Source organism: Mustelus asterias, chromosome 21, assembly GCF_964213995.1.
Source record: "Mustelus asterias chromosome 21, sMusAst1.hap1.1, whole genome shotgun sequence".
Classification (NCBI taxonomy): Eukaryota; Metazoa; Chordata; class Chondrichthyes; order Carcharhiniformes; family Triakidae; genus Mustelus; species Mustelus asterias.
In genome coordinates, this window is record NC_135821.1 from 68,289,521 (window position 1) to 68,361,609 (window position 72,089).

Genomic DNA, 72,089 nt, shown 5'->3' on the forward strand with positions numbered 1-72,089 from the left:
TAATGATCACGACAGACATTCCACACAAGCATGAAAACTGCTGCACTTACTGTTACTAGTTAAAGATATAGAATCCCTACAGCACAAAAGGAGGCCATTCGGCCCATCGAATCTGCACCCACCACAATCCCACCCAGGCTCTATTCCTGTAACCCCACATATTTACCCTGCTAATCCCCCTGAAACTAGGGTCAATTTAGCGTGGCCAATCAAACTAACCCACACATCTTTGGACTGTGGGAGGAAACCGGAGCACCCGAAGGAAACCCACGCAGACACGGGGAGAATGTGCAAACTCCACACAGACAGTCACCCGAGGCCGGAATTGAACCCAGGTCCCTGGTGCTGTGAGGCACAGTGCTAACCACTGTGCCACCGTGCTTGTACCATCATTCCTTGGCCACTGAGACTCTTTCACTGATCAATGCAAACAGAAATAAAATCGAGCAATCAAAAGGATGAAACATGTACAATAATTCAAAGTTTGATGCATTGCATTCATTTTTGCGTAGTTGAGCTCTTGTGTGGCTTCTCTCGTGCAGTTAGCCTTTATCTGGAGTACAATGGTGTGGAAGTTGTATAAAGTGATGGTCAGTCCAAATCTGGAGTACTACATTCAACTCTGTATACCACAGCACAGGAAGGGGTGCAGCGTAGGTACGCCAGAATGTAAAGTCGCCATAGTCCCAGATGACCATAGGCTGCTCTCCCCTTTGTCTGGTGATGATTTAACCTGAGGATCACCACCCCTCAGGCGAGGGACAAGGTTGAGATGGGGGGCCTTCATGAATAACCTCAGCCGGGACAGGAATTGAACCCAACTGTTGATTTCACCTGCATCACGCCCCAACCATCCAGCTAACTGAGCTAACCTACTCCCAGCACAGAATGATACTGGGACTAAAGGATTTTGTGATATATGCAAATATATTGCATGTTGGAATTTGAGGTGTGGACTGCCCCTTTAAGTGTATGGGTCAGGTGACCCCTGGGCAATTAACTCCTCCCAATGTGGGACCTTGTTGGGCAGTTGATTGTTGGAAAAACACATCTGGTTCACTCATGCCCTTTAGGGAAGGAAATCTGCCATCCTTACCTGGTCTGGCCGACATGTGACTCCAGAGCCACAGCAATGTGGTTGACTCTCAACTACCCTCAGAAATGGCTAAGGATGAATGAATGAATAAAAGTCTTAGACCTGTCTATGGATCATTGCATGCTTAATTAAACAGCTCCCGGTGTTCAAATTATCAAGTCTACCCCATGAATCTTTGTGCACCCTTAGTCCACAGGGGCATACATAATAGATTTAAATAATGAGGACAGGGGAATGGACTAGAATTGTATCCCTGAGTACAGCAGGCTAATGGTTGATTCTATTGAGGTATTCAAGATAATTAAAGGATCTGGTAGGGTAAATAGAGAGAAATTCTTTCCATTGGTTGGTGAGTCTGAAACAAGGAGGCATAACTTTTGAATTATATAGGGCATCCAGGTATGAGGTCCAAAAAGACTTCTTCAGTTAGGAGAAATCTGGAAAACTCTTCCACAAAAGTAGTTGTGGCTGTGGGAGGAGGGAGTCAAGTGAAATTTTCAGAACTGAGATTGCTAGATTTTGATTATGCAGAAGTATGGCCATAAATTAGCAGAGGGGAATGTGTAACGAGACCTGGGTGTCCTCGTACACCAGTCATTGAAGGTAAGCCTGCAGATGCAGCAGGCAGTAAAAAAGGCAAATGATATGTTGGCCTTCATAGTGAGAAGATTCGAGTGCAGGAGCAGGAATGTCTTGCTGCAATTATGCAGGGCCTTGGTGAGGCCGCATCTGAAATATTGTGTGCAGTTTTGGTCTCCTTATCTGAGGAAGGATATTCTTGTTCTAGAGGGAGTGCAGAGAAGGTTTACCAGACAGATTCCTGGGATGGCGGGATTGACGTACGAGGAAAGATTGAGTCAGTTAGGATTGTATTTGCAGGAGTTCAGAAGAATGAGGGGGGGGGATCTCACAGACACCTATAAAATTCTAACAGGACTAGACAGGGCAGATGCAAGAAGGATGTTCCTGATGTTGGGGGTGTCCAGAATCAGAGGTCACAGGCTGAGGATACAGGGTTGACTGTTTAGAACAAAGATTAGGAAGAATTTCTTCACCACGAGTGTGGTCAGCCTGTGGAATTCGGTACCACAGAAAGTAGTTGAGGCCAGAATACTGAATGTTTTCAAGAAGCAATTAGATATAGCACTTGAAAGGGGATCAAAGAATATGGAGGAAGGCCGGATCAGGCTATTAAGTTGAATGATCTGCCATAATCAAAATGAATGGTGGAGCAGGCTCGAAGGGCCAAACAGCCTCCTCCCACTCCTATTTTCTATGTTTCTATGTTCCTACGAACAAAGGCATCCAATGAGTAACTGAGCGAAGCAGAGCAGAAAGGTGTTGACCAAAACTCGCTCCCATAGCCACACCTCTTTCCTCAGCGACTGTCGCTCCAACTCACCCCAATTGAAGTTCCAAGCCAAGGACTCTGATTGCGACATAATTGTCCCCTGCTGGACACATGCACAGATGGGCAGTGGTTGCAATGGGCTCTGTGCTTAAGTGGCCTGCTGATACTCATTATCATGTATGAAAAATAGCTTTTCCAGCAAGGTAGCAAGTTGAGTGGCGTGGGGGCGGTGGGTGACAGTGCACACGCGGCTATATGCTTAGCAACCTCTTAACAACTTCCAGAGAAGAGAAGTCGAAAACTGGCAGAGAAACTAGCAGTACATTTGGAGAGAGAAAAAACAACAGCTGTTGCACTGCGTGTGAAATCTCACCTGGTTTGGTCTTCATCCACGGGGCAGAACGTATGGGTGTGACTGTAGGTCTGTCTCATTCATCAGTTTTCTGCAGGCTGTTGTGAAATAGGGTCAGCCAGCAAGTGGAATGGGAAAATGTAGCTCCCTACATTGGTGATCTCAAGTCAGAATACTTTGCCAGAAGTCCTTCAAAATAGTCAATAAAAAATAGTACTCCCATAAATAATTGTGAATTTATATTTAATTAACTCATTATTGATAGAATTGACATCAGTGACAATCAATCTTTGAAATTTAGCATCTCTACAGTGCAGAACCAGGCCATTCAGCCCATCAAGTCTGCAGCACTTGACACAGACCCTATACCCCCAAGCCCACATATTTACCTTGCTAATCCACCAAATCTTGGCTCACGAACAGGCAATTTAGCATGGCCAATCCACCTAACCTGCACATCTTTGGACTGTGGGAGGAAACCGGAGCACCCGGAGGAAACCCATGCAGACACAGGGAGAACATGCAAACTCCACACAGTCACCCAAGGCCGGGATTGAACCTGGGTACCCCACACTGTGAGGTAGCAGTGCTAACCATTGTACCACCGTGCTGTTTATTTAAGGATAAATTCGGTGATTCTACTCAAAAACCTCTCTCGGCCTGCCCGTTGTCTCTGTGTTGTCTAATATCCAGCCTGAGAGATAGAACATAGAACATAGAACAGTACAGCACAGAACAGGCCCTTCGGCCCACGATGTTGTGCCGAGCTTTATCTGAAACCAAGATCAAGCTATCCCACTCCCTATCATCCTGGTGTGCTCCATGTGCCTATCCAATAACCGCTTAAATGTTTCTAAAGCGTCTGAATCCACTATCACAGCAGGCAGTCCATTCCACACACCAACCACTCTCTGAGTAAAGAACCTACCTCGGACATCCTTCCTATATCTCCCACCATGAACCCTGTAGTTATGCCCCCTTGTAATAGCTCCATCCACCCGAGGAAATAGTCTTTGAACGTTCATTCTATCTATCCCCTTCATCATTTTATAAACCTCTATTAGGTCTCCCCTCAACCTCCTCCACTATGTATATCTAGCCCTGTTTGCTTCAGTCTATGCAAATACTTCATTTTAAGATATTTCTGCCTCTGCAATTACATTTACTCTGCTAACTTGGCTACATTTTAAAACTCAGAAGGCCTGCTGGGTTAGCTGGAAATTTACTGCATTCCTAAAGGGTACACAATGGAGGCAAAACAAGTTTTTGATAACTGCAGATGCAAGACTTGTTTTCCTAAATGGAGACAGCACGTGAAGGACACTTCCAATTATGAGATAAGGATTGAAATATATTTTCACTGCAGTACATATTTGGTTCAGTTCAGTTGTCAGATTTCGCTCATCTCAGTCCATGTTTTTGTCCAGGGCCTGGCTGTGAAGCCAGTCTCCAACTTTGCTCTCTTCACATTTCTCTCATGTTAATTGTGTTTTTAAAATTTTGTTCAATAAAGAAAACCATTTCAAAACTCGTAGCAAGTGCTGTCCTCTCATCTATTCGAACGAATGGGAACGAATACCCTTTGGAAATAGAGGGATATGGTCCCCAGAAGGGTAGGGGGTTTTCGTTCAGTCGGGCAGCATGGTCGGTGCAGGCTTGGAGGGCCAAAGGGCCTGTTCCTTTAACACAGCCCTTAACAAGTTGTAATATCTTCAAGGCTGAAGTCAAAGTCTTCAGTTCCAAGAATGAATCCAGCCACTGCTTGAACGAAGTGGTTGCAACTTTAGTATGTTATATAAGCCCTGAGTGAACTTTCCACCTCACATTATCTTCACCGAGATGTCTGCCTCACCACTATAACATTGCTTCTTCCCTCCCTCTGCCCATCCATCGAATTGAATCATTGCTGTTGGCTTCTATCGATTTCAGCGCTTCCGACTCCTGCTGCCTCTGTTCGGTCCCATACAAGTTCCCGATTACCAATCGCACTCATCTTCGCTCATCTAGGTTGGCTTCCAGCTGATTCCCCCGGCCTCAAATTACAAATTTGTATTTTTGTGATTGTTATGACGGCCATTCGGGATGGTCAGTAGACCTGCTCCCAGGTCTCGTAGAATACAAGTTCCCCTCTTGGGTGAGTGGAGGCTCAACCAATAGGGAATGAGCAGTTGGCTCCACTCAGACTGGCAGTTGACAGGGTCTGAATGGCACTCTGTAACAACTGAATGGTTTTTCAAACACATTGTAAATATTTGATTTGATTTGATTTGTTTTATTATTGTCACATAAGAACATAAGAAACATAAGAACATGAGAAATAGGAGCAGGAGTAGTCCATCTAGCCCCTTGAGCCTGCCCCGCCATTCAATAAGATCATGGCTAATCTGAAGTGGATCAGTTCCACTTACCCATCTGATCCCTATAACCCCTAATTCCCTTACTGATCAGGAATCCATCTATCCGTGATTTAAACATATTCAACGAGGTAGCCTCCACCACTTCAGTGGGGAGAGAATTCCAGAGATTCACCACCCTCTGAGAGAAGAAGTTCCTCCTCAACTCTGTCCTAAACTGACCCCCCTTTATTTTGAGGCTGTGCCCTCTAGTTCTAGTTTCCTTTCTAAGTGGAAAGAATCTCTCCACCTCTACCCTATCCAGCCCCTTCAGTATCTTATAGGTCTCTATAAGATCCCCCCTCAGCCTTCTAAATTCCAACAATACAAACCGGGGCGGCACGGTAGCACAGTGGGCGGCACGGTAGCACAGTGGTTAGCACTGCTGCTTCACAGCTCCAGGGTCCCGGGTTCGATTCCCGGCTCGGGTCACTGTCTGTATGGAGTTTGCACATTCTCCTCGTGTCTGCGTGGGTTTCCTCCGGGTGCTCCGGTTTCCTCCCACAGTCCAAAGATGTGCCGGTTAGATTGATTGGCCAGGTTTAAAATTGCCCCTTAGACTCCTGGGATTCGTAGGTTAGAGGGATTAGCGGGTAAATATGTGGGGGTAGGCCCTGGGTGGGATTGTGGTCGGTGCAGACTCGATGGGCCGAATGGCCTCCTTCTGCACTGTAGGATTTCTATGATTTCTATGAAACCCAATCTGCTCAGTCTCTCCTCATAATCAACACCCCTCATCTCTGGTATCAACCTGGTGAACCTTCTCTGCACTCCCTCCAAGGCCAATATATCCTTCCGCAAATAAGGGGACCAATACTGCACACAGTATTCCAGCTGCGGCCTCACCAATGCCCTTGGGATACAGTGAAAAGTATTGTTTCTTGCGCGCTATGCAGACAAAGCATACTGTTCATAGAGAAGAAAAGGAGAGAGTGCAGAATGTAGTGTTGCAGTCATAGCTAGGGTGTAGAGAAAGATCAACTTAATGAAAGGTAAGTCCATTCAAAACTCTGATGGCAGCAGGAAAGAAGCTTTTCTTGAATTGGTTGTTATGTGACCTCAGACTTTTGTATCTTTTTCCCGATGGAAGAAGGTGGAAGAGAGTATGTCCGGGGTGCGTGGGGTCCTTAATTATGCTGGCTGCTTTGCCAAGGCAGTTGGATAGGCAGAGTCAGTGGAGGGGAGGCCGGCTTGAGTGATGGATTGGGCTACGTCCACAACTTTTTGTAGTTTCTTGTGGTCATGGGCAGAGCAGGAGCCATACCAAGCTGTGATACAACCAGAAAGAATGCTCTCTATGGTGCATCTGTAGAGGTTGGTGAGAGTCGTAGCGGACATGCCAAATTTCCTCAATGGGTGACTGGTGGTGGAAGACTGGCCTCAGTAAAATTATTACATTGGCAACGAGGAGTAAAGCAAGTTTTTTTTCTTCCTTCTTTACTGTCAAGACAAGTAATCCTCATTTTGGTAAACTTGAAGCCTATAATGTAAGCATACAAGGCTGGGCCCAATACACAGAGCACATGCATTACTTTTATTGGGCCAGCGATATTGAGTGGGACGAGAAGCAGAAAGTGATACTATTGCTGGCATGCAGGGTCCCGACCTTCAGTGTAATCAAAGGCCTGACCTACCCAAATGCCCCTGAATCTAAAACTTTTAATGAATTGGTGGACTTGGTTGAAAGCTATTATGACCAAAAACTGTCCATAATACTCCAGCGATGCCACTTTAACACAGCAGCTGAATCCCTGGGGAATCTGTCACCGAATTCCTGACCAGCTTGCGAAAATTGGCAGAGCACTGTGAATTTGGGCCACCTCTGAATGACATGTTGTGAGATAGATTGGTCTGCGGAATTAACAATGTGACAGTCCAAAAAGGAATATTGGCAGAACCCAATTTAGATGTAAAGAAGGCCATTGAGATAGATCCATCATTGGAGAATGAAGAGTAAGGAGCTCAGGAGCTACAGGGGACGCCAGGTAGCAGTGTCCTCCGATTGGGGGTGGGGCCTCATGCAATGTTCATCCCTCAATTGAGAGCGATGGTATCAGTAAAATATCACAGAATCCCTTACAGCAGTGGAGCCCAGGCAGTAAGGGGAAGTCAGGGACAGCCTTCAGATTCCTAGGAGGCATATTCCAGAAGGTTACAAATGCCAGACGGTGGACTATTGCAAGTGCTGCAGAAGACCACAACCAAGGCTAAGATATTGGGACAGTCAAAACTCGTGCTATTTTGAGAAAAGGCCAAGGCCAGACTAGAACGTACCTTGCAGAAAGGTCCACAACCAGGAACAATGCAATAAAATCACACCTCCACGACAAAGGTCACCCCCATAATGGTGGAGTTGTTGGTAAATGGCCACCCATTAAAAATATGGTTTCCAATTATACCCTCCCACCACCACCACAAATGTACCTGTCATCCTGCCCCCCTTGAGATTGTAAAGTTCCAGCCACAGTACACAAGTTGATAATTTATTAAACCAGCCAGTTCGGGGAGATGGAAATTGCTTCACTTGTGCTTGCAATCTACAGATGAAAGGATTTTCATGCTTTTCATTGATGAGGGATTGGAAACATAGGGAGCTGGACTTTGTAGCTGTAACGACAGCAGAACGCCGCATTTGTTGCCATTACTGTGAACCTGATAGCAATGCCTGGAGTCTACACATGTGCAATTAAACCTGGAAACGCTGAAGTTGCAGTCGGTGGTTCTTTATTTTCCCAAAGGATGAGTGCTTGAAATCCCTGCAGATTGCACTAATCAGAAACCATTCAACCTGATGCACATTTCCACTTTCACATCATTCGTCTGACTGGGACAGGTTATGTCGGTTGAATGGGATTTTAATGGCATAGATAATTAACACTGAATTACCTCTCTGGCTTTGAGAACCAAATTTATATTTGAGAAAAGTCACATTTTTCTCAACGATAAGAGTTCATGATTTTTAATAAATATTTTTTCAGACTTCTTTTTCACCATACGTCACCTTCTACCTTAATCCCGTGCGTATGCCCAAATGTTTATTCCAGTCTCTGTAAAACAAAGGGTAATTGGAGCGTTTTGTCACTTCCTGGTTTTCTGTTGGTGAGAATCCTTCCATATGATTGGTTGCTTATTCTGTCTGATGACATCACTGGTTGCTGGATGCCTGGAGATCCCTTAACTAACCACCAGGTTAAGGTTAACATCGGGAAAGGGTTAGTCCGTGCAATAGGGATCCCAAATCTATGGGAACCTTGCTTCAAGGTCAGCGGTGAGTGCCGTCATTTTTCTGCGGATTGTGAAGTGCCTTTTTCCATGTTCACTGCATTGTTGCAATCTGTATTCTAAACATATACTGTACAGACCCTACCCATTATAAATTATAAACCCATTACAAACCCATTAACGTTTAAAGATATTAGATAATGTATTCACAGCAAATGAAAGATGCATTATAGTAATGATATTTCAGCACAAACCTTTCTGTGTTCAGCACTGGAGTTCCGCGCTTGATCTTGCACCTGACCCCGGATTACAATTAGGCGTGCATTCAATCCCTCCTGTTGTCAAGCAGTTTGTCTTTGGATGGATGTAGCCTTTTCTTTGCGCCTGGTTAACTTCTGCATTTCAGAGCAAATCAACTTATAAATGGCACATGACAGAAAGTATACATGCTTTGCAAACCAGTTTCTGTATTTCATAGAATCCCTACAGTGCCGAAGAGGCCATTCAGCCCCTCGAGTCTGCACCGACTCGCTGACAGAGCATCTGACCCAGGCCCACTCACCCGCCTGATCCCCACAACCCCACACGTTTACCCCGACTAATCCCCCTAACCTACACATCTCCTTGATTTGATTTGATTTGATTTATTATTGTCACATGTATTAACGTACAGTGAAAAGTATTGTTTCTTGCCCGCTATACAGACAAAGCATACTGTTCATAGAGAAGGAAACGAGAGAATGCAGAATGTAGTGTTACAGTCATAGCTAGGGTGTAGAGAAAGCTCAACTTGATGCGAGGTAGGTCCGTTCAAAAGTCTGATGGCAGCAGGGAAGAATCTTGGGTCACTGAGGGGGCAGTTTAGCATGGCCAATCCCACCCAGCCCGCGCACCTTTGGACTGTGGGAGGAAACCGGAGCATCCGGAGGAAACCCATGCAGAAATGGGGAGAACGTGCAAACTCCACAGTGACCCGAGGCCGGGAATCGAAATCGGGTCCCAGGCGCTGTGAGGCAGCAGTGCGCCACCCTGCCGGGTTAAATTTAATCGGGTTAAATCTATTTTTTTCATTAGGTGTAACAAAGCGGAGTTTGTGGTGTTAAACTAACGTTTTTTTGTGTGAACATTTTTAATGGACTGGGGAAAGATTATCTACAGTTTGCCTTGGAAATAAATTCATATTTTTTTTGTTAAATTCCCTGTAAACAGAAGTCTATTTCAACCTGGTTCCTTGGTTCTCATTTGAATGAAAGAAATGATGGATGAAAATTCTAAGAGACTATTTAAATCAAGCAGTTATTACTGGCGCGGTGATTCAGTGACTCATTTACAAATGAAAAGGGTTCTTGCTTTCCTTCAGGAAATTACTTCATTTCTCAAGCAAAAAAAAGAGAATGCTTTCTTAATTGGAATGTTTATAATGTATATGAATTGCTAAAGGTTACTCTTTGAAGTCAACACATAATTTCTGCAACTGATTTACACTTTGCATCAAGATATTTATTTTTGCAAATGCAGAGTACTTGGGGCAAAACTCCTATCTATCACCTGAGTGGATCTAGTAAAGAATGCAAGGTGATTATTCTCTGCACCCCTCCCCCCAGCATTGAATTAGACTGTGAGGAGAATTCAACCCAGCCTGTACTGAATTCATATTTTAGAGATTTGGGGGCATTTTTTCCGTTTTAAAACTATACCAGTCATTTACTGTGCCCACACAAGGCATTATAATTGCATACAAACTACTCACAACCTTCATTCCGAAAGGCACAATATCACTTGCAAAGAGGACAGATTCAAACACTGACAGTTGGTGCAAAAATTAATCATAGAGTCATAGAATCCCTACAGTGCAGAAGGAGGCCATTCAGCCCATTGAGCTTTACGTTGCTCTTTCTCTGCACCCTAGCTATGACTGTAACACTACATTCTGCACTCTCTCCTTTTCTTCTCTATGAACGGTATGCTTTGTCTGTATAACGTGCAAGAAACAATACTTTTCACTGTGCACCAATACTTGTGTACTAATAAATGAAATCAAAAACCCCATTCTCCCATCTTTTCCCTGTAACCTTTGATCAAGAACCTATCTATCTCTGTCTTAAAGACACTCAATGACCTGGCCTCCACAGCCTTCTGCGGCAATGAATTCCACAGATTCACCACCCTCTGGCTGAAGAAACCAAACAGCGGGTTTCTAAGGCTGAGTTAGACAGATTTGTGATAGACCAGGGGGTCAAAGGTTATTGGGGTAATCAGGAAAGTCGAGTTGAAGCCACGATCAGATCTGCCATGATCTTACCAAATGACAGGGCAGGCTCAAGGGGCTGATTGGTCTTTTGCTGCCCACAATTCATACGTACTTATGTGTGTAAGGGGTTCAATTGATTGAGAGGTGGAACGGCTGACCTCTATCTCCCTGTCCCAAACTTAATCGGGGTGACAGGGATGGGGTGGTAGGAAAAGCAACAGGCTCTTCATCCTGTCTTCCCGCATGGATAAGCAGCACCCACCACACACAGACAAACACACGCACGCACGCACGCATGCTCGCACGCACACACGCTTGCATGCACACGCACACACACACACGCTCACGCACACACACACACGCACACACACACGCACGCACACACACACACGCACGCACGCACGCACGCACACACACGCACACACACACACGCACATGCACGCACACACGCACACACACATGCACGCACACGCACACACACACGCACACACATGCTCACGCACACACACACACACACACGCACGCACGCACACATGCACGCACGCACGCACACACACACATGCACGCACACACACATGCACACACACACACATGCACGCACACACACATGCACACACACACACACACACATGCACACACACACACACATGCACACACACACATGCACACACACACACACATGCACACACACACATGCACACGCACACACACACACGCACGCATGCACACACATGCACACACGCACACACATACACACATGCACGCATGCACGCACACACACACCCATAGCCATCATTCCTCAATCCCAATTATTTTCCAAGGGCTTTGAGATCACCTTAATTTTCATACCAAATTATACCAGCTCACACTTGTCTACGCTGAAGTTCATTGGCCAATGGGACACCATGCTGCAGATTTATGAACGCCTCGCTGGTTTTTGATGGAGTTCTCCTCCTCATTGCCTCGCTCCACTCCACCGCCCCAGAAAAATCTTGGTGTCACCCACAAATCTTGGAAAACATTCTTTTGATTCCTGAGTTCAATTCTTTTCCTGCAAAAGGTGAGCAGCAGTAATCCCAGCACTGATCTGTGTGGAACATCACTTCTCACCATTTGCCAGGCTCCGTTAACTACCTTTACCCCCCTCACAGCTCCAGTTTGCAGCCAACCTGCTCTCCATTCTGCTATTTGTCCCCTGACTACACAGGTTCTCTTCCATCCTGAGTAAATAATGCGGCACTTTATTGTTAATGTCCTTCAGAAAATCAAAATATATTAAGTTTAAGGTTTATTTATTTGTGTCACAAGTAAGCTTACATTAACACTGCAATGAAGTTACTGTGAAAATCCCCTAGTCGCCACAGTCCGGCACCTGTTCGGGTCAATGCACCCTAACCGGCACGTCTTTCAGACTGTGGGAGGAAACCGGAGCACCCGGAGGAAACCCTCGCAGACACGGGGAGAACGTGCAGACTCCACACAGACAGTGACCCAAGGCCAGAATGGAACCTCGGTCCCTAATGCTATGAGACAGCAGTGCTGACCACTGTGCCACTGTGCCGTCCCAACTGCATTAAGTTTATCTGTCTTTACTTCTTCAATGTATTCGATAAGGTTGGTCAAACGTGACCTCACCTGTGGCTGAGATTCTCCAGTCCCACTGCAGTGAATGGAGTTTTGGCTGAGCGCCAAGTTCTCCATTCTCGCTGGCAGTGCGGCGGGGGGGGGGGAATGGACGTGATCAGAGAATCTTTCCCCTTCACCTTTGAAACACATGCTGACTTTATCAGTCTTTGTTACATTTTTAGTTTCTGATTTTAGATGGGAGTATTGCTATTCAGCCGCTCAACACTGCTACACCATTCAGTATGGGACATAAAGACTATCATGAGCTTGTTGGGCTTGATTGTCCTGATTCTGTTCCATACGTCCTGTGTAACTATGTAAATCCCATCCTATCTTCTGTATATTCTGACTTGGTTGTGCCTGTTTCACTGACTGGCATCCTGTACTCCCCCAACACCTCTGAATATGGTTAGCGCAAGCTGAGTCAGACATTCCCCACCGATATGAGTCACCAGAATGAAAAACTTTGGAAGAGCATAAAATCATAAGAATTAGGAGCAGGAGTGGGCCATTCAGCCCTTCGAGCCTGCTCCACTATTCAATGGGATCATGGTTGACTTTCCCACTTCAACACCATTTTCCTGCACTTTCCCCGTACCCCTTTGCTGTTTTTAACATGTAGAAATCCATCAATCCTGAACATACTCAATGACTGAGCCTCCACAGCACTCTGGAATAGAGAGTTTCAAAGATTCGCCACGTTCTGAGTGAAGATAGCGATGATCTGAAGATGGGTCTTGAAGGTGTCCACTGTTGGGGCTGTGACCATTTCCTTTGGCAGCTTGTTCCACTGTGCGATTGTCCTTGGGAAGAAAGAATATAGATACACTCTGTGTATCTTTGTGTGGACGGCCACCTCATAGCTGAAGGGCATCGCATGCTTCTTTCCATTAATTCCCACCAGTAAATTATAGAATGTTTTTCCAAATGAGATCGAATCAAGATGTGACACAAATTTTGTATTGCCTCCTTGCTTTTCAATTCTCCGTCCAGAAATAAAGCCTCCCAGGGTTTATTAATCCGGACTGTCACTTTCTACTGTGAGATCGCTTAGTTTCTGTATCCCATTTAGAATCATATTTTCCAAATGATACGTGACCTCATTTGTCATTCCAAGATATTGGGGTGACTTTTCCCGTTCTGCCCACCACGGGAATCGTAGCGGGCAAGGGTCGGACCATGGGAAGATCTGTTGACCTCGGGCAGGACATTCCAGTTTCAGGGTGAGCGCGGCTGGAAAATCCAACCCATAATATTCAAAACTCCACACATTGCAAACTGTTTCCATGCTGTAAACCTCTATGACTCCATACAGTCAACTCCCGCCGTTCTCGATAGTGAATTCGTTTACACGTGTGAATGGAGTTGTACACATAGGGCCCTATTTTACCATTGCGTCGCGCCCATTTTCGGGTGCGAAAACGTGGTAAAGTCGGGTGTGAGGCCATTAACGCGATCCGCGCCCGCATCCACGCAGATGGCCACTTTACCAAAACCCAGGAATGGCCATGATCCGATTCACGGCAAACGGGCGCAACGGCGATTTAAATGTATTTGCATGCATTTCGATTGAATTAATGAACTGCCCACCCAACTTTATCAGCATTTCGCCCTTTACCACCACGTTCACCGATCCAGAATCGTGCCGAAATGAACCCGCTGAATAAAAGTCTGAATCGGGCGCTCCTGCTGCTGAAGAGTGAGTTCAGAGCTTCCAACGGCTCTCTGACTCAGATCGGTGGTGGCGGGGGGGTGGGGGGGTGAGTCCGCTGCCACTCTGCGGGCGATCGGGGGAAAGGGGGCAGGGGGTCGTGATCGGTTTGGGTAGCGGGGGGGGTGGGTGGATGGATAAGGGGGACAGTGACGTGTGTGCGTGGTGGGGGGGGTGGATAAGGGGGACAGTGATGTCTGTGGGGGGGCCATCGCTCCCGCTTTTCGCTCCCAGGCCACTTTCTCCGCTTTCTGCGACCCCGGGAGCGATCTGACATGGGCGCGCTTTTTCAAATTTTTTTCCAACTGCGCATGCGCAGTTCAGAGCTCCGATCGTTTCGGCCGCGCTAAGCCCCGCCCACAGCGCGAATGGGACTCACGATTTTTTTTTCAGGCTGAGTGCGAATGGGGGCGCCTGAAAGCAGATTTCCAAGTCAGATCTGAATTACACCCAGATTCAGCACTTAGAATGAAAATGGTAAAATCAGGCCCGTAATCAAAGATCACGGCCACCGAAACTTCACTCCTCCGCGATTTAGAATGTTGAACTCCCACGTGGAAAGTGTGAGCTGTACCTGTGCTGACTCTGCCCGCGTGCAAGTTCGTGGTTTCACACTGGGCGCGAATTCACAGGACGGAACCCACATGATCATTGGGAGTTGAGTGGAATACCTCACAATTGTCTGTGGTGTTCACTTGGTCAATAAGTGCCCATCCTACAGATTCATTATTGTTTCAGTAATTCCTCAGTGCTCCTCAGTATTGACTTTCCCCGCCAAGTCCACCAAGACTTGATTCAATCAGCAGATTTAGAAATGCTTTGATTCCAAAGTTTTAAATTTCCAGAAACAGTAGACCCAGCACCGATCTTTCTGAGCCTCCACTTTATAGTATCTGGCACTCTGAATAGCATCCTTTACTGTAGCATCATAGAATCCCTCCAGTACAGAGGGAGGCGGTTCAGCGCATCAAGCCTGCACCGACTCTGTCTTATCCAGGTGCAATTTAGCATGGCTAATCCACCTAACCCGCACATATTTGGACTGTAGGAGGAAACCTGGACTTGCGGATAGCGAAGAGCATTGTCGGGCAATACAGCAGGATATAGATAGGCTGGAAAATTGGGCGGAGAGGTGGCAGATGGAGTTTAATCCGGATAAATGCGAAGTGATGCATTTTGGAAGAAATAATGTAGGGAGGAGTTATACAATAAATGGCAGAGTCATCAGGAGTATAGAAACACAGAGGGACCTAGGTGTGCAAGTCCACAAATCCTTGAAGGTGGCAACACAGGTGGAGAAGGTGGTGAAGAAGGCATATGGTATGCTTGCCTTTATAGGATGGGGTATAGAGTATAAAAGCTGGAGTCTGATGATGCAGCTGTATAGAACGCTGGTTAGGCCACATTTGGAGTACTGCGTCCAGTTCTGGTCGCCGCACTACCAGAAGGACGTGGAGGCGTTAGAGAGAGTGCAGAGAAGGTTTACCAGGATGTTGCCTGGTATGGAGGGTCTTAGCTATGAGGAGAGATTGGGTAGACTGGGGTTGTTCTCCTTGGAAAGACGGAGAATGAGGGGAGATCTAATAGAGGTGTACAAGATTATGAAGGGTATAGATGGGGTGAACAGTGGGAAGCTTTTTCCCAGGTCGGAGGTGACGATCACGAGAGGTCACGGGCTCAAGGTGAGAGGGGCGAAGTATAACTCAGATATCAGAGGGACGTTTTTTACACAGAGGGTGGTGGGGGCCTGGAATGCGCTGCCAAGTAGGGTGGTGGAGGCAGGCACGCTGACATCGTTTAAGACTTACCTGGATAGTCACATGAGCAGCCTGGGAATGGAGGGATACAAACGATTGGTCTAGTTGGACCAAGGAGCGGCACAGGCTTGGAGGGCCGAAGGGCCTGTTTCCTGTGCTGTACTGTTCTTTGTTCTTTGTTCTTTGTTCTTTGAAACCGGAGCACCCGGAGGAAACCCACACAAGCATGGGGAGACTTTCAAACTCCACACAGACAGTGATCCAAAGCCAGAATTGAACCCAGGTCCCTGGCATTATCCACACGAATCCGCTAAGTCCAGGCCTCCCCTTCTCTGCGCTAATCTGCACACTCCAGATTCCACACTCCTGTTCTTCCAAATCCCACTTCAGTGGGGGTGGCCGGTGATTTAAACGACCAGCTGCCTCCATGAATCATGGATGTGTGAACCCCAGCCCGACTCCAGTCCCACCCCCACAAATAGGCGGCACGGTGGCAGAGTGGTTAACACAGCTCTCCCACAGCGCCAGGGACCCCGGTTCAATTCCGGCCTTGGGTCACTGTCTGTGTGGAGTTTGCACATTCTCCCCGTGTCTGCGTGGGTTTCCTCCGGGTGCTCCGGTTTCCCCTCACACTCCAACGATGTGCAGGTTAGGTGGATTGGCCATGCTAAATTGCCCCTTAGTGTCCCAAGATGTGCAGGTTAGATGGATTGGCCATGGGAAATATGTGGGGTTACAGGGATAGGGTCTGGGTAGGATATTCTGTCAGAGAGTCGATGCAGATTTGATGGGCTGAATGGCCTCTTCTGCACTGTAGGGACTCAATGAAAGTGCCTGGTTCGGGCAGGCAGATTTTGGATTTTCAGCCATTCCCGGGATTTTCGCAATGATGGAGATGCTCTCCGTCATGGTGACAATCGGGGCTTAGATTTCTAAAAGAGCCTAAAATAATAAATGCAGGAGAAAGTCACCACGCAGATTCTCAACACTCGGAGTGAATTTCCTCAAAGTTTCTCAAGAGCCCCAAAGTAACCAATCGTTTGCTCCATTCAGCTTGCACTCATTTTGTATCCGTTACCCTTATGGGCTTTCCTGCCAACATCAATCAGTATTGCTGATAATTACCTCGCGGTTCAAGGTGAGGAAGGTTTGTTGCAGCAATCGCAGAGTGAGCTTTCCTTTTGTTGTGTTTTAATTGTGACCAAGACCTTGTGAGCAATTCTGCAAAATGAGGCATGTGCTGAGAAGCATCTACCTCGTCTGTCTTATCCCACACTAATTGCATTTTTAATTGCAGCTCATTTTCATTCCAAATTACTATGTGCAGAGTATTAGCTTTGTACGGATATGTTAATATCTGCGCTGTACTGTAGAATTATTCGTTCAATGGCTCTGCAACTAGAATGGGCTTTGTCTGAACTTGCACTGAAGGAATGCTGGTTTTCCTGTGATTGACGTGTTCATGTCTGTCTCCAGTAACAGCGGTTGTTGTTTACACCTGCAGGTCCAGTGAGATGCATATTGCCTTCGCAACATGTACAGTGCAGAAGGAGGCCATTCAGCCCATCATGTCTAAAAAGAATTGTCCAACTTAATCCCACGATCTAGCACTTGACGTGCTGTCCTGTGGGTTACAGCGCTTTGAGTGCACATCCGAGTATGTCCTTCTTAAATGCTCTGCCTCAGTGTAATAACTCCACAGAAGCGAAGGTCCCTTCACCAAAAGTTCCTTTACTTACAAGACTTATTATACAACAGAGTGCTCCCCGCTTCAGCAGGCAGAGAGACTGACACACCTGTTTTAAATAGGGAACATGAGGCTCCCTGATTGGGCCATCAATTTGGACTCAGTCAGGGAGTTCATACTCGAGCAGGCCAACCTCATTTACCTGACTGAGCAGTGGATGATAGATCTGGGTGAAAGAAGCTCTCCTCAGTTCCACTCTAATCCTTCAGGCAATGACTATAAATCTATGCCCTCTGGTTATTGGCCTCTTTGATTCTAGAAATGAGAATAATGCCAACGAACTAACATAGAGGAAGAACGCCAATAGATAATTTGGGGTGAGGGTTGTTTGAAAGGGACAGAAGACTTCCATTTATATCATCCCTTTTGTAATGACTTCAATCAGGCCATTGAGGTTGGCCTATTGGAATATGAGCTCTCTGATTAAGGATCCAATTGATGGGCCAATAAGGGAATCTTTGCCTTGTACTTAACCGAGAGTTCCTCTGACACCCCTAGAGGTAGACTGCTCTCACTCTGTGTATTGCTGTTAGAGTTTGTAAATAAAGGGGTTTTGGTGAATGGACTTCTGTCTCCGCAGACTTATTACACCTTTCATGACGGCCATCCATTCCAAAGCAACTTACAACCAATGAAGTACAGGCAATCCTCTACTTCACAATGTTCGAGTTACGATGAATGGCACTTACAATGTTTAGAAATTGGCACCCTGTTTTGAATTTACAATGTCGCTTCCGACTTTATGACACCAGGCCAGATTCAAGCCGTCATACACATGTGCACCAACATCCTGCACCAACCTGACTCAAAACACTCAGCTGTTGTTCCAATGTTTTTTTACTCAGTGAATCTTGATGTTTCCAAACGCTTTGTAAACACTTATAGTTTATAATATTAATTTATTGCTTTCTTACATTGTTTGAGTACAAAATTCTGGATTTATTTGTTAAAAATAGAGTATCAGGCCTTGGTTTAAGAACCAATCCTCAATTTGTAACATTGCACTTACGGGAAAATCAGTTTCAACCCATGACGCATTTTTCAGGAACCAATAGCGTCCTAGGTCCAAGGACTTTAGGGTGGCATGGTGGCACGGTGATTAGCACTGCTGCCTCACAGCGCCAGGGACCCGGGTTCGATTCCCGACTTGGGTCACTGTCTGCGTGGAGTTTGCACGTTCTCCCCGTGTCTGCGTGGGTTTCCTCGGGTGCTCCAGTTTCCTTCCACAGTCCAAAGATGTGCAGGTTAGGTGGATTAGGTGGATGCAAAATTTCCCCTTAGTGTCAGGGGGGCTAGCTAGGGTAAATACATGGGTTTATGGGTTAGGGCCTGGGTGGGATTGTGGTTGGTGCAGACTCGATGGGCCGAATGGCCTCCTTCTGCACTGCAGCATTCTATGACTGCCAGAAGTGCAGTTGAGTCCTGGAGTGGGACTTGAACCCACCATCTTTTTTACTTAGAGGTGAGAGTGCTAAGCCACAACTGACACAGGAACCAATGCTGAGGGGAACTGAGAGGGTGGACAGTGTACCTGATTGAACAAAGAGTGCGGGTGGCTGCCCTGAAATGGACATTTGTTTTAATTGGCATGAAGGAAAAGTGTAAAAGCTAATTGTAAAATCTTACATGATTCAACTGAGCTTGAGCAGACACCTGTGCTGGTTTGCATTGAGGAACAAAGAGTGTCAACTTGAATGGAGAATGGAAAAAAAGGTGTTGTGTATTGAAGGGAATAAATGAACTGGGAGATTTGGAGGATGATCGTTTCTCTATCGAGGGATGGGTTATAATGCCTCACTCTTACAGGCCCAGGGAAGGTGGAATGCTTTAATGGACAGGTACAGAATGCAAGATGCAAACCAGTTTTCATCTACGGATGATTTTCTGCACCTCAGTTCAGGTGAGATGTGTGGATGTCGGCGTTGAACTGGGATGGGTACAGTAAGAAGTCTCACAACACCAGGTTAAAGTCCAACAGGTTTATTTGGAATCACGAGCTTTTGGAGTGCTGCTCCTTCATCAGGTGAGTGATGAATGCTCATCCAGCACTCACCCTGATGAAGGAGCAGTGCTCCGAAAGCTCGTGACTCCAAATAAACCTGTTGGACTTTAACCTGGTGTTGTGAGACTTCTTTCTCAGTTCAGGTGAAGAAGTGTTGGGTATATCATTAGCTGAAGTTCATCAGGGTGTTGAGTTGTCAGCTTTTGGGGGCTTGCTTAGTTTTTTGGAAATTGCTGCCAACCTATCGATAATCAACTCTCTCGATTGGCAGGAATGGTGCTGATGCTTAAATCTGCAAAACAGCCAAAGGTGGAATATTTGGATTCCCAAAAGACATTTGATCAAAGGTTACTATACAAATGAATAGTATGTAACACATTAACACAGATAAAGGATTGGTTAGTTAACAGGGAGCAGAGAGTAGGGAGAAATGTTTCTTTTGGATTGGCAAATGGTAACTAGTGGAGCTTCGCAGAGATCAGCATCTCAACTGTTTACAATCTCTATCAATGACTTTAGAATCATAGAATCATAGAATCCCGACAGTACACAAGAGGCCATTCAGCCCATCAAGTCTGCGCCGACTCTCCGACAGAGTATCTTACCCAGGCCCTCTCCCCCGCCCTATGCCCGGGAACCACTCCGGTTTACCCACTGGCGTGGACACACTTAGGGGTGAAGTTTCCCGTTCCGCCCACCACGGGAATCGTAGCGGACGAAGGGGCGAACCACGGTAGCGGACGAGGGGGCGAACCATGGATCTCGGCGGGATTTTCCAGTTTCAGGGCGAGCGTGCCCGGAAAATCCCGCCCTTAGCGTTGATTTGGGTAAATTGCGCCCTTACTCTCTGTATCTCAGGAAATCAAAATTCCGGCTCGCGCCTAATTCAGTCCCCACACACGTCAGGTTTGCCGCCCTTGCGGGTTCCATAAACCGTGCCCCCTTCGCGCCCTCCACGCCCCGCCACAAGGGAGTCCGGACATGGGAGTTACCATCAATGATGCTAATAGCTGAACACATTCAGATGACATTCTTCCGCCCGATGTTTTATCAGAAGCATTAGCCCATTTAAAATAAATGAACACTCATTAAATTAATGGGCAGAGAAATGGCAAGCGAATGTACTAAACATCCATTGTGAATATCGCCAGTAGTACTTTGTAAGCTAATGACATTTATTGCTGTAGTTGCGTTGCAGGTATTAGTTTGACACCAATTATACTGTGAGCGCCCCCATTGCTTTTAAATGGAGTAAGTGGAGCAAAACCAGTGAAATATTGAACGTGTCAAGGAGTCAATGTTCCTGGTGGCTCTTCAACAATATTATGAAGTTGAAGCAACCCAACTGAAGACAAAGCATCAAGCTCTAAGATTTAAATCTAAAATGTTTCATTCGCGTCAGTTCGAGTTACACAAAAGTGCAAAGATGAAATGGGATCGGTCTACCTCGGGGAGCCAAAGGGCGGGGGTCTCATACCCAATGCCAAAACCAATCTTAGGCCAGTTTGGCTTTCGCTGGCACGGTGGCAGCACGATGGCACAGCGGGTTAGAACTGCTGCCTCACAGCGCCAGGGATCCGGGTTCAAATCCCGGTTTGGGTCACCGTTTGTGAGGAGTCTGCATGTTCTCCCCGTGTCTGCGTGGGTTTCCTCCGGGTGCTCCGGTTTCCTCCCACAGTCCGAAAGACGTGCTGGTTGGGTGCATTGGCCGTGCTAAATTCTCCCTCAGTGTACCCGAACAGACGCCGGGGTGTGGCGACTAGGGGATTTTCACAGTTACTTCATTGCAGTGTTAATGTAAGCCTAATTGTGACACCAATAAATAAACTTTTACTGTTCCGCATGATTTATTTTCCTCTGCGGAGATGGAACTCCATCGAGTACAATTGACTGACACGCTTCAGGCGGTACTGAGGGAGTGCTATACCTGTTAAACCTGTTGGACTTTAACCTGGTGTTGTTAAATTTTCCTACACAACAATATAGCGGAATATTTGATTTGATTTGATTTAATTTATTATTGTCACATGTATTAACATACAGTTAAAAGTATTGTTTCTTGCGCACTATACAGACAAAGCATACCGTTCATAGAGAAGGGAACGAGAGAGTGCAGAATGTAGTGTTACAGTCATAGCTAGGGTGTCGAGAAAGATCAACTTAATGCGAGGTAAGTCCATTCAGAAGTCTGACAGCAGCAGGGAAGTCAGTTGGTATGTGACCTCAGACTTTTGTATCTTTTTCCCGACGGAAGAAGGTGGAAGAGAGAATGTCCGGGGTGTGTGGGGTCCTTAATTATGCTGGCTGCTTTGCCGAGGCAGCGGGAAGTGTAGACAGAGTCAATGGATGGGAGGCTGGTCTGCGTGATGGGTTGGGCTACATTCACGACCTTTTGTAGTTCCTTGCGGTCTTGGGCAGAGCAGGAGCCATACCAAGCTGTGATACAACCAGAAAGAATGCTTTCTATGGTGCAACTGTAAAAGTTGGTGAGAGTCGTAGCTGACATGCCAAATTTCCTTAGTCTTCTGAGAAAGTAGAGGCGTTGGTGGGCTTTCTTATCTATACTGCAGATGCTGGAATCTGAAACAAGAATAGGGGATATCTGAAAAACTCAGCAGGTCTGCCAGCATCACAGGGAGAGAAAAACAGAGTCAACATTTTGAATCCATTTGGCTCTTTACCAGAACTGAAGAGAGGGAGAAATGCGTTAGATATTTAACTGTAGTGTGAGAGATTGCAACAAGATGTAGCAACTTTAAGGACAAAAGTGAAATAACTCCTCAGAGGCCGGTGTCCCTTCACCAGATTCCCTTTATTTACAAAATCAATTCCACTCCTAAGAGTGCTTCAGGTACAAAGTCAGAAACCAGAGTGTCAGTAACCCTGACACTCTTCAGTATACACACAGGGGAGACTCCCTAATTGGGCAGGCAATCCTTGTCCATCCTTTTGGCCAACCAAATAAACTAACTCAAATTAACGAGGGGACAAATTAAAAGGGGCAGCTCCCAAAAGGAAGGGAAACGCCCGAAACAAAAGACAAAATGGAAAGGAAACTTAAAACATCAAATCAAAATGTGATTAAAGGGGTCAATAATGCACCCCACTCCCTGCGGTGCCCAGCGGGCACGGGAGGCATTAACGGTGCCCTCAGATACCACATGCTCCCTCTCCAGTGATACCCAGCTGCGAATATAGCCATGGTATAGGGGCAGACTCGGTTGCCCGCTGCCTGGACCTGTTTATGGCAAGTTTTGCCAGGCCCAGGAGCAGGTTCACGAGGAGGTCCTCCCCCCCCCCCCCCCCCCCACCCCCCCCCCCCCCCCCCCCACACACACACACCGGGTGCAGGCAATCAGGGAACTCAAAATCCAAAAGGCCAACATCATGGGCCTTGCTGAGGTCATTACAAAAAGACAGATGTTCTGATGGGGGAACCAAGTGCTGGGGGGAGGGAGGTGCCATTGCATTGAGGCAATATATGTATGGGATATTATTTTAAAGACAGTTTAAGAGTAAACAGTTTAAGTTAAAGGTAATGGTCCAAAGTTGTTGAATTCAACATTGAGTCATGGGGGCTGTAACCTGCCTAATCGGAAGATGAGATGTTGTTTCTCCAGTTTGTGTTGGACTTCACTGGAGCATTGCAGTAAGCCAAGGATGGACATGTGGGCGCTGAGTTGAAATGTCATGCAGCAGGAAGGTTGGGGTCGTGCTTGCTTATACACTTTCTTTATACATGACCTTTAACCTTGTAAAATGCTTCAATGCACATTACAGGACAATTAGCAAACAAAATTTAACAGAGTGATGTCACATAAGGAGAGGTTAGAACAGATAACTGAACATTGGTCAGAGACACAGGTTATAGAAAGCATTAGGTTTTAAGGAATGGTTTGAAGGAGGAGGGACGGCAAGGTTTAGGGAGGGAATTCCAGAGCTGAGGACCTAGGCAGCTGAAGGCATGGACGCCAATAGTAGAGAGGTTAAAATCTAGGATGAAGCCAGAATTGGAAGCACGCCGAGATCTCTGAGAGTTGTTGGATTGGAGGAGGTTGCAGATATGGAAGCCACGGAGGGATTCGAAAACAAAGATGGTGATTTTTAAGTCAACATTGGTGAAACAGAATACCTGGCCATCATACCCTGCTGTGCTCAAACTGGGTGTCACAATTTCCTACATTTCTACAATTGCTGCACTTCAGAAGTCCTGAAATGTGAGGGACCCAATTTAATGCAAGGAATGTATTTCTTGGACAATTAGCAATGATGCTGCAGTTTATGGGTGGCACGGTGGTTAGGATTTGCTGCCTCACAGCACCAGGGACCCGGGTTCGATTCTTGGCTGGGGTCACTGTCTGTGTGGAGTTTGCACATTCTCCCCGTATCTGCGTGGGTTTCCTCTGGGTGATCTGGTTTCCTCCCACAGTCTAAAAGACGTGTTGGTTAGGTACGTTGGCCATGCTAAATTCTCCCTCAGTTACCCAAACATGCGCCGAAGTGTGGCGACTAGAGGATTTTCACAGTAACTTCATTGCAGTGTTAATATAAGCCTAAATAATAAATAAAGACTTCACCAGGTAACTGGATATTATAATATTTGCCATATGGTCAGACGTAAAGAGTGGAATTTTACCGCTGCGGGGACCGGAGCAGACAAGGGGCGGACAATGGGAAGGTCCGTTGACCTTGGGCGGGATTTTACGGTTTTGGGACGAGTGAGGCCACAAAATCCTGCCCAAACAGTGAAAGCTCTTGCATCTAATGACAAAAGAATCCATGCAAAGGTGTTGAAAATCTATTCCATTATCATGTCACAAGACAGTTAAGGGTTAATTTTATGGAAACATTGAGAAATGTGAGCTGTTTAAAAAAAAAGCCGCAACCACATAGATGTATTATAGCTATTAAAATGGTAGGGTTGGTGACATTGCTGAAAATGTATATTTATTAAGCGAGGCCTGTTCGGAAGATGCTCATTTACCACACTCACAGGCAAGGAGAATATTTAAACAGGACAGCATGGCACAGGGGGATGTGAATTTATCACACTAATGGAAGATGGGGGAAGAAAAACATTTTGGGAGAATCATTTGTATTCTGCGCCAGTAAAGTGACACAGAATCAAGGGAGGAGCTCAGTGTCTTGACATCTCTCTCTGACATAGAATCATAGAATCATAGAATGCCTACAGTGCAGAAGGAGACCATTCGGCCCATCGTTCACCCTATCTATGCCCATGAAAGACATAGATAGGGTGAACGGTGGGAAGCTTTTCCCCAGGTCGGTGGTGACGTTCACGAGGGGTCATAGGTTCAAGGTGAAGGGGGGGAGGTTTAACACAGATATCAGAAGGACATATTTTACACAGAGGGTGGTGGGGGCCTGGAATGCGCTGCCAGGCAAGGTGGTGGAGGCGGACACACTGGGAACGTTTAAGACTTATCTAGACAGCCATATGAACGGAGTGGGAATGGAGGGATACAAAAGAATGGTATAGTTGGACCAGGGAGCGGCACGGGCTTGGAGGGCCAAAGGGCCTGTTCCTGGGCTGTATTGTTTTCTGTTCTTTGAGTCTGCACCGACCACAATCCCGCCCAGGCCCTATCCCCAAAACCCCACTTATTAATCCCCTGACACTAGGGGTCAATTTAGCATGGCCAATCAACCAAACCCGCACATCTTTGGACTGTGGGAGGAAACCGGAGCACCCGGAGGAAACCCACGCAGACACGGGGAGAATGTGCAAACTCCACACATGATGTGGAGGTGCCTGCGTTGGACTGGGGTGGGCACAGTAAGAAGTCTCACAACACCAGGTTAAAGTCCAACAGGTTTATTTGGAATCACGAGCTTTCGGAGCACTGCTCCTTCAGGTGGGGGGTCCTGAGGTGAGGGTGGGGGTGGGGGGGAGGGGGGGGGGTGGATTATTTCTGAAGCTTTACATTTTTTTTTTCACAGAATCACAAAATCACAGAATACTACAATGCGGAAGAGGCCCTTCGGCCCATCGAGTCTGCACCGACGCATGAAAGCCCCTGACCTGCCCACCTAATCCCACTTGCCAGCACTTGGCCCATAGCCTTGAATGTTATGACGTGCCAAGTACTCATCCAGGTACTTTTTAAAGGATGTGAGGCATCCCGCCTCCACCACCCTCCCAGGCATCGCTTAATATTTATATATTGTTTTTTAGCTCAAAAAATAAAGTGACAACATTTGCTTATCTAATCATGCCATCCTCCTGACAGCTTAATTTCTGGCTAAACTTGTTCAGGAAACAATGCATGCTGCCGTAACTGCATTGATGACGCGTGCTTTTGGCACGGCTCAGAAAAGTAGTTAGTTGAATCATGACTTTTAAAAAAACGCATCTTGTATCGTGTGTCTCACAAGTCAAGTAAATTGCACCTCGCAGTCACCAGCTCCAAGTCATACTTCACCCAACACCCACATACAAACAGAGATCTAATTAGGATAATAGCATTGTCTGATAGTCCAAGGTGATAATGTTTCTGTCAACGCTACACAGCCTTGTTGTGATGGTGAGATTTCAACATGTGATTAATTGCCATGGGGAGAGTTGGAGCAGCCAATTAATTGGTGGGTGCAGCACCTTAATTCCTTTTCTCTTGTTCTTAATCTACGTTTGCTCAGCACACCCCTCAGCACCTTTGTTTTTGCTCCCTCGGCGATGGTGGGACATTCGAGGGCACCATTGTGTGGCTGACATCACCGCGGGATGCAACATTAGCGCTGGACAAAATCCAGGAAATTTTACACATTGGGTGCGATTTTATGGCCTCACTCGTCCCAAAACCATAAAATCCTGCCCTAGGTCAATGGACCATTCCATGGTCTGCCTCTCGCCTGCTCCGATTCCCCTGGCGGCCGGGTTGGTAAAACTCCAGCTATTATGTCAGCACCGAGAAAAGTAAAATTCATTTCCAAACATCTATCCCCACTCGGAGAAACAAAGCTTGATCAGAGATAATCAACATCGTTTCATCAGAGTTAAGTCATGCCTAAAAAATTTGATTGAATTTTTTGAGGAGGTGACCAGATGTGTAGACGTGGGTGGTGCAGTTGATGTCGTTTATATGGATTTCAGCAAAGCCTTTGATAAGGTGCCGTATGGGAGACTTGTAAAGAAGGTAAATTCACATGGGATACAGGGTGATTTGATAAAGTGGATTCAAAATTGGCTCAGCTGTAGGAGACAGAGGGTGATGACAGAAGGCTGCTTTAGTGACTGGAAGTCATGATGTGGCGATGCCGGCGTTGGACTGGGGTGAACACGGTAAGAAGTCTCACAACACCAGGTTAAAGTCCAACAGGTTTATTTGGTAGCAAATACCATAAGCTTTCGGAGTACTGCTCCTTCGTCAGATGGAGTGGAAATGTCTGGAAGCCAGTGTCCAGTGGAGTACCACAGGGATCTGTATTGGTCCCCCTATTATTCCTCATTTATATAAATGACATTGATGACCATGTGGGAGGTAGGATTAGTAAGTTTGTGGATGACACAAAGATTGGACGGGTGGTTAACGGTGAGGCGGAATGTCTTGGGCTACAAGAAGATATAGACGGAATGGTCAAATGGGGAGATAAGTGGCAGATGGAACATAACCCTGAAAAGTGTGAGGTGATAAACTTTGAAAGGAGTAATCTGACAAGAAAGTACTCAATGAATGGTAGGACACTAGGGAGTTCAGTGTAACAAAGGAACCTCGACATGTTTGTCCACAGATCGCTGAAAGTGGAAGGGCATGTCAGTAGGGTGGTGAAAAAGACATATGGGACACTCGCCTTCATCAAGCGAGGCATAGATTACAAAAGCAGAGAGGTCATGTTGGAGTTGTATGGAACTTTGGTGAGGCCACAGCTAGAGTACTGTCTGTAGTTCTGGTTGCCACATTATTGGAAGAATGTGATTGCACTGGAGGGGATGCAGAGGAGGTTCACCAGGATGCTGCCTGGGATGGAACATTTAAGCTATGAAGAGAGGTTGGATAGGCTTGAGTTGCTTTCCCTGGAGCAGAGAAGACTGAGGGGTGACCTGATTGAGGTGTTCAAGATTATGAGGAACATGGACAGAGTGGATAAGGAGCAGCTGTTCCCCTTAGTTGAAGGGTCAGTCATGAGGGGATATAGGTTCAAGGTGAGGAGCAGGAGGTTTTGGGGGGATGTGAGGCAAAAACGTTTTTATCCAGAGGGTGGTGACAGTCTGGAATGTGCTGCCTGGGAGGGTGGTGGAGGCAGATCGCCTCACATCCTTTAAAAAGTATCTGGATGAGCACTTGACACATCATAATGTCCAGGGCTATGAGTCAAATGCTGGCAGATGGGATTAGATGGGAGTTCAGGTGTTCTTAATGTGTTGGTGTGGACTCGATGGGCCAAATGGCCTCTTCTGCGTTGTATGATTCTATGATTCTACGGCCGCACCAAGAGGGGGAGAATGTAATGGAGACCATTGAACATGCAAGATGGTGAGGGATTCTACTCATCCACATGATCTGGACATATGCCGACCTTTGTGGTATTCCCTGAGTTCCCCAATGGAACATCAAATGGAGAACCCAAGTGGCTAGTTGGAGGCACTGCTATGGTTTCTTCTAACTAGAATGTACAGCAGAGAACCAGGCCATTTGGCCCATCTGATGCTCCCTGCAAGCCTCCTCTCATTATACTTCTTCTGAGCCTATCAGCATAGCCTTATACTTTTTCCTTCATTCATTTATCAAGCTTCCAATTGACTATGGCTAGAATTCTCCGGCCGTTCACACCCAGCAGGACGGGGAATCCCGCTGGTGTGACCGGCCAGAGAATCCTGCCCTATGTCTATGCTTCAAGTACTTTACCATGTGGGTAATGAGTTTCACATTCTAACTACTCTCTGGACAAAACAAATCCTCCTGAATTCCTTATTGGATTTATTAGTGACTATATCAGCGGTGGGCAACCTGCGGCCTGGGGGCCACATGCGGCCCACCTGGGTTCTGAGTGCGGCCCATGAGACATTTTGTTGACCATCGCCCACGCGCAGTCGCCACATTCCACTGGTTTCCGTCCCTGTAGTTGTTTCCCTACCGGAATGACTGAAGTGATTCGCACATAAAGCGAGGGTGGGTGAAGTGAGGTGGGTGCTGATTGCTCACAACATTGACTATGAGAGCCGTGCGCTCCCTCTGTGTCCAAAGTGTCGATATTTCTTTCGTTTTTACCATTTGAAGTTGATGACAGTTCTATTAACATATAAATAATTAAGCATTTCTATAACTCGTCATGAAATATTCAGCGTGCATTAAATATATTTAATCTTATTCATGGGGTCATGGTGAGTGAACAAGCCTGATTTCAATCTTGAGATGAAGGAGGACCACACATGCGGCCCACTCACCAGCCTAGGTTGCCCATCATTGGACTATATTATGTTTGTGTCTAATAATTTTGAAGTCCCTCTATAAATCAATACATCTTATCTATATTTATCTCATCACAATTTTTCTCCTGTCATCCTTCAGAGGTGTCATCCATTCCAGAGAAGGCCCCAACATTTCAGTCTTTTCCAAAGATCATAAGCTCTCGCTTTTGCTATCATCCTTGTAAATGTTCTGGCATTTTCTGCAGCGCCTCCGTCTCATTCTGTTTAATATAACATGGAGACCAGAACTGTGCACAGTTCTCCAGGTTTGCTGTAATCAAAGTTCTACACAAGTTGATATAACCTCCCTCTTTTTTAATGTTATTCCTTAGTTTGTAACTAAGGTGGAATGATGACACTCCGGCCTCACAGCGCCAGGGACGTGGGTTCAATTCCAGCCTCAAGTGACTGTCCGTGTGGAGTTTGCACATTCTCCCCATGTCCGCATGGGTTTCCTCCGGGTGCTCCCGTTTCCTCCCACACTCCAAAGATGTGTGGGTTAGGTAAATTGACCATGCTAAGTTACCACTTAGCGTCCCAAGATATATAGGTTAGGGGGATTAGTGGGGTAAAGTACATGTGGTTACGGAGATAGGGTTACGGGGATATGGCGTGGGTAAGAGTCAGTGCAGACTCAATCGGCTGAATGGCCTCTTTCTGCACTGCAGGGGTCATTAATAGGGGGAATGATTGTAGCTGCTATGGGGGGGCCGGGGGGGGGGGGGGGGGGGGGCGGGTGGGGGCAATGTTTTTAAAGGCACCTCAGTGACAAAACATTAATACAGGATGATAAGTAGTAGCCAGGGCGCAAGACTGTATGTTCATTAATAAAACTACTAGAAATGCATACTTCTTGTATCCTGAGGCTACCAGTGTAGCCCGATGGAATTTGATCACTCACAGCACTTGGCATCCCATAACGCTGACCTTGTTCAACGTAAGTGCAATTGACAACTCTCATGCCCAGTGCCTATGAGCTCATTAGACGTTAGACGTTGGAGGACATATTTGTGGTGTTATGAGGAACTCATTTTGGCATTTCAAGGCAAGATCCATCCCTGATGCTCCTGCGTCTGTCATAGTGAGCTGTCAAACAGATCCAAATAGTTCTCAGGAAATGATGTTATCTTCAGCCTGTAAAGTTGTCTGTCGCAGGCAAACAACATTTAGCGAGTTGACTACTGTCTGTTTATATCCTGGTGACATTTGTCCATGTTAAAGTTTTTAAAGTCTATTTATTAGTGTCACAAGTAGGCTTACATTAACACCGCAATTAAGTTATTGTGAAAATCCCCTAGTCACCAAACTCCGGCGCCTGTTCGGGTAACACTGAGGGAGAATTTAGCATGGCCAATGCACCACCTAACCAGCACGTCTTTCAGACTGTGGGAGGAAACAGGAGCACCCGGAAGAAACCCACAAAGACACGGGGAGAACATACAGACTCCACATAGACAATGACCCAAGCTGGGAATCGAACCTGGGTCCCTGGTGCTGTGAGGCAGCAGTGCTAACCACTGTGCCACCGTGCCGCCCTTTATACAAGACATTATGCAACTGAAAATTGTTGTGTTGTTAATGGAGGTATTGCAGAATTTTGGACAAGCTACCATCCCAATGGGATTCACATATGTTTCTACTCTCGAAGGTTCAACAACAAAAAATAGTAGGAAATCGTAGAAACCCTATAGTACAGAAAGAGGCCATTCGGCCCATCGAGTCTGCACCGACCACAATCCCACCCAGGCCCTACCCCCATACCCCTACATATTTTACCCGCTAATCTACACATCCCAGGACACTAAGGGGCAATTTTAGCATGGCCAATCAACCTAACCCGCACATCTTTGGACTGTGGGAGGAAACCGGAGCATCCGGAGGAAACCCACGCAGACACAAGGAGAATGTGCAAACTCCACACAGACAGTGACCCAAGCCGGGAATCGAACCCAGGTCCCTGGAGCTGTGAAGCAGCAGTGCTAACCACTGTGCTACCGTGCCGCCCTTGAAGGAAAGAGAAAAGAAACATTAAAAGTGCCCATCTTAAGGTTCTGTACCTGAATGCTCGGAGCATTCGAAACAAAATGGATGAATTAGTTGCACAAATAGACGTAAAGGGGTATGATATAGTTGGCATTACAGAGACGTGACTCCAAGGTGAGCAAGAATAGGAACTAAACATTGAGGGCTATTTAGTGTTTAGGAAGGACAGTTGGAAAGGAAAAGGTGGTGGGATTGCATTGTTGATTAAAGGTGATCTTGATACAATAATGAGGAAGATATTAGCATAGATAATGTGGAATCTGTATGGGGCGAGTTAAGAAACAACACGGGGCAAAAAACATTGGTGGGGATGGTGTACAGACCACCAAACTGTAGTGGTGATGTTGGGAAAAGCATTAGACAGGAAATCAGAGATGCGTGTGTTTTCTGGTGCAATATGTTGAGGAACCAACAAGGGAACAGGTCATATTGGACTGGGTGTTGTGCAATGAGAAAGGATTAGTTGGCAATCTAGTTATGAGAGAACCCTTGGGATGAGTGACCATAATATGGTAGAATTCTTTGTCAAGGTGGATAGTGACATAGTTGATTTTGATTCCGGGGTCCTGAATCTCAGTAAAGGTGACTATGATGGTCCGAGGCATGAATTGGCCATGGTGGACTGGGAAACATTACTGAAAGGAAAGACAGTGGACAGGCAATGGCAGGCATTTAAAGAACAAATAGGTGAACTCCAGAAGTTGTTTATTCCTGTTTAGCACAAGAGTGGTGAGGGAATTGTGGCCAAACCATGGTTTACAAGGGAAATTAGAGATAGTATCAGATTCAAGGCAGAAGCATGCAAATTGGCAAGAAAAAGCAATAGGCCCGAGGATTGGAAGCAGTTTAAAATTCAGCAAAGGAAGATTACGGGATTGATTAAGAAGGGAAAAATAGAGTTTGAAAGTAAGCTAGCAGGGAACATGAAAACTGACTGTAAACGTTTCTATAGATATGTAAAGAGAAGAAGATTGACAAAATGAATGTAGGGCCCTTACAGTCAGAAACGGGAGAATTCATAATGGAGAATAAAGAAATGGTCAAGGAATTAAATTTGTACTTTGCTTCAGTCTTCACAAAGGAAGACATGAATAATGTACCAGAAGTTCTGAGATAAATGAGTTTTAATGAGGAGCTCAAGGAAATCAGTGAAATGGTTTTGGGGAAATTGATGGGATTGAAGGTGGATAAATCTCCAGGTCCTGATAATCTTCATCCCAGAGTACTTAAGAAAGTGGCCCTGGACATAGTAGATCCATTAGTAGTTATTTTCCAAAACTCATTGGACTCTGGAAAAGTCCCTACAGATTGGAGGGTAGCTAATGTAAGCCCATTATTCAAAAAGGGAGGTAGAGTGAAAACAGGGAGCTATAGACCAGTGAATCTAATGTCGGTGCTGGGGAAGTTGCTAGAGTCTATTATCAAGGATTTCATAACTTGGCATTTGAAAGGCAGTGGAATAATCAGACAAAGTCAGCATGGATTTACAAAAGGGAAATCATGCTTGACAAATCTATTAGAATTCTTTGAGGATGTAACCAGTAGAGTTGACTGAGGATGTGGTTGATTTTGACTTTCAGAAGGCTTTCGACAAGGTCTCGTATAACAGACTGCTATGTAAAGCTAAAGCACATGGGATTGTAGGTAATTTCTTGAGATGGATAGAAAGCTAGTTGGCAGAAAGCAAGCAAAGAGTTGGCATAAAAGGGTCTTTTTCTGATTGGCAGTCAGTTACTAGTGGGGTTCCGCAGGGATCTGTGTTAGGACCCCAACTGTTCACATTATATATTAATGATTTGGAAGAGGGAACTGTATGTATTATCTCCAAATTTGCAGATGATATAAAGTTGGGTGGGAGGATGAGCTGTGAGGGGGATGCAGAGATGCTTCAATGTGATTTGGACAGGCTGAGTGTGTGGGCATATGTGTGGCAGATGCAGTATAATGTGGATAAATGAGAGGTTATCCACTATGGTAGCAATAACATGAAGACAGATTATTACTTGATTGGGTGCAAATTGAGTGAAGTGGATACTCAACGAGACCTTGGAGTCCTCGTACATCGCTGAAAGTAAGCAACAGGCAGTAAAGAAGGCAAATGGTATGTTGGCCTTCATAGCAAGAGAATTTGAGTATAGGGATAGGGATGTTTTACTGCAATTGTATAGAGCGTTGGTGAGGCCACAGCTGGAGTATTGTGTGCAACTTTGATGTCCTTATCTGAGGAAGGATGTCCTTGCTATAGAGAGAGTACAGCGAAGGTTTACCAGGCTGATTCCTGAGATGGCAGGTTTGTCATATAAGGAGAGACAAAGTCGCTTAGGATTATATTCACTGGAGTTTAGAAGAGTGAGAGGGGATCTCATAGAAACTTATAAAATTCCAACAGGATTAGACAGGGTAGATTCAGAAAGAATGTTCCCAATGGTGGGGGAGTCCAGAACTCGGGGTCATAGTTTGAGGATAAAGGGTAAACTTTTTAGAACTGAGGTGAGGAGAAATTCCTTCACCCAGAGGGTGGGTGAATGTGTGGAATTCACTACCACAGAAAGTAGTTGAGGCCAAAACGTTGTCTGATTTCAAGAAGAAATTAGATGTGGCTCTTGGGGTTAAAGGGATCAAGGGATATGGGGGGGAAGGGGGGATCAGAATATTGAATTCGATGATCAGCCATGATCAAGATGAATGGCGGGGCAGGCTCGAAGGGCCGAGTGGCCTACTCCATGCTTCTAGTTTCTATGTTAAATGACAACAAACTGCTCTCAAGAATTATACAGAGAGATGGAGGCCTCTGTGTCAAGGTGTGCTGTCACTGATTACAGTGGGAGTTTCCAGTAACGATTAAAAGGTCAAACTCAAGGCAAAGTCCATCTCTGGCCACCACATGAAATTAAAAACTCAACCACCCAGAATTAACCTCGACAAAGCTCCCTTTCTCTTGGCTCGCTGCTGGAAAGGTAAGCTGCTAATCAGAAATAAAATGACCTACGTTGTTAATAAATTACTAGATTAACAAAGAGCGTTTGTGCTGTAATTGCTCACTGGTCTTCAGTACAATAGATCCCAGTTCACGCATGCAAGCATAAATTATTTACACATCCATTTTTATAGTCAATATGATGTCTCCCCAGCCAAGCTACTCTCAGCAGATCCTCACCACTTGCAATCCAAAATCATTACAGGAAAGATTGGATTTAAAGCTACCCAGTGAGTGAGCTGCTTTAGGTGACAAATAACTGAGTCAAACAGGCAAGGCCGATCGGTCTTTTGGCTAAGATCAAATGACAGATCAAACTTGCGATGCAATGCAATGTCTTATCTTGTCAGTTTGGATCTTGTTTGACCATGAATTGGATTCAATTTGAATTTGAATTGGTTTTTGGAGCAAGCAAGGCGATGGGGCGGCACGTTGGTTAGCACTGCTGCTTCACAGCGCCAGGGACCCGGGTTCAATTCCTGGCTTGGGTCACTGTCTGTGTGGTGTTTGCATGTTCTCCCTGTGTCTGCGTGGGTTTCCTCCGGGTGCTCTGGTTTCCTCCCACTGTCCAAAGATGTGCTGGTTAGGTGCATTGGCCGTGCTAAATTCTCCCTCAGTGTACCCGAACAGATGCCGGAGTGTGGCGACTAGGGAATTTTCACAATAACTTCATTGCAGTGTGAATGTAAGCCTACATGTGACTAATAAATAAACTTTACTTTATGGGTTAAGGGCTTGCCCTGTTCACCCTGCACATTGACTTTGTAACTTAAAGGATATTAAACTGATATCAGTTGAGGGCCCATACTTGCGATCTGTGTGTGTGTGTGTATGTATGTGTGTGTTGTACTTTGTACCATGTGGAAAACAGTGGGGAATATTTTCTTATCTATTATTTGCTGTGAGACCCTAAACCGCCCCTTAAATTTAAATAATTATTCTTGGGATATAGGCATCGCTAAAATGACCAACCGTAGTTAACCTTGAAAAGGCGATGGTGGGTGAAGGTACATCTAAAAAGTTCTTCAGTTCCAGGATATTGACCGAGCGACGATGAAGCCATCCATGGTGTTGCATCAGTGTTTGGAAACAGTAGGCAAAATCATACTAAAAGGTAGCCAAGTGACAGGGTTTGACTGAAAGCCAGCATGTTTAATCCAGAGACACCAGGAGATGATCTTACCAAAAAAAATTCTAAGTGCCAAACAAGCCTGAAAACGGGAGAGAATTGCACCATTTGTTAGGTGAGTTCTCAGACTCAATCGTATGGCACTTAAGAAATAAAATTAGCCCAGATGTGATTCTCACCAGTAGGGGGAGGGGTGGAGCCTATTCACAACCTGAAGCTGGCTGCTGAGCTCCAGGGGTGCCATTGCACAGGTGTCATGATCTCCCAGTGCACTGTGTACACAAAGTCATTGTGCGCCCCCCACACCCACCACCCCCCCCCCCCCCCCCCACCCCCCACCCATCTGCTCCAGACATTGCCCTCCCGCTCATTGTCTTCCCCAGACATCAACACTCCCATCCCCTGGCCTATCCCCAACACCCCATTCGCCGTCCCGATCAATCCTCACCCGCAAGTTTGCCATCACAACCAATTGCCGCCCTGGCAGATTGCTGCCCCCCCCACCCCCTCTATCCCCCCTGCCCCACCAGCAGTCATTGCAGGCACCAACCCTCCCTTCCCCCTCAGCATCACCATCATTAGACACTTTCCCCACACACCCCAAACAGTCAATGTTGTACCCACTCCCTGATCCACAAACATCGCTGGCATCGGACCCCTTCCACATCGCGCCCCCCCCCCACCCCTCCCATGTTCACTCCCCCCACCACCACAAATAAATGATTCCCCACCCCCCCAAAAGATGCTTCCACTAGGGTCTGCCCTGGCACTGCCAGGTTGGCACTGCACCACTACCAGTTGGCATGGTGTCAACCTGGCAGTACGAACCTGTGCCAAGGGGCAGCGCCAGGACACTGTATGTCCAAGTTCTAGGTGCTATACTCACGTTTATGCCCTTGGGGAAACCTCCATGACAGGTGCACCTGTTGTGAATCGTACCAAAGTGACAAATATGGCTAGGGCGGATAATGTGGCGAGGGGGAATGTTTAATTATAATAAACTTTATTTAAATGTATTGTAATCCTATTATGGGCATGAGCCTGATTATATCGCCGGCGGGGGGGGGGGAGGAATCGGAGATACCGGCGAGTTTCGCGATTTCAGATTTCGCTGGATCTTGAGCCTCCCTCGCTGTTCCCACGGACAGAGAGTGTGGGCTCAAGATCATCCCCTGGTGTTTCAAATTTCATTACAGATAGCACATAGAATCATAGAATCCTACAGTGCAGAAGGAGACCATTCAGCCCATCGAGTCTGCACCAACCACAATCCCACCCAGGCCCTATCCCCATAACCCCATGCGTTTACCCTAGCTAGTCCCCCTGACACGAAGGGGCAATTTAGCATGACCAATCAACCTGACCCGCACGTCTTTCAGACTGTGGGAGGAAACGGGAGCACCCGGAGAAAACCCACGCAGACACGGGAAGAATGTGTGGACTCCACACAGACACTGACCCAAGCTGGGAATCGAACCCGGGTCCCTGGTGCTGTGGGGCAGCAGTGCTAACCACTGTGCCACCGTGCCGCCCCCCCCCAAGATGAAGAAACCCTTGTGTGAACTCGCCGGCGTAATTCCTTAGCACCAACCAAACACTGCTCTTGGAATTAAAATAAGAACGAACTACAAACCATTTCCATTTATTCCTCATCTGAATTTACTTTGACAGGTTCGAACAAACCTGAAAATTAAAGAGTGGGTTTCATCAGTAAGCTGGCCTTGCCAGTGACACTCACGTCCCAGCAAAGAATTAAAACTAATCCTCGGGTGCAGGATAATAACCTAGAGCCGGGAACATATTGCATTGGATTGATGCCCAGGAGACAGCTCTTCCTCATACTGATGATGTGCAGCATTAATCCATGACATCATGTAAAAGATTTAATTAGCATGGTGCTCTGCCTAGCTCCGTGCTCCAGAGACAGCATCACGTACTGCATGAGATTGTTTTTCCTTTCCTTCTGGATCTGTACAATTGGCAGGCCACGTTTTACCATCGAATCATAGGACCAAAGAACCCTACCACCATAGGGCGGCACGGTGGCACAGTGGTTAGCACTGCTGCCTCACAGTGCCAGGGACTCCGGTTCAATTCCAGCCTTGGGTCACTGTCTGTGCGGAGTCTACACGTTCTCCCCGTGTCTGCGTGGGTTTCCTCCGGGTGCTCCAGTTTCCTCCCAGGTTAAGTGGATTGACCATGCTAAATTCGTAGAAAGAATCGTAGAAACCCTACAGTACAGAAAGAGGCAATTCGGCCCATCGAGTCTGCACCGACCACAATCCCACCCAGCCCTACCCCCATATCCCCACATATTTTACCCACCAGTCCCTCTAATCTACGCATCCCAGGACACTAAGGGGCAATTTTAGCATGGCCAATCAACCTAACCCGCACATTTTTGGACTGTGGGAGGAAACCGGAGCACCCGGAGGAAACCCACGCAGACACGAGGAGAATGTGCAAACTCCACACAGACAGTGACCCAAGCCGGGAATCGAACCCAGGTCCCTGGTGCTGTGAAGCAGCAGTGCTAACCCACTGTGCTACCGTGCCGCCCATAAATTGCCCCTTAGGCTCTGATTTTACCGGCATGGACGCCCGTGGCCAACAGGGAATGCCGTTCTGCGAGACTCGCCCGCCCCAATTTCGGGGCGGCCGTGCCGGTAAAATCAGGGGCCTTAGTGTCAGGGGGATTAGCAGGGTAAATACGTGGGTGTTACGGGGATAGGGTATGGGTAGGATTGTTGTCGGTACAGGCTCGATGGGCCAAATGGCCTCCTTCTGTACCATTGGGATCCTCTGATTCTATGAAATGATACAGCACAGAATGGGGCCATTCAGCCCATCTTGACTGTAATGACCCAAAGACACCCAGGTGCCCTTTCTAATCCCCATTCTCCTGCACGTGGCCCATAGTCCTGTAGCTTTTAGTTCCTAAAGTGCGGGTTCAGGTACTTTTTAAAGTTTGGTGTCTCTGCCTCCACCACCAATTCGGGCAGCGAATTCCAGACACTCACTACCCTCTGCATAAATAAAGTTCTTCCTCGTGTCCCCGCTACACCTTCCGCCACTTACCTTGAATCTATGACCCCTGGTTTTTGAACTCTCTACCAAGGGAAACAATTTTATCCTGTCTGCTCTATCTCTACTCCTTACAGCTTTGTACATCTCAATCATGTCACCCCTTCTCTGTTGCAAGGAAAACTACCTCAACCTCTCCAATTTCTCGTCATAGCTACCAGACCAGACCACTGGTTAATTGTCCTTGCATCATTTCTAACAATTGTGGTGAGCCATCATTCTGAAGTCATCAACAGACCCAACTTTCACATCATTGCCCTCATGTTATCTCAATGGGAGTGACACCATGGACAGCACGGTGGTTAGCGCTGCTGCCTCACAGCACCAGGGACCCGGTTTGGATTCCTGGCTTGGGTCACTATCTATGCGGAGTCTGCACATTCTACCCGTGTCCGCGTGGGTTTCCTCCAGATGCTCCAGTTTCCCCCAAAGATGTGTGGGTTAGGTGGATTGATCATGCTGGATTGCTCCTTCGTGACCAAAGATCTGTACACCTGAAGAAGGGGCTTAGAGCTCCGAAAGCTTGTGTGGCTTTTGCTACCAAATAAACCTGTTGGACTTTAACCTGGTGTTGTTAAACTTCTTACTGTGTTTACCCCAGTCCAACGCCGGCATCTCCACATCAAGGGGATTAGCAGGGGATTACGGGGAAAGGTCAAGAGGCAGGCCTGGGTCAGATGCTCTGTTGGAGAGTCAGTGCAGACCCGATGGGCCGAATGGCCTCCTCCTGCACTGTAGGGATTCTATGATTCTATGACTGAACCCACAAAAACCAGGAAGCATTGTCTGAGACAAACCCAACTTTAAATACCTAATCAAAATAGGTTTTATTTCACATTGGTGGTTATTGGTAGACCTTTTAAAGAGATATTGCACACGAGGTAACATATCTTTAAATGAGATACGTCCAAATTCACTTTACAAGCACTTGGCTTCAGGACTGAAAAGCTGCTGACGTATTTGTGCACAGAGATGTAATGACAATCATTCTCCTTCGGGGGTAAAGACCTGTCAACATATTTCTATGAAAAATGTTATTTTTATTTCTAACTATCAGGAAGCAATAGGTGGTGCATATTTATTTTTAAATGGATGTGCAGCACATTTGCGAATGAGTCACATGAATTGCTTTCCAAGAGTTCTTAGTACTTCTCAAGGAGCTGTCTCAATGACAGTCAGCCAAACACTTGACGTAGTTGAGACTTCAGATGCCACACGGCGCTACTTCAGAACGTGAGGTTGAGAAATGGCTTTTGCCACAGTTGTGGAGGGAACCACTAGCAATTTTGTCAGAAGAATTCCGGGATGATGCTGTGCTTGTGATGGAAACGTGTGCTGGTGAAGCTTTAATTTTAACATGAATAACACATGCACGCCGGCAGACTTTATACCAGTCCCACCAGCCCCCTCCTCCCACTGTTCCAGTCCACTGAGGCTCATTCATCATTCTGAAAGTGTTATATTTACTTGTTCTCAGTTATTATTATAAAGTTGTATTGACTGTTTCTCTCTCACACAAACACTCACTCGTTGATGTTCTCGCACCTCATTCTCTGAGTTGTTCATTCGAAGACCTCCTGAACAGAAAGAAGTCTCACAACATCAGGTCCAACAGGTTTATTTGGAATTATGAGCTTTCGGAGCGCTGCCCCTTCCTCAGGTGAGAGGAGAGTTGGGTTCACAAACACTGCGTATATACAGACACAGATGCAATTGCAAGATAATGGTTGGAGTGCGAGTCTTTGGAGGTAATCAAGTCTTTACAGGTACAGACAATGTGAGCAGAGAGAGGGAAAATCACAGGTTAAAGAGGTGTGAGTTGTCTCAAGCCAGGACAGTTAGAAGGATTTTGCAAGCCCAGGACAAATGGTGGGGGGTTACATGTAGTGTGACATGAACCCAAGATCCCGGTTGAGACCGTTCTCATGCGTGCGGAACTTGGCAATCAGTTTCTGCTCAGCAGTTCTGCAGTGTTGTGTGTCTTGAAGGCCGCCTTGGAGAACGCTTACCCGAAGACCAGAGGCTGAATGCCTGTGACTGCTGAAGGGCCATTCAAAGGTCTGAAGGGCCCGAACAGGGATTCTGGGTGCAATCTTACCGGCCGTTCACGCCACACTCCCACTGCAGCGAGGTCGGAGAATTTGGCGCTCAGCCAAATCTCCCTTCACTGCAGCGGGATGGGAAAATCCCACTGGTGTGAATGGCCGTAACATTTGTCTTCACCGCGTGTCCTCCACTCCATCCCGTAGCGTGCCGCCCGCCACCAAGTCGGCACAACCCCAGCACAAGGTAGAAAAGGCAATCCAAGTAAAGAACAACAAGCATTGGGAGTGGATGGAATCGCTGCTGAAGCATGAAAACATGGCAGAGAAGCATTACTGGTGCAAATACGTGACCTAATTTCCCTCAACTGGAGGGAGGAGAACATGCCTGAATGTCTCAGAAACACCGTAATCATGACCATCTTTGAGAGAAGTGACAAGACTGCAGTAACTACAAAGACGTTTCCTTGCTGTCGGACACAGGGAAGGTCATTGCAAGAGTCCTCCTTAATCACTTTCTCTCAGTGGCCGAAAAGCTCTTCCTGGAGTTGCAGGGCGGATTCCACCTACTAAAGGACCCAATAGACATTTGATATGATTTGATTTGATTTATTATTGTCACATGTATTAACATACAGTGAAAAGTATTGTTTCTTGCACGCAATACAGACGAAACATACCGTCATAGAGAAGGAAACGAGAGAGTGCAGAATGTAGTGTTACAGTCATAGCTAGCGTGTAGAGAAAGATCAACTTAATGCGAGGTAAGTCCATTCAAAAGTCTGACAGCAGCAGGGAAGAAGCTGTTCTTGAGATGGTTGGTACGTGACCTCAGACTTTTGTATCTTTTTCCCGATGGAAGAAGGTGGAAGAGAGAATGTCCGGGGTGTGTGGGGTCCTTGATTATGCTGACTGCTTTTTCGAGGCAGCGGGAAGTGTAGACAGAGTCAATGGATGGGAGGCTGGTTTGCGTGATGGATTGGGCTACATTCATGACCTTTTGTAGTTCCTTGTGGTCTTGGGCAGAGCAGGAGCCATACCAAGCTGTGATACAACCAGAAAGAATGCTTTCTATGGTGCATCTGTAAAAGTTGATGAGGGTCATAGCTACATGCCAAATTTCCTTAGTCTTCTGAGAAAGTAGAGGCATTGGTGGGCTTTCTTAACTATAGTATCGGCATGGGGGGACCAGGACAGGTTGTTGGTGATCTGGACACCTAAAAACTTGAAGCTCTCGACCCTTTCTACTTCGTCCCTGTTGATGCACTCAGGAGCATGTTCTTCTTTACGCTTCCTGAAGTCGATGACAATCTCCTTTGTTTTGTTGATATTGAGGGAGAGATTATTGTTGCCGCACCAGCTCACCAGATTCTCTATCTTATTCCTGTACTCTGTCTCGTCATTGTTTGAGATCTGACCCAATACGGTGGTGTCGTCAGCAAACTTGAAAATCGAATTGGAGGGGAATTTGGCCGCACAGTCATAGGTGTATAAGGTGTATAGCAAAGGAATGAGAACACAGCCTTGTGGGGCACCGGTGTTGAGGATGATCGTGGAGGAGGTGTTGTTGCCTATCCTTACTGATTGTGGTCTGTGAGTTAGGAAGTTCAGGATCCAGTCGCAGAGGGAGGTGCCGAGGCCCACGTCGCGGAGTTTGGAGATGAGTTTCGTGGGAATGATAGTGTTGAAGGCTGAGCTGCAGTCAATAAATAGGAGTCTGACATAGGTGTCTTTGTTATCCAGGTGTTCCAGGGTTGAGTGCAGGGCCAGGGAAATGCTGTCTGCTGTGGACCTGTTGCGGCAGTAGGCAAACTGTAGTGGATCCAGGTAGGCCGGGAGGCTGGAATTGATTCGTGCCATGACTAACCTTTCGAAGCACTTCATAATGATGGATGTCAGAGCCACCAGCCGATAGTCATTAAGGCATGCTGCTTGGTTTTTCTTAGGTACCGAAATGATGGACATCTTCTTGAAGCAGATAGGGACCTCAGATTGTTGTAAAGACAGGTTGAAGATATCTGTGAATACCTCCATCAGCTGATCTCTCCTACTTCCGATGCTGGACGGAACTGCTCAGGATCTGACTTTAGCCATAATGCTTTTAAAGAAAATATCGACTCAAACTCTTGAAGGTTGTTTTGTTGGTATATAACACCATTGTCTACTGAATGTGTCAAACATGGAGACATAGAAGATAGGAGCAGGAGGAGGCCATTCGGCCCTTCGAGTCTGCTCCACCATTCATCACGATCATAGCTGATCGTCCAACTCAATAGCCTAATCCTGCTTTCTCCCCATAACCTTTGATCCCATTCGCCCCAAGTGCTATATCCAGCCGCCTCTTGAATACATTCAATGTTTTGACATCAACTGCTTCCTGTGGTAATGAATTCCACAGGCTCACCACTCCTTGGGTGAAGAAATGTCTCCTCACCTCCATCCTAAATGGTCTACCCTGAATCCTCAAACATGCTTCATGTAGATTTGGAAAGGGCTACAGTTCAATTCCACGTGGATACATCTGGTGTTATTTCTTCAGCCAAGACACATTTAAAAACAACCATAGGCTAAGGTAAAAATCAATGTTCTAACTGCTGGAAAATAGGTAGGTGCCTGGCTTGATTCTCTTTTGAAATTCAATATGGATGCAACTGCAAATTATTTTTGTTTATCCAACATGAAAGGGAAGTTTTATCCGACAGTGTTATTATGGACCATTATCCTGTGAGTTGTCTAATTCCTTTAAGGATGGCTGGAGTAATGGTTGGGCTTTATCGCTGTTGTGTATTCAAGAAAGCAGGATTAGGCTATTGAGTTGGATGATTAGCCATGATCGTAATGAATGGTGGAGCAGGCTCCAAGGGCCAAATGGCCTCCTCCTGCTTCTATGTATGTTTCTATATATGTTTCTATGTGTCCCATCTTGTGCCGTGTGCTCTATCAGCTTGGTTCCTCCTTAAGGGTAAGTATTATTTTGACAGAGGATTGGGAGGAGGGAGCAGGATTCCTGACTCATAGAATCACAGGATCCCTATACTGCATAAGGAGGACATTTGGCCCATCAAGCCTGCACTGACCACAGTTCCACCCAGGCCCTCTACCCATAACGCCATCCACATATTTACCCTCCTGATCCCCCTGACAAGGGGCAATTTATCATGGCCAATCAACCTAACCCACACATCTTTGGCGTGTGGGAGGAAACCGGACCACCCGGAGGAAACCCACGCAGACATGGGGAGAACGTGCAGACTCCACACAGACTGTTACCCAAGGCTGGAATTGAACCCGGGTCCCTGGTGCTGTGAGGCAGCAGTGCTAACCACTGTGCCACCATGCCGCCCATTACTTTCTCCAGCTAAACTCTGTCACCATCCCCATTGGGGGCGATTTTTCAGCCCCGTTCACCATGGGCGCAAATTCCGTTAGCCAGTGCCATAAAAAAGGGAGCGTGATTTCCTTCCCTTCGACAGAGTTTTCCTTTGTTTAAGTTTGTTCATTAGTGTCACAAGTAGGCTTACATTAACACTGCAATGAAGTTACTGTGAAAATCCCCGAGTCACCACACTCCGGCACCTGTTTGGGTACACTGAGGGAGAATTTAGCATGGTCAATGCACCTAACCAGCACATCTTTCAAACGGCGGGAGGAAACTGGAGCACCCGGAGGAAACCCACGCAGACATGGGGAGAACGTGCAGACTCCACACAGATAGTTACCCAAGGCTGGAATTGAACACGGGTCCCTGGCGCTGTGAGGCAGCAGCGCTAACCACTGTGTCATGACATCAGGGATGGGATTTTCCAACCGCATTCACCCCAAAACTATAAAATCCTGCCCGAGGTCAACAGACCTTCGCATGGCCCGCACTCCCACTCGCTATAATTCCTGCGGTAGGCAAGAAGGGAAAATGCCACCGCAAACCTGAGCGGTGCGCTGCACTGCCTGGGTCTCACCCCGCCTGAGTCAGAAGGTCGGGTTGGGTTTCAGGAAAGAAACTGGGATCAGAGTGGCAATCAGATTGTCACTCCGAGGAAGTTCCAGGTCTTATACGGAATGACGGCAGTTTGGCAACTGGCCTTCAGAGCACTGATTCGTCAATTATAATTGAAAAACTTTTGTTACTGAGGTTTGAAACAATAACCCTATTCCAGACAGAGAAGCAATTTGTCATAAAGCTGGGACACAGATCAAAATCCAGCGAACAAAATTATCCAGCTATCTTCATAAAGACAAAATTCGCAAGCCTGATACGAAACAGGGGACAAGAAAGAAACATTTTTAACAAAGAACAGTCTGTATGTGTAACCAACTCCCTGAGAAGGTCGTTGACTCAGAAACACTGGAACCTTTAAAATAAAGCCAGTGAGAAATTAAGTTTAGGGTTAGAACTGACTCACCATTGTCCTACGCAACATTGTCCTGTACAACATCAGCATCATTGTTCTTGTTTATAATCTAATATCTGCCGACACAACCCAATATCTGATCCATTTTATTGACATCTGTTTGGGTGGCACGGTGGCACAATGGTTAGCATTGCTGCCTCACAGCGCCAGTGACCCAGGTTCGATTCCCGGCTTAGGTCATTGTCTGTGTGGAGTCTGCACGTTCTCCCCGTGTCTGCGTGGGTTTCCTCCGGGTGCTCTGGTTTAGGTGGGTTAGGTGGATTGACCATGATAAATTGCCCCTCAGTGTCAGGGGACTAGCTAGGGTAAATGCATGAGGTTATGGGGATAAGGCCTGGGTGGGATTGTAGTTGGTGCAGACTTGATGGGCTGAATGGCCTCCTTCTGCACTGTAGGATTCTATGATTCCATGTTTCACACCGATCTGATCCTTTTATGGTGTCAGAAACAGTCACTCTACAAACTTGTTCCTTTAACCTCCTCCAGTGGAGGTTCTTCCGTGTTATATAGAAACCATAGAATCCCTACAGTGCAGAAGGAGGCCATTCGGCCCATCGAGCCTGCACCGACAATATCCCCATAACCCCTCGTATTTACCCCGCTAATCCCTCTAACCTACGCATCCAGGAACACTAAGGGGCAATTTAGCATGGCCAATCATCCTAACCTGCACATCTTTGGAGTGTGGGAGGAAACGGGAGCACCCGGAGGAAACCCATGCAGACACGGGGAGAATGCGCAAACTCTGCACAGACAGTGACCCAAGCCTGGAATTGAACCCAAATCCCTGGAGCTGCGAGGCAGCAGTGCCATTATGCCGCCCCAGTATGTTACCTATTCTAACATGTATTACCCCATACCTACGAGACCTATTATCCGTCATATTCCTTGTCCAAGTCCCTCGAACGATGGACAATACCTTTTCGGTTCCAATTATGTCCAATTGGTTTACGTCATCAGAAATTTTGATACTATCATTAATTTTAGGAATATTTCCACATCCCCATCCATATGATTCACTCTGTGGACATTTGAAGGGTGATCATCTCAGTTCAAAGGCACTGACAATCTATTACACTCTGGGACCTCTCATCCCAAGGAAGTACATTACTGAATGGAGCAATATACTTGGAAGAATGATAGAATCCCTACAGTGCAGAAAGAGGCTATTTGACCCATCGAGTCTGCACCAACCACAATCCCACCCAAGCCCTATCCCTGTAACCCCACATATTTACCCTGCTAACCTCCCTTACACTAAGGGACGATTTAGCATGGCCAATCAACCTTGCATCTTTGGACTGTGGGAGGAAACTGGAGCACCGAGAGGAAACCCATGCAGACACGGAGAGAACGTGCAAACTCCACACAGACAGTGATCCGAGGCCGGAATTGAACACGGGTCCCTGGCTCTGCTGTATTCCTAAAATAGCAAATATAGAGTTTTGAAAATTGTATTGTACATTTTGTTTCAGTTTAAGTTTACTGATTAGTGTCACAAGTAGGCTGACATTGAGACTGCAGTGAAGTTACTGTGAAAATCCCCTAGTCGCCACACTCTGGCGCCTGTTCGGGTACACTGAGAGAGAATCTAGCATGGCCAATGCACCTAACCAGCACATCCTTTGGACTGTGGGAGGAAACTGGAGAACCCAAAGGAAACCCACGCAGGCATGGGGAGAATGCGCAGACTCCGTACAGACAGTGACCCAAACCAGGAATCGAACCCTGGTCCCTGGCACTGTGAGGCAGCATTGCTAACCACTGTGCCACCGTGCCGCCCATCCGGCTGAGGCTAACGCACACACCACACACACACACCACACACACACACACACACCACACACAGACACACACACAGTCTCTGTGCAAGGAAAAGGTAATGAAGGATCCATGTGGCGTTCTAATTCTGAATATCTGACTGATTATTTAACTTTTTCTGCCTCTAGAAAATCATACCCAAAGGATTGCCATAACAACAAGAGGTGGGTTAGATTTATTATAATGGGTAGACTATGAACATTTTGTGGTATCCCAGGAACATAAGAAAAATCCAAAATGTTTACATTACTAGGCTGGCAGCTGTCGATGGACCAAATACCCACTTAGACATATTACCAACCAAGAAATTGCTGCACTTTCATGGCTGAAATCCCAACTACTCTAGGTATTATCAGAATAATGAAACAACAGCTTTTCCACATCTGGCGTGAGCTAAAATATCTGTGTTTTATATTGGATACAATGCTCCAAGTAGGCTTTTAAATAAATGATAATTCTCTGTCAATGCTGGCTATGTCAGCACCCGTGATGTTAGAAGCCACGTCTGCCCACAGGAGGTGTTTATGATGCATTCTTTGGTGTTAATCGCACGCATACACCTCAAAGAAAATGTATGATTGGCCTCAAATGACCCATTCTTCAGAGATACCCAACAGACCTGGTCTCGCAAGCAAATGTAGACCTTTGAAAAACAAAGATTTCCAGGACACCTGGAAAGATCCTAATTATAAATCTCCAAAGATGTCTTCACAAGTACCAGATATCAGATGTCACCAAGCGAAATACGAACAGTTTTATGAAACAACACCTGGAACTGCCTGACATCAGTGAGATATTTTCTTAAATTCTGGGCAGACCAATCCCTAGAGCCTCAGGCAGAATTTCAACTAATGCAAAATTGTTATGTCGGCAAGCCAAATGGAAATTCACATACGTGTGTAATCATCTTCTGAAAATAAAAAGAAAAATGCACTTAGCATTAATTAGGACCTGTACAAGAAAGAGAGAATTTAAACTATAGTTTGAACTTCCTCATGTAAATTGTTAGTTTACAAATCTTTAGGTAAAACAGAACAGAAGCTTCAATACCGTTGGGTATTCAAGTGTCTCGCCAATTATCAAAAAAATTCTTTAAGAGCAGCAAGGTTTCAGACTTGGTTTCTTTTTGTTGGTAAATGTAGAGTTGGGAGTTTTTTTTGTGCAAAAGGAAAGAATGAGCAGCACGGTGGCACAGTGGTTAGCACTGCTGCCTCACAGCGCCTGGGGCCCTGCTTCAATTCTGGCCTCGGGTCGCTGTCTGTGTGGAGTTTGATGTGGAGATGCCGGCGTTGGACTGGGGTAAGCACAGTAAGAAGTCTCACAACACCAGGTTAAAGTCCAACAGGTTTATTTGATAGCACAAGCCACTGAAAGCTTGTGGCTTGTGCTACCAAATAAACCTGTTGGACTTTAACCTGGTGTTGTGAGACTTCTTACTGTGTGGAGTTTGCACATTCTCCCCGTGTCTGCATGGGTTTCCTCTGGGTGCTCCGGCTTCCTCCTACAATCCAAAGGTTAGGTTGATTGGCCATGGTAAATTGACCCTAGTGTCAGGGGGATTAGCGGGGTAAATATGTGGGGTTATTGGAATAGGGCCTGGGTGGGATTGTGGTCGGCGCAGACTCGATGGGCCGAATGGAGAATCTGCCTTTTTCCCACTTTGCAAATTTTCACAGATCTAAATCTTCAACCAAATGGGCAGTAAAATTCCTTCTCAGCCCTTGTAATAAACCGTGAAAATGAACGCTTCTCAGTGTAAATGGAGTTTAGTGAGTTGTTGAAATGTGATATTTCCACCTCATCACATGTCTGAGAAACAGCTCAAAACATGTCGCACAGAACCTCAGCTCTGACGAAGGGTCATCCAGACTCGAAACGTTGGTTCTATTTCTCTCTCCGCAGGTGCGGTCAGACCTGCTGGGATTTTCCAGCATTTTCTGTTTTTGTTTCAGACTCCCGCATCTGCAGTATTTTGCTTTTATTGCACAAACGGTGAAGTGTTATTTTGTTGGCGATAATGCAAGCTGGTTTTCTCTCGGGCAGGTCCCTGGGATTGCAATGAGATGAGTGATCATTTGCGCTGTGTTGGTGTTGGTGGGTGTTTAGGGGAATAGGGAATCAGAAATGGGTGGAATTTAATTGAGGAGTTGGAATTTCACGGTTGGCTAGTGGACAAAAGCAGTGGCACAGTGGTTAGCACTGCTGCCTCACAGCGCCAGGGACCTGTGTTCGATTCCTGGCTTTGGTCACTGTCTGTGCGGAGTCTGCACGTTCTCCCTGTGTCTGCGTGGGTTTCCTCCGGGTGCTCCAGTTTCCTCCCACAGTCCGAAAGGCCTGCTGGGTAGGTGCAATGGCCGTGCTAAATTTTCCTTCAGTGTATCCGAACAGGCACCAGAGTGCGGCGATTAGGGATTTTCACAGTAACTTCATTGCAGTGTTAAGGTTAACGTTTATTTATTAGTCAAAATTAGGCTTACATTAACACTGCAATGAAGTTACTGTGAAATTCCTCTCATCGCCACACTCCAGAGCCTGTTCGGGTCAATGCACCCTAACCAGCACGTCTTTCAGACTGCGGGAGGAAACCGGAGCACCCGGAGGAAACCCATGCAGACACGGGGAGAACATGCAAACTCCACACAGACAGTGACCCAAGGCTGGAATCGAACCCGGATCCCTGTCGCTGTGAGGTCGCTGTGAGGCAGCAGTGCTAACCACTCTAATGTCAGCCTATCTGTGACACTAATAAATAAACTTTAAAAAGCTGTGTTGGGAAGGCCACCGTACTCGATGCCTGTTAGGCACATAAGTGGCAGCCTGTTAGGCCTCCCTGGAATTATGGGTCTTGGGATCAGAAATCCCGCTCCCTGGGAACCACCTGTCAATCAAAGACTGTCAGCTCTCCAGTGCAGGCAGTACCAATGGGAGCGGTGGCAGTGTCAGAATGTGCAGACTCCACACAGACAGTAACCCAAGCCGGGAATCGAACCCGGCTCCCTGGCGCTGTGAGGCAGCAGTGCTAACCACCGTGCCACCATCAACAACAAGTGCTTGCTTCTCAACCTTCCTGCATGGCAACTCCCTTGCCTGCCACCGATGGGACAGCAGCAGCAATGGGATGAGACCCTGAGGTGGGCAATGAATGTCCACTTGAGCGTCTCAGGTAGCGTCTGCCAGGAAGGAGGTCCAAGGGCCTTCCCACCCCAGAGTTCAGGCGGGGGAGGCAGGAAGGTGGCGGGATCCCCACACAGTCTTCTGCTGCCCAACTAAATGCCCCCACCTCCAAACCTGCTGCTGTGTGTATGGGTGGGGAGTGCGGGGGGCGGGGGGGGGGGGGGGGGGGGGGGGGCAGTGGGGGGGGTGGCGGGGGGGGGGGGGGTGGCGGGGGGTTACTGAATTCTCCTTGGTGTTCCTCTTTCTTCCGCACTCCCAAATCCAGCAGAAAATATCACACTAGCACATCATGTGATTCAGGCTGAAAGCTAAGAATGAGGTTTATGAAGGAATTAGTTGCAGCAAGCAGATTCCAATAGATGAATTAACCTTTAATACCAGTCCGAAACAATGAGTGCTTTACGAATTCATATTTCTTTCCATTGCTTAGCTGTTACATCCCAGTTGAAACATTTTAAGCAGATCTGAACTTTCGCAAAGTGCCCGGCTATCTTCCAGCGTATCCAATTAAGAAAACACACTCTTTGAGAATCTAAATCATTGGTCCAGTGACATGTTCCAACAGTTTAAAAACCATTTTTCTGTAAGAAGGATTTGAGAACAGCATTACATGTAATCTTGGATGTTCAGAGTAGAATCTATTCATACGATGTCAATAGGGTTGGCGCTGAGATGGAAGGTACTCGCAGGATGTCCTCATTCACTGTTGCTGTGGCATTCCTGATAAGTGCGACTTTAAGTGAAATGACGTCAATGGCCACAGGCCCCGGTGCAGCAGCATGTCGTTGTCTCTGCTGCTGGCCAATCCTGATCAGTAGAGTGTCCAGCTCGGCAGGCTCCATCATTCTGATGAATCATGCATTGAAGGAATAAGAACACTGCCTGAGAAAGCATTCTTTCTGGTTGTATCACAGCTTGGTCTGGCTCCTGCTCTGCCCAAGACCGCAAGGATCTACAAAATGTAGCCCAATCCATCACGCAAACCAGCCTCCCATCCATTGACTCTGTCTACACTTCCCGCTGCCTCGGCAAAGCAGCCAACATAATTAAGGACCCCACGCACTCCGGACATTCTCTCTTCCACTTTCCTCCGTCGGGAAAAAGATACAAAAGTCTGAGGTCACGTACCAACCGACTCAAGAACATCTTCTTCCCTACTGCCATCAGACTTTTGAATGGACCTACCTCGCATTAAGTTGATCTTTCTCTACACCCTAGCTATGACTGTAACACTACATTCTGCACTCTCTCCTTTCCTTCTTTATGAAGGGTATGCTTTGTCGGTATAGCGCGCAAGAAACAATACATTTCACTGTACGTAAATACATGTGACAATAATAAATCAAATCAAATCAAATCAAACCAGGTTACTGTGGGAGGTGAGGGAAGAGATTGCAGAGCCTCTGGCGATGATCTTTGCATCGTCGATGGAGACGGGAGAGGTTCCGGAGGATTGGAGGATTGCGGATGCGGTTCCTATATTCAAGAAAGGGAATAGGGATAGCCCAGGAAATTACCGACCGGTGAGTCTAACTTACCAGTGGTTGATAAGTTGATGGAGAAGATCCTGAGGGACAGGATTTATGAACATTGAGAGAAGTTTAGTATGCTCAAAAGTAGTCAGCACGGCTTTGTCAAAGGCAAATCGTGCCTTACGAGCCTGGTGGAGTTCTTTGAAAATGTGACTGAACACATTGACGAAGGAAAAGCAGTAGATGTAGTTTACATGGACTTCAGCAAGGCATTCGATAAGGTCCCCCATGCAAGACTTCTCGAGAAAGTGAGAGGGCATGGGATCCATGGGGCTGTTGCCTTGTGGATTCAGAACTAGCTTGCCTGCAGAAGGCAGAGAGTGGTTGTAGACGGGTCTTTTTCTGAATGGAGGTCGGTCACCAGTGGAGTGCCCCAGGGATCTGTTCTGGGACCCTTGCTGTTTGTCATTTTCATAAATGACCTGGATGAGGAAGTGGAGGGATGGGTTGGTAAGTTTGCCGACGGCACGAAGGTTGGTGGTGTTGTGGATAGGTTGGAGGGATGTCAGAAGCTGCAGCGTGACGTAGATAGGGTGCAAGACCGGGCGGAGGAATGGCAGATGGACTTCAACCCGAATAAATATGTAGTGGTGCATTTTGGCAGGTCAAATGGGATGAAGGAGTATAATATCAAGGGTAAGACTCTTAGCAGTGTAGAGGATCAGAAGGACCTTGGGGTCCGGGTCCATAGGACTCTTAAATCGGCCTCGCAGGTGGAGGAGCTGGTTAGTTTGTTGGCCTTCATCAATCGAGGGATTGAGTTTCGGAGTCGGGAGATAATGATGCAGCTATATAAGACCCTCGTCAGACCCCACTTGGAGTACTGTGCTCAGTTCTGGTCGCCTCATTACAGGAGGGATGTGGAAATGATTGAAAGGGTGCAGAGAAGATTTACAAGGATGTTGCCTGGATTGGTTGGCATGCCTTATGAGGATAGGCTGAGGGAGCTCGGTCTTTTCTCCTTGGAGAGATGAAGGATGAGAGGTGACCTGATAGAGGTGTACAAGATGTTGAGAGGTATAGGTCGGGTGGATTCTCGGAGGCTTTTTCCCAGGGCTGAAATGGCTGATACGAGAGGACACAGGTTTAAGCTGCTGGGGGGTAGGTACAGAGGAGATGTCAGGGGTAAGTTTTTCACTCAGAGGGCGGTGGGCGAGTGGAATCGGCTGCCATCAGTGGTGGTGGAGGCAAACTTGATAGGGTCTTTTAAGAGACTTCTGGATGAGTACATGGGACTTAATAGGATTGAGGGTTATAGGTAAGCCTATATATAAGCCTAGGTAGGTAGGGACACGACCGGCGCAACTTGTGGGCCAAAGGGCCTGTTTGTGCTGTATTTTTTCTATGTTCTATGTTCTAAACCACCATGAGCGCTGAGGAGTCTTCACAGAGCTCTGACCCTCTTCGCTCCAGATGTCTGTGACTTCCACCCCAGTGCTCCCCAATCCCCGTGTGAATTTCTGCTCTCACTCATACCACACGGGCGGCTCTGCTGCCTCACAGCGCCAAGGACCCTGGTTTGATTCCCGGCTTGGGTCACTGTCTGTGTGGAGTCTGCACGTTCTCCACATGTCTGCGTGGGTTTCCTCCGGGTGCTCCAGTTTCCTCCCACAGTCCCAAAGATGTGCAGGTTAGGGTGCATTGGCCATGCTAAATTGCCCCTCAGTGTACCCGAACAGGCACCACAGTGTGGCAATTAGGGGATTTTCACAGTAACTTCATCGCATTGTTAATGTAAGCCTACTTGTGACACAAGTAAATAAACTTAAAACTTAAACCACGTCCTCTGACACTGAGCCACATCCCCACATCGCTTCCCCTGTACTCCAGCAAGATGGATAGTATTGAGCCTCTATCATCACATGGCATCTGACCCGCACAGTCGTGTTTGGGCCACTTTTGCTATTTCCCTTGATTATCAGAATGCAAAGGTAGATGTTGGACAGGATACGCACATGCCAAAATATCTGACATTCAGAATAATTAAAGGAGTGTCGAGTACTATTGGAGCCCTGTAAATATTATCAGCAAAACCCTTGATTTGAAGCCAGCTCATAGACAAGGAACATTGAAATTGGAATCTTCACAATTGATCAATTAGCTCTACCCCACCTCTACCCCTTTGTTTTCACTTTATTTTATTTTTAACTGTTCTCTACCTTTTATTTCTTTATTGTCTTTCTTTATTTTTTTTCCCCTCCCACTCTTTCCCCCTATTTTATCCCCCCTCTTCTTACCTTTTGTCCCCCTTTGCTTCCCTTTTCCCCCTTTTTCTCAATTTTACCCCTCTCCCACCCATCTCCCCCCTCCCCCCACATCTTCATCTGTCACAGTTTACCCTCTGATTTCAGCTTCTCTGCCGTTTGGCCATTCACGCCTTCTATTCTCTCTATGGACTGCCATTAGCAGCCTTTCCCCTGGTTTTTGTGGCTATGACTCGTCTTTCATTCCCTCACCCTGCAGTATAAAAATCTCCCACTTTCTATGCCTTTTAGCTTTGACAAAAGGGTCTTAAGAACATAAGAACTAGGAGTAGAAGTAGACCACCTGGCCCTTCGAGCCTGCTCCACCATTCAATAAGATCATAGCTGGTCTTTTCGTGGACTCAGCTCCACTTACCCGCCCGCTCACCATAACCCTTAATTCCTTTACTGTTCAAAAATTTATCTATCCTTGCCTTAAAAACATTCAATGAGGTAGCCTCAATTGCTTCACTGGGCAGGGAATTCCACAGATTCACAACCCTTTGGGTGAAGAAGTTCCTCCTCAACTCAGTCCTAAACCTGCTCCCCCTTATTTTGAGGCCATGCCCCCTAGTTCTAGTTTCACTTGCCAGTAGAAACAACTTCCCTGCTTCTATCTTATCTATTCCCTTCATAATCTTCTATGTTTCTCTAAGATCCCCCCTCATTCTTCTGAATTCCAATGAGTATAGCCCCAGTCTACTCATCTGGGCTCGAAACAGCAGCTCTTTTCTCTCCTTACAGATGCTGCCAGACCTGCTGAGATTTTCCAGCATTTTCTCTTTTGTTCAAAACTGTCAACTGAAATACATTTTTAAGGATTGAAAACAGCTCACCTGTCTTTGATGAAGGCTTCCCATGACAGAACGATCAGATTATACTTGTTAGCTTTTATTGTTTGACACCTGTCTGACTGAGTAACTAAAAGCAGTCATGATGTGGAGATGCCGGCGTTGGACTGGGGTAAACACAGTAAGAAGTTTAACAACACCAGGTTAAAGTCCAACAGGTTTATTTGGTAGCAAAAGCCACACAAGCTTTCGAAGCTCTAAGCCCCTTCTTCAGGTGAGTGGGAATTCTGTTCACAAACAGAGCTTATAAAGACACAGACTCAATTTACATGAAACAAAACAATGGGAGTGGAGAGAGCATCAAGACAGGCTAAAAAGATGTGTATTGTCTCCAGACAAGACAGCCAGTGAAACTCTGCAGGTCCACGCAACTGTGGGAGTTACAAATAGTGTGACATGAACCCAATATCCCGGTTGAGGCCGTCCTCGTGTGTGCGGAACTTGGCTATCAGTTTCTGCTCAGCGACTCTGCGCTGTCGTGTGTCGTGAAGGCCGCCTTGGAGAACGCTTACCCGAATATCAGAGGCCGAATGCCCGTGACCGCTGAAGTGCTCCCCAACAGGAAGAGAACAGTCTTGCCTGGTGATTGTCGAGCGGTGTTCATTCATCCGTTGTCGCAGCGTCTGCATAGTTTCCCCAATGTACCATGCCTCGGGACATCCTTTCTTGCAGCGTATCAGGTAGACAACGTTGGCCGAGTTGCAAGAGTATGTACCGTGTACCTGGTGGATGGTGTTCTCACGTGAGATGATGGCATCTGTGTCGATGATCCGGCACGTCTTGCAGAGGTTGCTGTGGCAGGGTTGTGTGGTGTCTTGGTCACTGTTCTCCTGAAGGCTGGGTAGTTTGCTGCGGACAATGGTCTGTTTGAGGTTGTGCGGTTGTTTGAAGGCAAGAAGTTAATTCTCCTTCGTTGTCCAGTACTTCCCCGGAGCGGAGAAGCTACGGCATCTCCTCCGGAGCCTTCAACATGTCATTTATGAAGACGAACATCTCGCCAAGGCCGTCCCCACACCCCCACTTCTTGCCTTCAAACAACCGCACAACCTCAAACAGACCATTGTCCGCAGCAAACTACCCAGCCTTCAGGAGAACAGTGACCAAGACACCACACAACCCTGCCACAGCAACCTCTGCAAGACGTGCCGGATCATCGACACAGATGCCATCATCTCACGTGAGAACACCATCCACCAGGTACATGGTACCTACTCTTGCAACTCGGCCAACGTTGTCTACCTGATACGCTGCAAGAAAGGATGTCCCGAGGCATGGTACATTGGGGAAACTATGCAGACGCTGCGACAACGGATGAATGAACACCGCTCGACAATCACCAGGCAAGACTGTTCTCTTCCTGTTGGGGAGCACTTCAGCGGTCACGGGCATTCGGCCTCTGATATTCGGGTAAGCGTTCTCCAAGGCGGCCTTCGCGACACACGACAGCGCAGAGTCGCTGAGCAGAAACTGATAGCCAAGTTCCGCACACACGAGGACGGCCTCAACCGGGATATTGGGTTCATGTCACACTATTTGTAACTCCCACAGTTGCGTGGACCTGCAGAGTTTCACTGGCTGTCTTGTCTGGAGACAATACACATCTTTTTAGCCTGTCTTGATGCTCTCTCCACTCACATTGTTTTGTTTCATGTAAATTGAGTCTGTGTCTTTATAAGCTCTGTTTGTGAACAGAATTCCCACTCACCTGAAGAAGGGGCTTAGAGCTCCGAAAGCTTGTGTGGCTTTTGCTACCAAATAAACCTGTTGGACTTTAACCTGGTGTTGTTAAACTTCTTACTGAGTAACTAAAAACAGGACAATATTGCAAAAGATTCTTTTGATTAACAGAAACTAAAGGCTCTACATACGAAACGTTCCTATGTTCCTATCAAGAAGGAGATAGATATATTCCTAATTTTAAAAAAGGGTAAAGGGATATAGGGAACAGGTGGAGAGGTGGATTGAGACCAGGGAGAGATCAGCCATGGTTTGATTGAATGACAAAACAGGCTTGAAGGGCTGGATTTGCTGATTTCTGCTCCTAATTCCTATGTTCCTGTCAAGAAGTAGATGCAGAATTTGGCCATTTAGCCCCATGAGCCTGCTCCATCATTCAGTAAGATCATGGCTGATCTGATCGTGGTCTCAACTCCATCTTCCTGCCTGTCCCCCATAACCCTTGACTCTCTTGTGGATCAAAAATCTGTCTTTGATATATTCAGACTTTGAGAACAGGAATAATTAATTCTCCTTGGAAGTTGCTGAGAATCGTTCGTTTGAGATGAAGATAACAATGGATCGATCAGGTCTATAAAAAACTGATGAATCAAATTCAACCTGTAGAGATGTGAGGTAATGCATTTGGGGAGGACCAATAAAGGAGAGAGAATTCTCAACACACGGACAGATAATAAAATGTGTAGAGGAAGAGATGTACCTGGATGTACATATCCAGGCAGGAGACGGCACGGTGGCACAGTGGTTAGCACTGCTGCCTCACAGCACCAGGGACCTGCGTTCAATTCCCGGCTTGGATCACTGCCTGTGTGGAGTTTGCACGTTCTCCCCGTTTCTGCGTGGGTTTCCTCCGGGTGCTCCGGTTTCCTCCCACAGTCTGAAAGACGTGCAGAGTAGGTTGATTGGCCATGATAAATTGACCCTAATGTTTGGGGGATTGGCGGCACGGTAGCACAGTGGTTAGCACTGCTGCTTCACAGCTCCAGGGACCTGGGTTCGATTCCCGGCTTGGGTCACTGTCTGTGTGGAGTTTGCACATTCTCCTCGTGTCTGTGTGGGTTTCCTCCGGGTGCTCTGGTTTCCTCCCACAGTCCAAAGATGTGCGGGTTAGGTTGATTGGCCATGTTAAAATTGCCCGTTAGTGTCCTGGGATGCATAGATTAGTGGGTAAAATATGTAGGGATATGGGGGTAGAGCCTGGGTGGGATTGTGGTCGGTGCAGACTCGATGGGCCGAATGGCCTCTTTCTGTACTGTAGGGTTTCTATGATTTTCTATGATTTTCTATGATTAGCAGGGTAAATACGCGGGGTTGTGGGAATAGGTTTTAGGTGGGATTGTCGTCGGTGCAGACTCGATGGGCCGAATGGCCTCCTTCTGCACTGATTCTATGTGACAGTGGTGTAGTGGTATTGTCACTGCACTAGTAATCCACAGACCTAGGGTAATACTCTGGGGACCAGGGTTCAAAACCCACCATGGCAGATGGTGACATTTGAATCCAATAAAATTCTGGAATGAAAATTCTAATGATAACCATGAATTGATTGTCATAAAAACGATCATCCTTTCAGGAAGGGCATCTTATTATTAATTCACGGGACATGGGAATCTCTGACTGGCCAGAATTTATTGCCCATCTCTGGTTGTCCTTGAGAGCGATTGATACAACTGAGTGACTTGCTAGGCCATTTCCGAGGGCAGTTAAGTGTCAACCACATTCCTGTGGCTCTGGAGTCACATATAGGCCAGACCAGGTAAGGACGGCAGATTTCCTTCCCTAAAGGACATTAGTGAACCAGATGGGTTCGGTAGATTATTAATTCTGGATATTTCTTATTGAATTCAAATTCCACCATCTGCCGTGGCGGGATTCGAACCCGGGTCCCCAGAGCATCAGCTGAGTTTCTGGATTAATAGTCTAGGCCATCGCCTCCCGATGCCACTCTCAGCTGGTCTGGCCTACATGTGACTCCAGGCCCCCACAGTGATGTGATTGACTCTTAAAAATACCCTCAAGGATGGGCAATAAATACTGGCCTGGCCAGTGACACTCACGTCCCATGAATAAATTGCAGTACAGGTAGATAGTCAAAGCATACAGTATAAGAGCAGGGAGATTATGCGAGAGCTGTTTTGTACAGTTAGACCACAGTTAGATATCTGTGTACAGTTCTGGTCAGGGCTACAGGATGACTACTGCATTGCAAGAAGGATGTGATCACACGGGAGGAACTACTGGGGAGATTTATGATGTTACTGGTAGTGCAGAATTTTAGCAAGAAGGAAAGCTTGGTTGGGTTGTTTGCTTCAGAACAGCGGAGGCTGATGGGGGATTTAACTGAGATGCTTGAAGTGATGAGGCGTCTAGACAGAGTGGATAGGAAGGATCTTTTTCCACTGACAGAGGAGTCAATAACCAGGGAGCATGAAGTTAAAGTAATTGGCAAAAAGATTTGAGGAGATGTGAGGGGAATTATTTTCACCCAGAGGGCAGTGGGGGTCTGGAACTCATTGCCTGGGTTCTTTTTATTCATTCATGGGACATGGGCCTCGCTGGCTGGCCAGCATTTATTGCCCATCCCTTGAGGAAGTGGTGGTGAGCTGCCTTCTTGAATCGCTGCAGTCCATGTCCTGTGGGTTGATCCACAATGCCGCTAGGGAGGGAATTCCAGGATTTTGACCCAGCGACTGTGAAGGAACGGCGATATATTTCCAAGTGAGTGACTTGGAGGGGAACTTGCAGGTGGTGGTGTTCCCATGTATCTGCTACCCTTGTCCTTCGAGATGGAAGTGATCGTGTGTTTGGAAGGTGGAGACAGATACCCTCACTGCATTCAAAGAACACATTAATATGCATCTGAAGGGCTACAGATCAAGAGCAGGGAAAGAAGGGTTAGGCTGGATGGCTCTTTTTTTGTCCAGAATAGACTCAATGGGCCGAGTGGCCTTTTTCAGTGGTATAAATTTTCCATGTTTCTCAGTCCTATGTTTCAAGAGTCCCACAGCAGTGACCCAGTGAAACTTCCATTTACAAATATCTAACAGTGATTCCTGTAATCTTCAACAGAATGGGCTTTATCCTGCCACATCGATAAGGAGCTGTACACATGAGGAAAATGATTTGTCATAGTTAACTGAGTGTGTTATTGGCATTTTTCCCACATACTGCTTGTTTCTAGCATTTTGACTTTTCCCCATATTCCAGTCAAAAAAAAAGTAATTTCCAGCTGAACGCAGCCTGAGGCAGTATCCACTCTGTCTCAGGCCTGGTCCTCAATGGAATGCGGTTCAAATCCAACTTAGGAACGAGGTAGTTTTTGATGGGAGTTGACTCAGCTGATAGCATTCTCATCTCCAGGCAAGAAGGTTAATTTCTAATGTCCCATGTGAAGGGAGAACTCTCATTGGGCTATCTTGGTGGAATATTTCTCAAATAAATTTCCTCGCCAAAGCCCCAGTCACTCTGCTGTTCAATTACCCATGTCCTTAAGGTAATTCAGCCCATTTAACACCTGAGGTACAACATTCAACATGAATGCAAAACCTACTGGGAAACCAGAAAACTTCTGTAGAATGACTACTCCAAATATCTTGAGAATTATAATGTTTTACCTTGATAATTTGTCATGCTTGAGCCTCAGGTATCATACAAAATGCTCGTGCGTTTTTAGTTGAAATTTAATTGTGAAGAGTTTGAGACATCATTATGATTAAGTCCTCGGAGGCAGAAGTCCCTTCACCAAAATCCCTTTATTTACAAGTCTGACAACAGCATACAGAGTGCTTTCAGTTAGCAGCCTACACCAGGAGTCCCAGAGGAACTGACACGCCTGGTTACGTACAAAGCAAGAGGCTCCCTGATTGGCACATCAATTTGGCCCTTAATCAGGGAACTCATATTCTAACAGGCCCACCTCAATTGCCTGATTAAAGTCGTTAACGGGTCCGTAGGGTCCACTCATTCCTCAGAATAGGCGGAGGCAGCACTGGTACTGAGTTGAATTTCTTTTGATGCACGGAACTTAAAATTAAAACATTACAGAAAACCAAAAACTAGAAGAGAGATAGAAAGAGAGAGGGATACTGGCTTTTGCCAGTCCTGTACTACTCAAGGCAGAACTCAAAACAGACTCTGGACTGAACAGGTCTCAAAAACAGATTGACTAACTGAACACACGGCTCCATCTTTATCTCGCGGCCTCAGCAGATGTTGTTTATGAAAAACATGGTTTGGCTTATGAAAAGATTTGCATTGTACTTTCAGAAATGCTGTCAACTTTCCTAGCTAACCCAGCATGCCTTGTTCCTTAAAACGTGGTCAAGTTAAAGCAGAGTTATTTAATTTTTTAAGCTTAGCATTTAAATGTATTTGCATAGGCAGAAATATCTTAAAATGGAGTCTTTGCATAAATGAGGTAAACAGAGCTAAGCATACATAGGATCCCTCAGGGTCTGCGTGCCAGAGCTCCAATAATCTCAGACAAGTACAGAGGACATGAAACCACAGTGCAGCACTATCCAGCATTTATCCAATATCAGAGCCTAACTTTAATTAGGTCAAGCTTTAATTGAAATAAGTCTTAATGCTTGCATCACGCAAGGTGGTGGGTTACATGCCGAATTTTGCTGAGGTAGGTCTTTGCGGTGGTATATAACTGACCATTGAGCAAAATTATCAACACAGTTGTGCAGATCTACATCACAAAAACTAGATACTATCACCTTCACATTGCTGAGGAACGATTTTCACTTTGCTGTAGTTCTGACACGATAGGGAGTCAGGTTGGTGATGTGGTTCGGCCTATTGGTTAAGATCAAGCTTAGGATCGAGCGTGAGATCAGGTATAATTTTCTTTTTATTCATTCGTGGGACATGGGCGTCGCTGGCTGGGTCAGCATTTATTGCCCATCCCTAGTTGCCCTTGAAACTGAGTGGTTTTCCAGGCCATTTCAGAGGGCAGTTGAGGGTCAACCACATTGCTGTGGCTCTGGAGTCACACATAGGCCAGACCGGGTAAGGACGGCAGATTTCCTTCCCTAAAGGGCATTAGTGAACCAGATGGGTTTTTAACAACAATGGTTTCATGGTCATCGGTAGATTCTTAATTCCAGATATTTTTTATTGAATTCAAACTCCACCATCTGCCTGGATGAAGGGCAGTCCATAACGCAGCTCATTGCCAGGGCTGCTAAGAGTAGGTACATTAAGAAGGCAATGACATTACACTTGTAGATTGTAAGAAGGCTGAGGAAAGTAACTGTGATAACCCCCAGGACTTGCACGGGGAATCACTTACTGACCTCCCTGTAGGATCCATTGAATAAGAGCTCCCTGGTGATTGGTAATTACCTTACCAGATGGAGCTCGTATACCGAGCCCTGTATAAAGCAGGCCCCTGAGAGGGTCCATTATTCCATTGGCCTAGTTGGGATCTGTATGTGTTCATCACCAGCTTGTGGTTTTGCTTTACTTTACTTTGTGCAATAAAGCACTGTTCCTTTACAGCCGACTCCTGGAGTTATTGCAATAACCAGTCCCAATTCTCCAGTTTCTTTCTCCATGGAAACATCCCAGCCAATCAGAGTCAAAATGCCAACCAATCAGCACCCTTTCCTCTTGTAGTATAGATTGTTGTAATTGTTTGAAATTTGGCACTCTTGTGTTTGTCCGAATGAGTGCAAGGCGGAAAAGCTTCGTCAAAATGCCGGTGGCACAGTGGTTAGCACTGCTGCCTGTCAGCGCCGAGGACCCGGGTTTGATTCTCGGCTTGGCTCACTGTCTGTGTGGAGTCTGCACGTTCTCCCCGTGCCTGCGTGGTTTTCCTCCAGGTGCTCCGGTTTCCTCCCACAGTCCAAAAGACGTGCTGGTTAGGGTGCATTGGCCATGTTAAATTCTCCCTCAGTGTAACCCGAACAGGCACCGGAGTGTGGCGACTAGGGGATTTTCACAGTAACTTCATTGAAGTGTGAATGTAAGCTTACTTGTGACTAATAAATAAACTTACTTTAGTCTTTTCAGTGATATCCAGTCCCAATGCATTCAAAACCTGGTAAATGTGAGTGCAAGAATTGTGATATTTGAACAGAATAATGATAAAGGAATGAGTAGAGTAATATATTTGGAGTTGAGAGGATTCAGAGACTCCCTGTGTGCACTGGTTTTGATTCTATTAGCATTCACCATGCGTGACACTTTCTCAACTAGCTCATACACCGGCTCCCAAATAGAGACCCCCTCATCACCATATTTGCACCTCTCCCTTCATATATCGTACCGCAGAGTCTCAAGTGCTGAATCACACCGAGAAAGTGTGTTTCCCTTTAGAATTAGGAGACAAATGTGTTTGTACGAAGTGATGGATGTTCAGTGGGCTTTATTCACATTAATTGGAGTGTTGGTAATTAATCACAGACAGAGGCAAGGTCCTCTGATTGTCAGGGGGTGGTTACAGGATGATACAGTGTGCTCAAGCCTGAAGCTCTCATTTTTTGTTGGTTCAAAGGCTGAGGTATGAATTATGGCAATCATCGGCGGAATCATTAATCAGGCCTGTTCAATTTTTTGCTTTGAAAGTTTATTGACCGTTTGGTAGGGGCTGTAAAATGTGCAGGGATATTTATGGTTTAAAACAAAAAGGCCGATAAATTTAAGGAAAATCTAACCAATATTTTCAATGCCCTTAAGCCCGACAAGTAAGAAGGCAGCGGGAAGGATGAGAGAGATCAGTCAAGGACACTCAAATTTTGTGCAATGCGTGGAGCCCATTACATTTCCGAGCACAAGTTCCACTTGGGCTGTTTCTTGATTGTCAATTCGATGTGTTGTACAGATATCCATGTTATACTTTACTGTAGGTTGGATCCTATTCTCAATGTCGCATAGATGCACATGGCAGATTCGAACTTGTAGAAAAAGATAAACTTTGGGCGGGATTTACCAGCCGCGCTCACCCCAAAACCGAAAAATCCCGCCCGAGGTCAACGGACCTTTCCATAGTCCGCCCCTCTCCTTCCCGTGGCCGGCGGAACGGGAAAATTCACCCCTTTGCATTTGAAAAGTGATCCTTCCTCCTTCCATCATATGCGGTTTAATTTGTTGGTTTACCTAATGAAGCATAGAGCATAGAACAGAACAACACAGGAACAGGCCCTTCAGCCCACAATGTTATGACGCCAAATTCAACTAGTCCCTTCCCCATGCATTATACAAACTTGACTGGTCTCCCTCAGCCTGCCCTTGGTCCATCTCCCTCTATTCCTGGCATATTCATGCGCTTATCTAAAAGCCCCTTAAACGCCCCGATCGTATCCACCTCCACCACCACCCCTGGCAGCGCGTTCCAGACACCCACCGCTCTCTACGTAAAAGACTTGCCCCTCACTTCTCCCTTGAACTTTCCCCCCTCACCTTAAGTGCATGCCTCCTAATATTCGACATTCATCATTGCTGAATTCAGTGAGTACCCCAGTCCGAGGAGCTGAGCACAGCATCAAGGCTAACATTTTAGAATCACAGAATCCCTATAGCGCAGAAGGAGACAATTCAGCCCATCAAGTAGACACTGACTCTTCGACAGAGCACCCTACCCAGACCCTATTCCCGAAACCCCACGCATTTGTCCCACCAAACCCCCTTCGCCGGGGGTTAACTCAGCAGCCAATTTGCACACAGCTATCTCCCAAGAACAGATCATTTGTCTGGTGCTGTTGACCGAGGGACGAATATTGGTCCAGACACCAGAGAAAGCTCCCCTGATCCTCTTCATGATAATGCCATGGAATCCTTGATTCCCACCTTCGAGGTCAGACATAGCTTTGTTTAACATCTCATTCCTCGCTGACAACAAAGTACTCCTTCAGTATTACATCGGACTGTCAGCCTAGAGTTAGGCATCCAGCCCCGGATGCCTAACCCATAATCTACAAATTCAGAGAGTAACTAAGCCATAATTACTCTCATACAGTGTCGCACAGCCTAAACATCCATTCCGACCTCCTGAAGTCAATGTGGTGGTGAGGGAGCTGGGTGAAGTGATCACCAGTCAGAGACGGAAGGTTAACAAGCAAAGATTCAAACAAAAATACAGACAAAGACATGAAGCAAAAATCCAGGTCCGTTTTCACACAATAGCTATGATAAACAGGTGAAGACAAGACCATAAGATGTAGAATCAGAATTAGGCCATTCAGCCCATCGAGTCTGCTCCGCCATTCAATCATGGCTGATAAGATTCTCATCCTCATTCTTTTAAGATGCAAGGGAACTGAATGGTTCCTTGGGACCAATCGGAATCATGGTGACCATGGCGATGTTTTGGTTCAGGGGTGGGGCTTCACTTCCAAAGACCAATCAAATAAAGATTTCCAGAGCAAAGTTTGACGTAGTTCCTGGACCAAATTCAGGACTTGACAGAATGTAGGGGCGATTCTCCCAAAAAATTCCAAGTGCCAAATTTGCGTGAAAGCTGGAGAGATTCCCACTGGTTTTTTTTAGCGGGATTTTCAAAATGAATCTCCCACACTCTGTGCACTGCAGAGTGCACTGGTGTGAATCACGCTGAAAATCAGGGGACGAGGCCTATTCCTGCTGGAGAGGCCGGCAGCATAGCACTGAACGGGGCCTCTGTGCAGCGCTGAGATCAGCGCACGCCCACTGGCCCCGCACTGCTGGCCTCCCAATCACTGGTCTTCCCAATCGCTGTCCTCCCGATGTCGCCCCCACCCCCCCTCTCCCCCCGCCAGCCCTGATCTCCCCAACCATCGATAAAAGTCCCGATTCCCCCCTCAGCTCTGGGCACCCCCAACCATTCCCCCTTCCCCCCCCCCCCCCCCCCCCCGGTAGGCCGGCCCCACCCCCAACCTGGATGGCCAGCCTCAATCACTCCATTCCCTTCCTCTACCTGTAATCCTTTTGCAGAGTGGCAGCGGGATTCCCCCACACCCACTGATCGCCCCCCCCCTCCCCCCCATCAGCCCCGCTCCCTCCTGTCCCACTCTCTTGGCACTGCCAGATGCCCTGTGTGCAATGCCAAGCTGCCTCTTGGGCATTGCCAGTTTGCCCCCTGAGCAGTGCCAGGGGGCCAGGCTGGCACTGCCAAGCTGGCACTGCCCAGGGGCCACATCCCCTTACCCCCCCCCAACCTCCTGGAGGAGGGCCCCAATGGCCTCTGTTCCCTCCAGCGGGTTCAGCCTCCTGATCCCCATTAGTGGGGAGCAAGAGTAAACCCTGCTGGAGTGAATCAACACCCTGGCGGGTGTGAGGAGATGCTAGCGGGCCCTGAGACCTCAGTCCCGGGCCTGCTAATGGGATTTAAATTCAAATTTAAATATTGAGACCATCCCATTGTGACCATCCCCACTCCGATTTCCAGCACAGAGCTGATGACTCCGAAATACCCGGAGCCAGAGGCGCAAGGAGGCTGTGGCGACCAATGGGGTGCCCACTAAACGGCCTCCGCCGATGAATCGCCCCGGTAGTATTCCAAATTCATTACGTGTGTCTGCTCAGAATACTGAACAGTGCATTAGAGTCAAGACAGGATGAGAAACCACGAACGTGGAAAAGCTGGAATGAGCCGGGAATGTGGATTAAGTCGCTCAGCGCATGACGTGAGAGAGGAAAAGGAAAAAAAACCAAACCACATTTTGGAGGGAATCACATCTGAAACATTGACTTAATCTCTTTCAAATACTGACAGCCACGATTTTCCGGAATCTTCTGTTTTATTTCTTGTGTCGGAGTAAGTGGGCTGAGTTTGTTACATAAATAGAGTAATAACCGCTTTGAATGAAGAATAAAATCAACCATTTATCATGGAAATATGTGAATACAATAATTACAGTTTTGAGAAAGGGAGCTTTGGAAAAAAGCAAATCCAGTTGTCCTTTTTGGCCAGTGTATAAATGTGCAGAATTCTGATTGCGTGTCTGAATGTAAAATAGAATCACGAACAGCCGACTCAATAGCAAAAATATAAATGTGATATGAATGCGAATCCGAAGCTTTGTTCTGTGTAATAGTTTTCTTTCTCAACGTGACATCTGCCTTCTGTACCGTAAAATAGGATAGACCACGATTTAACACCAATTAGCACCAGTTTGCCAGACTCACTCAGAGAGGCCAGAGAATGTGTGAGAAATGGGGGGAAAAAAATATATAACTGTTTCCTGGAGGCTGGTGGCGGAGGCACATTGTGTAACCAGAGGGCATAGTCTAATGGGACTGGCGAAAGAATTAGAGGTGACGGGAGAATGTTTTATACATGGGTGGCACGGTGGCACAGTGGTTAGCACTGCTGCCTCACAGCGCCAGGGACCTGGGTTCAATTCCAGCCTTGGGTCACTGTCTGTGTGGAGCCTGCACTTTCTCCCCCCGTGTCTGCGTGGGTTTCCTCCGGGTGCTCCGGTTTTCTCCCACACTCCAAAGGTGTGCAGGTTAGGTGGATTGGCCGTGCTAAATTGTCCCTTCGTGTCAGGGTGGCTAGCAGGGTACATATGTGGTGTTACGGGGATAGGGCCTGGGTGGGATTGTTGCCGGTGCAGGCTCGGTGGGCCAAATGGCCTCCTTCTGCACTGTAGGGATTCTATGATTCTACAATAAGTGTCCTGGATTTGAAATAGGTTGTCGAAAGGGCAGTGAAAATAGATCAGGGCAGCATGATGGCACAATGGTTAGCACTGCGGACTCACAGAACCAGGGAACTGGGTTTGATTCCAGATTTGGGTAATTGTCTGTGTGGAGTTTGTACATTTTCCCCGTGTCCGCATGGGTTTCCTCCGAGTGCTCCGGTTTCCTCGCACAGTCCAAAGGTGTGCAGGTTAGATGGATTGACCATGCTAAATGGTCCCTTAGTGTCCCAAAATGTGTAGGTTAGGGGGATTAGTGGGGTAAATATGTGGAGATAGGGCTTGGGTAACATACTCCGTCAGAGAGTCGGTGCAGACTCGATGGGCCAAGTGGCCTCCTTCAGCACTGTAGGGATTCTATGATTCTAGTAGTAGATTGCAAATGGGAATTTGATAAATACTTGATGCGCGATTAATTCACTCGGGAGGCTGGATCGTACCCGGGAAATAAAGGCTTTTATTAGCAACAAGAATGGAGCATACTGCTTAACAATACAATCCCAGACTAAAGGGTCACTGGGAAGTGCAGTGACCTTTATACTCCTATAGGAAGGCGGAGCCAACCGGAGTGTACCACAGAACAATACCAACAGGTGGAACACCCCAACCCTAACCCCAACAGTAACAAGAGTAACATATGTACAAGTACCCATAGTGATAACCATCTATGGTTCGGTACCCATAGTGGTAACCATCTATGGTTCACCACAATACTTGAAGGGAAAAAGATTACGGATTGTGGATACAGAGCAGGGGGAATGGGAATAGCTGGATCTTCCAAAGAGCCAGTGCTGACACAATGGGCCAAAGGGCCTCCTTCTGTGCTGTACGATTTGATGATGTAAAAGGACATTTTGCTCTGCTTACAGCTGACTTGGAAACATTTAATGTTGCCAAACCAGCAATTCTTTGATTCTCTCCAGCAGCAACACTCCTCATCTCAATGCAAATTCAGACATTTTAAATCCAAGTTCAGCTAAATGTGCACAATAAACCTCTCCAATGTGTTTACAACAGATTGCAACATCTCTCCACAACAAAATAAAAAGTGTCGTCATTACACTTAGCAGCAAAAAATATTTGTTGTGAGTTATAAGTGTTTGCACCCTGGAGTTCAAATGCAACATTTCACATTAATGGTTATCATGAGGACTAATCTCTTTCCTTTTAATAATGCTTTATCAAATGGCTCAATGGTCTTCATCTAACACTACTCTTCTACTGTTTTATAATGGAGCCAGTTCCTATGGCAACTCTGCAGCAGGAACAAGATTTAGTACTGATTTTCTTCATTCACCTTGGCCCTGAATCAGACAAAAGTCACAGACCGGTGCTGCACAGGGGATACATTTCACACTGACCCTTCAAAAGAACAATCCCTACGATCTTCTCAGTATTTGTTCATTTTCTTTCTAAAAGCCTGCACTCAACCCTGGAACACCTAGATAACAAGGACATCTATGTCAGGCTCCTATTTATTGACTACAGCTCAGCCTTCAACACCATTATTCCTACGAAACTCATCTCCAAACTCCATGGCCTGGGTCTCGGCTCCTCCCTCTGCGACTGGATCCTGAACTTCCTAACTCACAGACCACAATCAGTAAGGATAGGCAACAACATCTCCTCCATGACCATCCTCAACACCAGTGCCCCAAAAGGCTGTGTTTTCAGCCCCCTACTATACTCCTTATGCACCAATGACTGTGTGGCCAAATTCCCCTCCAACTTGATTTTCAAGTTTGCTGATGACACCACCGTATTGGGTCAGATCTCAAACAATGACGAGACAGAGTATAGGAAAGAGACAGAGAATCTGGTGAACTGGTGCAGCAACAATAATCTCTCCCTCAATGTCAACAAAACAAAGGAGGTTGTCATTGATTTCAGGAAGCGTAAAGGAGAACATGCCCCTGTCTACATCAACGGGGACGAAGTAGAGATGGTCGAGATCTTCAAGTTTTTAGGTCACCAACAACCTGTCCTGGTCCCCCCATACCGACACTATAGTGAAGAAAGCTGTGACTCTCACCAACCTTTACAGATGCACCATAGAAAGCATTCTTTCTGGTTGTATCACAGCTTGGTATGGCTCCTGCTCTGCCAAGGCCGCAGGAAACTGCAAAAAGTCATGAATGTAGCCCAATCCATCATGCAAACCAACCTCTCATCCATTGACACTGTCTATACTTCCCGCTGCCTCGGAAAAGCAGCCAACATAATTAAGGACCCCACGCACCCCGGACATTCTCTCTTCCACCTTCTTCCATCGGAAAATGGTACAAAAGTCTGAGGTCAAGTACCAACCAACACAAGAACAGCTTCTTCCCTGTTGCCGTCAGACTTTTGAATGGACGTATCTCGCACTAAGTTGATATTTCTCTACACCCTAGCTATGACTGTAACACTACATTCTGCATTCTCTCCTTTCCTTCTCTATGAACGGTATGCTTTGTCTGTATAGCGCGCAAGAAACAATACTTTTCACTGTATAGTAATACATGTGACAATAATAAATCAAATCAAATCAAATATTTTGCCAGGCAAGGGCACAAAATTGGCTGGATAAAGGTATAAAAAGGAATTGAACCACGGCTCACAGAATGGGTCCACTCCTATTCCAAGTTTCATATTGTGGCATAACTTAGTTAAAAGAAGGACAGGACTGGCAGCTGAATATTCCGAGGTATAAGTGTTTTAAGCGAGACAGAGGAGGGGCTAAAAAAGGTGGGGGAGTAACGATATTAGTTAGGGAGCATATTACCGCGGTGCAGAGGGTAGACAACTTAGAGGGGTCATGTACTGAGTCACTGTGGGTGAAGCTCAGAAACAGGAAGGGTGCAGTCACTATGCTGGGGGTGTACTACAGACCACCCAACAGCCCACGGGAAGTGGAGGAAAGGATGTGTCAGGAGATTCTGGAAAGGTGCAGAAAAAATAGGGTTGTTGTAGTGGGGGACTTTAATTTCCCTGGTATAGACTGGAAAGTGCTTAGAGCTGGGGTTCCGGACAGGGAGGAATTTGCAAAATGCATACTGGAAGGTTCTTTGGAACAGTATGTAGATAGCCCGACTAGAGAGGGGGCTATACTGGACCTAGTTCTGGGAAATGAGCCCGGTCAGGTCGTCAAAGTTTCGGTAGGGGAACATGTGGCAAATAGTGACCACAACTCTGTTAACTTTAGGATAGTAATGGACAAGGACGAGTGCTGTCCTACGGGCAGGGTGCTAAATTGGGGGAAGGCTAACTATAGCCGGATTAGGCAGGAATTGGTGGATGTTGATTGGGAGAGGATGTTCGACGGTAAGTCCACGTCTGGCATGTGGGAGTCTTTTAAGGAACAATTGATAAGGCTACAGGATAGGCATGTGCCTGTAAAAAGGAAAGATAGGAAAGGTAGGATTCGAGAGCCGTGGATAACCAGGGAAATTGAGGATCTGATCAAAAAGAAAAGGGAGGCGTACGTTAAGTCCAGACAACAGAAAACAGATGGAGCTCTGGAGGAATACAGAGAGAGTAGGAAAGAACTCAAACGGGGAGTTAGAAGGGCAAAAAGAGGTCACGAGATGTTCTTGGCAGGCAGGATTAAGGAGAATCCTAAGGCATTCTATTCATACGTTAGGAACAAAAGAGTTGTCAGGGAGAAAATCGGACCTCTCAGGGACAAAGGAGGGGAATTATGCTTAGAACCCAAGGGAATGGGGGAGATCCTAAATGAATACTTTGCATCGGTATTCACGAAGGAGAGGGGTGTGTTAACCGGGAGTGTCTCGGAGGGAGGTGTTGACCCGTTAGAGAAAATCTCCATTACAAGGGAGGAAGTGTTAGGTTTTTTAGGGAACATTAAAACTGACAAAGCCCCAGGGCCTGATGGCATCTATCCTCGACTGCTCAGGGAGACGAGAGATGAAATTGCTGGGCCTCTGACGGAAATCTTTGTCGCTTCTTTGGACACAGGTGAGGTCCCTGAGGATTGGAGGATAGCGAATGTGGTCCCGTTGTTTAAGAAGGGTAGCAGGGATAACCCAGGAAATTATAGGCCGGTGAGCTTGACGTCCGTGGTAGGGAAGTTGTTGGAGAGGATTCTTAGAGACAGGATGTATGTGCATTTAGAATGGAACAATCTCATTAGTGACAGGCAGCATGGTTTTGTAAGAGGGAGGTCGTGCCTTACAAATTTGGTGGAATTTTTTGAGGAAGTGACAAAAACGGTTGACAAAGGAATGTCGTCTATATGGATTTCAGTAAGGCATTTGACAAAGTCCCACATGGCAGGTTGGTTAAGAAGGTTAAGGCTCATGGGATACAAGGAGAAGTGGCTAGATGGGTGGAGAACTGGCTTGGCCATAGGAAGAAGTTTAACAACACCAGGTTAAAGTCCAACAGGTTTATTTGGTGGCAAACGCCACACAAGCTTTCGGAGCTCCAAGCCCCTTCTTCAGGTGAGTGGGAATTCTGTTCACAAACAGGGCATATAAAGACAGAGACTCAATTTACAGCTGATCAAGTCTTTAAGAAACAAAACTTGATTGGCCATAGGAGACAGAGAGTAGCGGTCGAAGGGTCTTTTTCCGGCTGGAGGTCTGTGACCAGTGGTGTTCCGCAGGGTTCTGTACTGGGACCTCTGCTATTTGTGATATATATAAATGATTTGGAAGAAGGTGTAACTGGTGTTTTCAGCAAGTTTGCGGATGACACGAAGATGGCTGGACTTGCGGATAGCGATGAGCATTGTCGGGCGATACAGCAGGATATAGATAGGCTGGAAAATTGGGCGGAGAGGTGGCAGATGGAATTTAATCCGGATAAATGCGAAGTGATGCATTTTGGAAGAAATAATGTAGGGAGAAGTTATACAATAAATGGCAGAGTCATCAAGAGTATAGAAACACAGAGGGACCTAGGTGTGCAAGTCCACAAATCCTTGAAGGTGGCAACACAGGTGGAGAAGGTGGTGAAGAAGGCATATGGTATGTTTGCCTTTATAGGACGGGGTATAGAGTATAAAAGCTGGAGTCTGATGATGCAGCTGTATAGAATACTGGTTAGGCCACATTTGGAGTACTGTGTCCAGTTCTGGTCGCCGCACTACCAGAAGGACGTGGAGGCGTTAGAGAGAGTGCAGAGAAGGTTTACCAGGATGCTGCCTAGTATGGAGGGTCTTAGCTATGAGGAGAGATTGGGTAAACTGGGGTTGTTCTCCCTGGAAAGATGGAGAATGAGGGGAGATCTAATAGAGATGTACAAGATTATGAAGGGTATAGATAGGATGAACGGTGGGAAGTTTTTTCCCAGATCAGAAGTGACGATCATGAGGGGTCACGGGCTCAAGGTGAGAGGGGCGAAGTATAACTCAGATATTAGAGGGATGTTTTTTACACAGAGGGTGGTGGGGGCCTGGAATGCGCTGCCAAGTAGGGTGGTGGAGGCAGACACGCTGACATCGTTTAAGACTTACCTGGATAGTCACATGAGCAGCCTGGG